The following is a 72089-nucleotide window of genomic DNA, read 5'->3' as shown; positions in this document are numbered from 1 at the left end:
GATCACCTCTTGCCCTTGCCTTCATTTTTAAAACTGATTCCCCTCCCATTGTCAGGCATGCATCCAGCAGCCTGCTTTCTTGTTTTGTACTTTCCCAACCCAGGATTGTGCTGTGAAATGTGTTCTATAGCAGATCTACTGCAGGTTTGCTTTGCTCTGCTGTGACAGTTTTCTTTTCTTTGCAATCTGGCACCTCTCCTTTCCTGTTTTGCAGGTTGCTGCTAGCAGCCTTGTTAGTTACTGTCAATGGCCCACTGTGAGATAATAAGTGTTAATTACTCAGTTGTACTCCAGTTACCCTGCTGCGGCATTTCCTTATGTCTTCCCATAACCTTCCTGTTTCAGCTGTGGTGCACGCTGCGCACAACTGTTTACTGGGTTTTGAGTGCGTTATCATCCACGTACACATGCACATTCGGTCACCTTGTGTGCTTTCAGCTGAGCAAAGCTATGGCTACATCCACAACCCCTATCCTGCGGCTTTGCTTAGCAACGGGTAACCCAGATTAGCAATGCTCCAATGTGCTTACAGCTATGGTGGCACACCCCTCTGCTGATGTCATGTATACCTCCAGGCCACTCCTTAGTGTTATACTGCTATGCCGTGTGGTACAGCCTTATGCTGGCAAGGTGTCTGTGATTCAGTATTACTTGCCACATTTGCATGGCATTGACTACTAATTCATAGTTACCGCACCGAACACTGTCACAGACCCTTAGCAACCCTTGTGCCTTGTTTGTGGTGTAGCATGCATACCATTGACTATTATGGCAAAATCATGATTCGTGTTACATAGAAGTTTTATGACATCTATATATATTTTCCTTGTGTTCCCATTTGTGCACACATGCCCTGTGGTTGTACTTTGCGTTAGTGTGGCTATGACATTAAATATTATTTTTTATGTGTTGTGTGTGTGTTTTTTTATGCCATTGGCTGTATATTTAGCCATTGGCATATGTTAACTTTGTAATACGTAAGTTTGGTCCACTTTCATGGCTCCAATGTTCTGTTTGAAAAAATGTAAACCTTTTTTTGGTTTACATTTCTGTATGCTTACACTACGCCTGCCCCACTTCATGAATCGCTATGTACCTTCATTTGCATGCTGCACTACTGCGCATGGGGTGATGAGCATACATGCGCCGAGAGCTGCACAGCTCTGGTGTACGCTGGTAGTGCACATGGAATCGGATCGTACCTGAATCACTTGGGGGCCATATTTGGCATTAGAACGCCTAAGCTATGCCAGCGCCTGGCGCAAGCTTCATGAATCCTAGGGATTGTATTTCTCATAATCTGACAATTAGCAGACAGGGGCTATATATCAGTGCACATGTTATGTGGCTTTGTGTTAGCTATGAAATGTTCCATTGTGTGTTGTCACCATGCTCCATTTTAAAGATATGTGCATACTAATGAGAAATATCATAATTTCCATAATGTGACAAAATATGACAATATATAATAATTTTCATAATTAACACTAACTGTAATATCGGTTTATGGTATGTTATGTCATAAAATTAACATAATTTTCCTTATCACAGTGGTTTTAGTTGATCGTGGCTGTTCTCCAAACATGGGCATTAGGTGCACATTGCCAGTATATTCTAGATTGTTGCAATCACATGATTATGGAGATATGTCAAGAACAGGTCAATACTATCTTCATTTTGGTGAAATCCATCACTACTGAAAAGGTGAACATCTTCTGTAGTAATGCTGACATGGCTGATTGGTGATCCATAGAACCTGTTCCTCAAGCCATGCATGAACCCATTCTGCAACCATATGGACTTGTGCACTGTCCTCTGGATGTTTGCATTCCTCCAATGCTGCTGAGGTATTATATTAGACCACATAAAATGACGAGGACACTATGACTGCATCTTTTTAAAAATCACCTTGATTTAAAACTTTAGCTCTTTGAGTGGATGAGTGATGACATTATTTCCTCCTATGTGCAACACACAGATGTCCATGCTCAAGGTAGATGTAACACTTCCCATCCAGCAACTGCAGGAGTCCATTCCATTGCATGCTGCAAAATTAAAATGCTCTGCCAAGCAACTTCATTGTTCAGTCCATGGGACTGCAATGTATTAAGCTTTAAAATATTTAAAATATAAGAAATATAAACTTCATGAGTTTATCACCCCCTTTATCATTTATATTAACACATACTAAAACAGAAGCCTCCATTAAACTTCTGTCACCATTATGATACTGCAAAAATGGTTTGCAACAGAACTGGTTTCTTCATTATTCATAAAATCTCTACTAATGTGTTACAGAAGTCTGGTTTTAAACTTTCTAAAAGTCTTTCCAATATATATTAGACTACAGGGACACCTTAATGAAGAACTAACAGAACCAGTTTCACAGATAAATGTCTGAACCACTTCACGTTTTTATACTCTTTGACACATGGGCAGATGTGCCATCTTCAAAATGATAACCAACATCACTGGTAAAAGCCAAGCCCCTATCCATCAAATCATTGCATATTGTACCCTCTATAACATATGCAATTAACACAACAATCACATTTAGGAGAGAGTGAGAGAGTTTGGGACCCCCTTCAACCTGTTACATAACATAATGTTATCTAACATTGCAAGAGTGCGTTGCAATTTTTCCACTGTTATAGCTACAATAATACTATGCAAATTTCAATAACTCTACAGATTCCTCAACCCTGTTTTCCCTACCAATATCCTCATTTTGCCCTGTGAGGACATAATAAAAAGAGAACCTTGATCATCGTATTAAATAAGTGCAAGTCAAGTAGGTGATAATAGTTCTGGTATGCTGGATCTTCTCCAAACCCTCAATGCTCTGTATTATGTTTCAACAGGATACATTTGAGCCCATTTTCCTTTATAGTGATTTCAGGCACAGAGAACTGAAGCTCAGAATCTTACTGATCTCTGCCTTCCACCTGAACAATGTAAAAGGGGTCACATCTGTAAGAAATCACTGGAAAAAGTTGTCTTCTTTTTCCTCTCCTGTCAAGGTTTTGACCAAATATATCTCTCTTTCTTGCTGTTCACTAATTTTGTGTGTGATATAAAAAACAACCTCACTTTTTTTCTTGCAACAAGTGGCTACTGATATGGATCCTAGTATGGAATCTGCATTATGTGTTCATGTATGTGGGGTAGTGTCCCTTCAAAAATTGTACATCTTTGGGCAGAGAGTGCAACTGGAAATATTGATCCCCTCTTTTGATGCCCAGTATGGCTAGAAATCATAAATAAACTGTAAAACTTAAGTCACTGCATACTATCAGGTATGGAACCATTTGTTCTGATTTATTATATAAGGAGGTACTGTAGTCTGATACAATCTATACCTGATGACCAGCCAGGAGCATTTTATAACTTTTTTCCCTTGCTTTTATAAGAATCATCTCCCTATCACTACAATCCAAAATTCAAAGGTTTGACATCAAGGTAAGCTGAAGGCTTTGTTCCCTGTCTTAAAGCTGTGGATCCTATCAATCATCAGTCCTTGACTGCTCCCTAGTACAGTCTCACATTCATCGTCCTCCTCATTTTCAGGTAAGTCAATGACCCTAAGATTATTCTGCCAGTTACAATTTTCTAAATCTTCAGTTTTAAACTCTCATCTTTGCAAATGCACATGGGGCTCTTGAATATGGCTTGAGTGCATGGTGGGCATTAATGGATCACTGCTCATTGAACTCCAACTCGTGGTTAGAAAGAATTGTATTTACATTTTCCAGCTGGTTCTCATCATTAGCAGATATTGTTTTAATTTTGCTAGATTTCCACTAGTTTTAATTGTAACAGTTGAGTTAGATTCTCCAACATAGCTCAAATTCCTGAGAGTGTTCCTTTTACATCAGAACTGTCCATCACCATTGTTGTTATCTTCTGACCACACACTGCCAGTGTAAGGCAGTAAGGACTTTCTTCCCTTTATGTCTTCTCTTTATGGTCTCAGTTCATGGGAATCTGTTCTTTGATTGTTGGCAACATGCCTAAAACATCATTAGCATAAATCACTTTAGTGGTGCTATGAGTGGAGAGTCCACCAAAATCACTCCTGTGCTGTTGATGATCCTATGTGTGCCCCACATTTTGACTCCTCTTTACATCCAGTAAGCATAAAAGTACATTTATTCTACTGCACTTAAGGTCAACTATTTATATGAGGATTTGATTGGTTCTTGGATTTTTTATGCATTTTACTTTGTTTTCTCTGAATATGAACGTACTGCCCTTACTTGAAGGTATTTTATACTTTGAATTGCTTTTCAAGTAGATTCTATTTGGTAGCTATTTAAATACTTTTTCTATGGGTCCTCTCATTTTTCTGCATTTTTGCTGTTTTTTTCTCTAAATTAAAAGAAGAAACATTTTTTTTCATTGTGTTCATTGATTTCTTGGCTCATCTATATTGCACTGAGATGCACGTTCCACAGTGTCATGCAAACCTGTACTCGATATATGTAGGAATGTCAACTAAAGTTTTAATCTTAGCAAGGCTAGCTAGAGAGAGTCCTCAGTAGCAGGCCTCCACTTCAGGACAAAGTGAAATTACTTTAGTTGTTTCTACCTTAGTTTAAGCCCTACCAACATACATTTATTATGCTTCAAACAATTTATTGTACTAATAATTATTATACTGCACTAATAAGAATGTTTCAAGCAAATCAAATACATAAATCTAATATCCTATATTTATATACTGTTAGACAAAACTGAAGGTCAGCCAGCTTTATCTTCCCTCAATTGCCAGGCTCATAGCACTTGGTTTACTCAGGCAATGTAGCAATTGCTTGATGTTCACAGAAAATTAATTTAGTTTGTCAAAAACTACTTGTAAGAGATGTAAATAGTTAGGTAATATGGCGGCATTACTGTCACACATGAACTGTTTGTGGGTATCACACAACTTCTCAGCATGCCATACATGCAGCTAGAAAATTATCAAAGGTTGAAGGTATAAAACAGTTACTGCATACACCTCCAAGGTCAAATAAACCTAGGACACAGCAGAACTCACATACCACAATCGATATCATAGCCGAATGTCAGCATAAAAAAAACTCCCCTCAAACCCAGTACACATTATCCCTCAACAAGTAAGAAATGCACTTAGGATGGGTGACTCAATGTTCAGACACAGTTGTACTCTCACAAGGCTAGACAAAAACAGGAGAGGGTGTGTTGTCTTTCTGGTGCCAACATCTCAGATGTTGCAAGGGTTTTCAAGCCATACAAGTATGACAATGACATGATAGTGGTCCATTTATGGTGAAAATGGCCTGGAATACAAAACCCTGAGGGGTACGCAGACAGGCATACATTTCTGAGCTCTCCGTGCATGTCACAAGGAGACTTTATTTACCTTCTATAAAGTCAGACACCTACACTTCAAATATAGGTTATACCTAAAGGTTCCTTGATTTCATAAACAAGGACCAAATAGTCAAAGAATCCAAAAGAAAAAAGTATTCTTGACTTGGTCTTTAATAAGATAAACCCAGGGATTCAATAAACTCCATGAAGGCTTAGCACAAAGCCTACATGGAGTTTATGTGTTTGTACGATGAACAGCTGTGATAATCGAATATGCATGCTGCGTAATGTTTTTACACAGATACAAGCAAGGTTTTATGGTCAACAACAGTGTTTCCATCCAGAAAACCATGTAAAGCAGCATGAACTCATTGACACATGCAGATATGCTTAGCTACAGGTAAACTAGTTATGCAGGATTGCACGGACACAGCTACAATGACTACCAGGGTTTAATTTAAGGCAATGAATGCATTACTAATACATAAGAGGAAAGTGTACTCAATGCAAAGTACAGTACAAACATGATTTTGCCATACTGAAATAAAGGGTTGGGGTGATGACCATCAAGGGTACACAGATTACATTATAGTATTCTGGTGAAGTGTGTGCATTAAAAAAGGGCCACAGACAGGAATGGTAGGAATAAAGACTGGGTAAGAGGACTCATGAAACATGGTAATGTTCAACAGATAAGGGCATGTCAATGTACATACACCCCAAAGACAAGACAGCTGTAGGATGAACAGTAATCACATATGTACATAATACAGTACATACTGCTGAGTGCATCTCCTGTGTGGGTATATTCATACCAACAGCCTGACATTGTTACACTATGATTCATTGAAACTTTCATGTGGTAATAATTGAAGCTTTTCATCTGATAATAACATCTTGGTTACCTATTTCTATATTTATATACACCACTAGGTAAATACGTCTTACTGTTATGTGTACTCAAAAAGCATGATATATATAGTCTGTATTAATAAGCTTGTGCAACAATGTAAATGTATACTTGTATCTGCAATGTGTTACTGCATATATATTTTTTGATGTAGAGCTTTTCTCCTCGGGCTTCCACTGAAAAAGGACCTGTGTCCAGTTGGACTTTCCCAGTAAACAAATGTTGTTGTTGTGTCTTTCGGCTTTTCCCGGTTAGGGGTTGCCACAGCGGAACTCCGGTCTGCTAATGATTGGCAGTAGATCTTTGCGTGCTGAGTTGCCAGCCCTGATGCACAACCTTCAACAAAGGTACGCCCATTCATGCATGTCTCCACACAGAAGACACTTTAGCTGAGAATTGAACAGGACAATGTCTTACTGTGAGGTGACAACGCTACCACAGCACCATCACTGCAGATTCCCAGTAAACAAATGTAAAATAAATAAATCACACACTTAATTGGATATTATGTAACTCTCAGACAAGGTCACATATCAATGGAAATGATGAGTTGTGATATAAGCAACCTGACATGGTCACTGGGGAGGAAATTTAGCAAGGACAGTATATACAGCAGGGGGTATGTGCTCATTGTGAAGATCTGGCAAAACAGTTGCTTGAATATGAATGTAATGTCAGCATAGGTCTCAGCAAATGGAGGCACATAGCAGCAGACTCATGGAAAAGAGTGGACAGAAACATGCACAGTCATGAACAATATCAAGATACCACTGTTAATCTGTGTCATAGACTTAAAATATGTAATTGTGAGTTATTAACATGTTCTGCATGCATATATGCATACTACTGCAATGATTTGTATGTAATCTATAAGCTAAATGAAGCACACTTTCCTCAAAAATGACCACTTTTGAGAGGTGTTAAGAAGGACACTGTTACACCCATATTTTAAATTTAGGAGAAATCCTGGCTAGTCGAGAGGTTTGCATGGCACATATATGATATGATCCACACATGCATGAATTGTATTCTATGCCATCAATGTTCTCAGTGAGCTATGTAGTTACTTGGTGCATCACAGCAAGGTGTATGACGCATGCATCTGGTATAACATCTTTAAGGGAAGTCTACACTTTCAACTCATAATGGTTATGCATCACAAAGAATAAAACAAAAACTCGGAGGGCTGTAAGACCTATGAAATTTGAACTGCTGTTTTAAGTATGAACCATTAAAAATCAAAATTGAACTTTTAACATTGATTTGTGATGGTTTATATTTAAATAAAAACAGTGGTTCAGATGTTGTAGTTGTTGCAGCCCTCAAAGTTTTGGTTTTATTGGGTTTGTTCGTATTCATCACAAAGAATACTTATGTATGAACAAAAATATGTGTGGAAGCACACTGTGACCACTGTGATACACTTGAGTAAATCATCCCTGGAAGACGAGTGGTGAGGTACATGCAAAAGGGTGCATTGCACTCAGTTATTGGTTTGACAAGAACTGAGACCAATGGAACTATAATGTCCTTTGATGTCCTGCCCATACTCAGGATATGTTCTACATACAAGGGATTTGTCACCACTGTGGGCACATGTTTGATGAAGTTTGCTTACTAACTACTAGTGTACCTAGGTCAAGTAAAACTTGATCTGCTCAAAGGAGTGTGCTGTCTATTTTGCAATTATCTTGTGCCTTTGCCTTTTCAACAGGAAATAGTCATGGGGCAGGATTCACGAAGCCTCCGTGTAAGAGATACAAGGCTTACATGGAGGCTGAAGTTAAACGGTGTGACGTCAGCATGTCATGCATATGCATGAGGGCATGCTGAATCACACCTAAGGCTAACACGGTCCGTGGAAGACATTAGGGGGCATATCCGTAGGCCGAGCCCTGCAAGCGGACATGCTCCCAGAAGAGTAAAAGTGCCCAAAGTAAACACCCATGACAGAGTCCATGGAAATGTGAATAAACACAACACAACACATGCCCCCACAGACTATGAACATAAAATATATAAATTAACATGTTATATATTTTTTTAAATTGTAAAGATGTTTGCCCGTGAGTGCGCTCATTTGCGCGGGCGTGCCCAGCGCTTAGCCACAGTTAGCAGTCAGTGGAAAAGCATATAAGAACTAAATATGCAAAGTAAGCCACAAAGCAATAGCGTAGTGGTAGAGATGTCGGCTGAAAAGCAGGCAGTCATAGTTCGAGCCCCCTCAACATCAATTTTTATTTTTAGTGAAATAAGCACGAAACAATCCCTGACATATATGTACACATATAAAATTATATTTTATGTAAAATGTAATGACATAGGCCATTTATTTTGAAGAAATGTGAGATAACAAAATAATAAAAAATGCCAGATGTGCCTAGAGCTGAGCTACAGTTTAACAAGGTGAGTGCATCTGCCCGTGGGTGATCAGTGGTTTAACAGATGTAAAATGAGTGCCCGAAGGTGAGTAGTGGTTTAACAGGTGCAAAATGAGTGCCAGGGGTTGAGCAGAGTTCGAACACGCTGAAACTGTGTGCCCCTAGCTGAGCTGAGCAAGCACTGTTAAGCAGTTGTAAGCGGGTGTGCGCGGAGCTGAACGCCAGTGCGTATGCGTGAGCTCTGCGCAAACCAGTGCTAACCCGGTTACAACTGCTTAAAAGTGCCTTAGTCACTCTGATTGACAGGTCCTGTAGTCACTTCAAAAGCAAAATAAAATCCCACTGTCAGTCCCAAACCCAGGACCTTGGAAACAGTAGTCTGCATGACTTACCACTAAGCCATGACTGTTATACAAGAACATTGTGCTAAAATAAATATATCATGTAATAGTAGGAAGGAATGTAAAGGGAATATAGGATGCGTACTACACAAAGCATGTATTGTATACTTACTGTCAAATCTAGTGGATTTCTATAATAGTAGTGTGTGAACTGAAACAGCCATGCTAGTTGGTAGCTAGTAGGTAATAATGTCAATTAATATACATATATAAATGTATGTATATTTACATATATATATATATATATATATATATATATATATATATATATATATATATATATATATATATAGTTGTAGGTGTCAGTGTGCATACACACTTATTACAGGAAACAGGAGAGATGAATGGAGAAATGTGAATCTACAACACAGCCTGAATCATGAGAGAGATACTAACCTTTACACTCACAGAATAGTGTCCACAGCATACCAGCATGGTCCCCGCCCTTACAATCTTAAAGGGCAACGCTTATCTACATTACCCTTTTATAGCACTGTCCTGAAATCACAGTGAGAACTGCAATCAGTACACAACTGGCTGCATGCAATTAGCAAATGCTGGCTTACAGTTGGTGCAGAGGCCATCACATGGACTTATGCAGATACCTACAAAAGCATCCTGTACTCCCACTCCACACATGCAATACTTTCATTGCACCGTCTGGAGGCAGAGAGAGAGAGAGAGAGAGAGAGAGATCGAGAAAAAAAGAAAGAAAAAAAGAAACTAAAAACACAAACAAAAACCACACGTAAGACAAACTAAGTTGAAGCTGTCATCAGTGTCAGTATCAAGCTGGGCTAGCAGGAAGCCATAGTAATGGTAACGCAACCAGCTGCACCAAACACAGGTAATGTAAAGTAACAAGTTAATAATCTGCATACTGTGAACCCTCCATATGTGTCATTGGTCTGTATCTATAGGTATGTCCATGTGATAAGTTGTGTGCACGTAGTTTCACCCAAAGGGGATGACTATACATTACATGTCATTCAGTGTTAGGCCATGATCCTGGCACCAGTTGTCCGTTTCAGTGAGGCCTGTCTGTAGGATGTGTGTGTCAGCTGGTGTAACGACTCTGGCGCTTAGTTCGCAGTCATCTGGGAACTTTGTCATCCACAAACCGCCCATGTTTGCTTTCACATCTGAGAAGTAAATGCCAAACAAGAGGGGTCCTAGGACAGAGCCCTGTGGGATACCACATGTGACTGGCTTTGAGTCTGACATGGCTCCCGCAATATCGATATTATGGATTCTGTATTTCAACCAGTGTGCAACCCATCATGTGACATATGTAGTAACATGTAAGCTAATGAGCTTGTCTCTGATGCCTGAGTGGAGTACTGTGTTGAAGGCCTTAGGCAAGTCCAGGTAGGCTGTATGGACTGCATTGCCCTCATCAATGGCTGTAGTGACTGTTTTGAAAGGTCAACCAGGTTCAAAAGGCAGGATCAGCCCATCACAAAGGCAAGCTGGGTGGGATCAAGTGTCTGCAGGTACCCAATATCGCTGTATATGCATCCCATAATGAATCATTCCATAGCTTTGCAGACCAGGCTGGTTAAGCTTATGGGGCGGTAGTTCCCAGGGTCAGTAGAGGTGCCTCCTTAGTGGAGTGGGACCACTGTTGCTGTATGCCAGTGTTCAGGTACATATCCTGTAGTACGGCCAAGGTTAAATATCAGTCTTATATGTGGTTGTATCTCCTCTTGGAGTTCATGTAGCACACATCCAGGAATACCATCAGGTCACATTGATGCTGTGTGTTCTGCTTTGCTGAGGGCGGCCCTCACCTGGACATCTGAGATGATAGGGAGGTTACATTCAGCTGTGATAAGTATTTCTAAGTGCAGGGGAGAAGGAGGGGGGATACATGCACTGAACCTGTCTGCCAGAATGTTGCCAATATCTGTGTGTTCAGTGAATGTTAAGTAGGTGTGTAGTAACTCAGAGCATATATGAGGCGTTTAGTCCATATGTCTAACATAACTGAAGAAGGCCTTGTGGTTATCTATAGTGTTCGTGGCCATTTCCCTCTCAGAGTAGGCCGTGGATGTTGTTATGAGAGACCGTAGCTTATTACCAGTGCTGACCACAGATGCCTTCCCTTTATGTGAATCTGCTCTGTCCTGCAGTAGCCTCCTTCTATCATTATACAATCTGCCTTTGGCTGGGGTCCACCAGACAGGATGCCTAACCTTTGTGCATAGGGTCTGGGTTAGAAATGTGTGTGCATGTTCCATGCATTCTTTGGTATGTCCATGGGAAGCATTCGCAAAGGGGTCAGCAGTGTGGGTTGTGGCTTCCACTGGCCCAGTGGGCTGCATGGATACCATGTCAGTCCTAACAAATGAATATCTGTCTAATCACATATATATCAAAGTAGTCTACTGTGCTGGTGGTGGTGGGATATGTATATCCAGGCTGAGTAATTTGTGTCCAGATCACACTAGTGGATGGCATTCCACATACAGTACCTTGGTATGAACCCCCAGAGTGAGGTTGTGCATTGGACCTGTCTCAGTGTGCTGACCGATGGGGCTTGCTACTATGTTGTATGGAATGTGGCAGGTATTGTTGCACAAGTGTTGGCTGAGCACTGATATCTGGACATGCACTTGTGTATCCACCAAGAGACACACACACGTGCTACATATGGGAGTAGTAGTATATCACTACAGTTGAGTATCATGTATAGTATGTGTGCCATATATTGTTGACATAGTCTGCTGATATCCTGTTTGTGTTCTCTTCCAGGGACATGGCACGTCAGCGAAATCCTGCCTACTCTGCTGCAGAAGATGAAGAGATACACCAGCTCCTGGTGCGGGATTATGACATACTGTTTTCCCGCACCAGCCAGAATCAGCAGGAGAGGGCTGCACTGTGGCAAGACCTTGTCCGTAGGGTAAATGACATTGGCATGCATAATAGGACATATGAGCAGGTACGACATCACTGCAGTGATTTAATCAGAAATGTCCATCAGCGTGCGTCGGATATCCACAGGCAACAGGTCGCCACAGGAGGTGGGGTGGCCACACATCTCCCCCTCACCAGACTGGAGGGGCTACTCCTAAGTGTTGTGGCTCCAGCCCAGGAACATCAACAGCAACACACCTGCATTATGATGGAGGCTGGATCCACACAGCAACACGACATGGAGCATGCAGGTAATATGCCATATGTACACCTGACTGTTCTGTACACTGTTAGTTTATGCATGTGTAAGGTGTGTCCGTGGTATGTAGCTGTCAACATAGTATGTAATTGTGCAGGTGTGATATTGCCAATATCAGCAGCTGACATGTGAAAGGCAACTGGTGTACTACTGCACTGTATCATATGCAGTATCAATGGCACAGTTATGCCCACTGACATCAATCCCCTCATTTCTGCAGGTCCCTCCGGTGTTACAGCAAGGCAGCCCATCCATGCTGGTGAGTGTGTTTTAACAATACCTATAATAGTCCTGATAGTGCTAGTAATAATAGTGTAACTCAGTAGTGCTCTGTGTGTATACTGCGGGGTGTGCATGTGTCCACGTGTGCATGTGTGCATGTGTGCATATGTGCCTGTGTGCATGTGTGCATGTGTGCCTGTGTCCACGTGTGCATGTGTGCATGTGTGCATGTGTCCACACGTGTCCACGTGCACACTTGTCCCCGTGTGCATGTGTCCACGTGTGCATGTGTGAATGTGTGCATGTATCCACGTGCGCATGTGTGCATGTGTGCATTAGTGCATCACTGGTAACATTGTGTAGACATAGTAAACTGTGTTTCCTGTCTTCCTCCCACAGGTTCTGGTGCTGCTCTGGTTTCCTGCAGCAGGGAACTTGAATTTGGTGCCACAGGTACTGATAATGATGATACCTGTGTAATGGCACAAGAAGGTGTGTCAGGGTCCGTCATTGGTCAGCCAATTGACAGTACACAGCTGTCAACCCCATCATTGCACACAGTCATCCTGCCAGTACATCCCATGTCACCATTGTCCCTAGGTGATGGACAGGATACAGTGAGCATTGACCAGGGTAATGTGGTATCTGTGGCACATGCTTTCTCACACAGCAGCCATGGGCAGGGTCCTGCAATGGTACCACACAGACAGTTGCCCATGGGTTCTCGTGGGAGCATCCGTGGGCGTATTGCCTCTGGCAGACATGCCCAAAGAGGTCTGTCAACCTCAGCTATCTTTCGGGCTGTCATGCAGGCACAGTTACATATGGAAAGGTACACCAGACAGGGTCTGAGGGAGCTGAGAGCATGTCGCACAGCCATGACTGACAGTATGCGTGACATCCCGGATGCTATCCGTAATTTCACCGATGTCATAGACATATTACAGCAGTTCCACAACCACATGTCCATGAGCCAGGGCAATGGTGGACAGTTGCGGCATCGACGTGGCCGTATTCCAGCAACAGCAGCGGCTGGCAGTCGGCACGGATGACAACAGGCCTGCGGATGCCCCCATAGTGCCAGCAGCAGCCCCAGCAATGCTGGGTCTGTGCTGTCATCGGACCGCCCCAGGAGACCACATGCACATGGCTCTGGACAGTCCCAATAGGGACCTGTGTCCAGTCAACACACTCCCACTTCTGACGACAGTACCCAGTCTGGCTTAGTACCGGATATGGTCCGTAGCACCCCTGCCAGGCACAGGTACCGTGTCAGTGCCCACAGACACTGATCTGTATGACCTGCCAGGTGCAGTCTATGGCTGTCCACAAACTCCAGTATATGGCAGCCATGAGGTGGAACTGTGTGCATGCATACACACATGCAAAATGTTAACACCTAGGGCTACCACATACATGCACACACTGCACCAACAGTGCCCCATCCTGTACTGCTGTCCCTCACCAACACACATACACACACATGTCAGTTGGTGGTATCAGTGGCAGACTCAAGCATACCTAATTCACACCCTGTGCATATGATGAAACTTTGCCACCTCCTGCAATCTCCAACATCAGTGCAGGAACAGGTAAACACGTTGCTGATGCACAGGGTGACTACATAGAAGTGTATTACTAGTATCATGTTGGTAACAGTACAGTGTGCTGATATGACTGTGTGTATATCCCAGCATGCCTGATGCAGTAACTGTATGACTGTCCTGAATTGTTATATACACCCATAGTAAGTACCATAGTGTAACAGCTGCACATTATTGCATACCGGTGGTAAGGATGTCAACAGATAGCCACATACATAGGTAGCACAGGGAAAAAGCTAATGCAAGTAGTGATATGCAATGATGGACATGTGCAGTAATGGTGGCATGTTGCCCACAACAACTATGCAATGTGGATGTTTGCGCATGTTGATATGTGTGCAGTACCAATGTAATACAAATCACAATTAACTATGACATAATATCAGTTCTACCATGAACATCTGAGCTGTGCATTCCTGGGTACATGTTGATAGTGCCTGCATATTTGCACTGTTACCTACTGTAAGTGTTACCCCTTCTTTGTTGTACAATGGACTACTTCCAGCCCTGCTTACTGTAACTTTGTTTGCATGCATGTTTGCTTGGGGTTCCCTAGAACACTGCTTCCACCTGCAATGCATAGTTACAGAGCTTCTGTGGATTCCTAGTGACATCTGCATAGCGTACTATACGTATGTCAAGTTTCCACATGACAGAACGTCACTGTCTGTCCTGTTCGCATGTACGTTGCCTGTGACACATTGCACATGACTTACCTGGCATTTACCCACGTGTGCAGTCATATATGCCAGTGCTATGAAATCAGTAGCAGTACACCCACACATACTCACCTTCAGTATGTTGTTCCCCATTGGCCCTATGTGTTGGTAATCATCATGGCAATCACACTACTATGGTAGCATGTGCAAAGGTAACCTGAGAATCACCTCTATGGTCCACATGTATGCAGTCAACCCTCTCCCCTGGCCAGGAACATACAGCACATGTGTGAGATGCCACCACATAGCCAATCTGGGGACTGAGCACTCTGAAGCCAGTACTGCCATACCCTGTCAGGTGGCATGACATACTACAGTGACTACAATACCAGTCTGACATAGACCCACACTGACAGCAATCTGAACACACTGGTTCATACTTGGAGACTCAGATTAGCATCCTGCCTGAGCATCACACACCTGCGCAGCTGGCACACAGGCATACATTATGTCGGAACAGAGCACATGCCACACATGGCACACACATCCCATGTGCCACACTCTCACAGCCTGTAGGGCTACACAACACACCTGCTACAGATGTGTCAGGTACCTCTCTTTGGTGCTGCAGTGGGGTCCCGCTCAACAGGCTGTACATGGTGAAGGTCACAGTGATATGCCTGTGGGGCACTATGGTCCACCACAAAACACATGCATACAGGTCAGTCAGAGGCATGGACACATATGACTCAGTCATTGTCCATGCCACTATGGATGACCTGAGACATACCTCCCTGGACTACATGATAGGGAACATAGAAGGGATCTCTCAGCATGTGACACTGGCCAGTATGAGCCTGATCTTGGTTGCCATCATACCCTCACCAGGTATGCTACCACAATATGTAGGAAGGGTGTTCTATGTCTACATTCTGCTCAATCTCCAATGTCATTCATAGGGTATCCAATGGCTGTCAATGTGTGCTTACATGCTAGGGAAGCCACAATGATTTGCGAGGGTCAGCTTGCACGTGACACCCATGAGCCATTGTATATTGGCGAAGCCTCTTGATACACACACATAGTGCCTTTTGCTGCAGGACACGGATTACATAGCCACCTCCGTGGGTATCACACAGGATAGGACACTAACAGTAATGCTACACAACACCAGCAGTGTACACCGCAAGATGCATGCACTGGACACTGTCCTCAGCATGGTGAACTGCAATACCTGTGCAGTACCAGATTCCTGATTCATGGCTCACAGGTGCAACCCATCACTGCCAGGTTATACCTCATACCATGCCTGTCATCCCCTACACATGTAACACACATGGACAGGGAGATGGTATCTCAAGGCACCACAGATACACACACCTCCAGGTTGTTGGCACAGCACAAAGCATCAGGGCCTATCCATGAGCAGCTAACAGTGTGTTGGACTGCCTTCTGGTTCATAGCCTGGCACACACAACCCTCACATACACAGGAAACCCACCTGTCCTCCTTAACAACACTGGCAATATGACAGTCTCTAGAAATGTCTTTATATGGCTGGACAGCATCCAGCCAAACATTGTGCGTGAGCATTACTGTAGCTACAACACACTAGCTGAAAGGTTCCCAGCATGTAGTCACTGAATTGCAGTGGAACAACATGTTACCACTCCCACAACAGGTAGGAACATGCAGCACCTGTTCATCGACTACATGTAGACTATATGGCCCAGACCAGATGTGTATCCCCTGCTGTTGGTATTATACCATATACAACTCACACTGTATATACACATACCGCATGTGGCCCCTGTACAGTAAGACACAGTCATAATGTTATGCATTGCGAATACCATTTACCCACTTGAGGCACGTGTCAGACATGGTAACTACTGAAGGTCACAGGTATATATGTGTATGTGTCACACACATACATCATGTGTGCATTGCCATTGCTGGTTTAGGCAATGGCATGCATTGTTATGAACAACAACCCACACATGGTCATATTGTGTGACACAACCACATGTGGCAGTTGTGGGTTTCCAAAACATACCTATCTGTGTTCTGACAGTGATAATAGACCCAGTAGCAGAGCGCACTACTGGCATTACTGGGCAAGTAGCCCTGTTTGGCTGTACTGATAGTGTGGTGACATCCCCTGTGTTTACTGGTGGAATATGCAGCATCTGGTGTATTGTAGTAGTTGCCAAAAGGGTCTGTTCTCTCACACTTGCAATTACACACACTACTACCCCCCGACACACACTTGCAGGATTCATACCCCTACCTAACTATGTCACGACATGTGAGAGAGACGCATTAGCGAAGCGCACTATTCGGATTACTAGGAGGTTCCTCTTCTCCGGCTGTACTTATAGGGTGCTGACATCATCAGTGTTTGGAAAGGGTAATGTGCATCATGTAGTGTGTTCTCCTGATTGCCAAAAAGCACATGTCTTACATATAGAAATGCACACACACACAAACTCCTTTCATCCAAACACACACACTTGCCATTTGCAGGTTTCAAACCCCTACTTAACAATGTTATGACACTTTTATTTATTTTATTTATTTTTATTTTTATTTTACATTTGTTGACCGGGCTAGTCCAACTGGATATATGTCCATTTTCAGTAGAGGCCCGGGGAGAAAAGCTCCACTAGTTATACATTTTCACACAAAGGCATAAAACGTTACATAACAATCATAACAAATAAAACAAATAAAATGGATAAAAAAATTAAATATAAAATTGTTAGTTAAAAATATTTTTTTTTTTTTTTTTTTTTGTTATTAAGGGTAATGGTAGAGAAAAGAGTTAGCATTAGTCTGGATTAGTGCAGGAGCAAAGCCAGTGTTTATTGAGATAAACTTTTAGTTGGTGTTTGAAGAGTTGGAAAGAGGTTAAAGAAGTGATATCAGAGGGTAGTTTATTCCATACTTTTCCAACAGAGTTGGAAAATAAACTGTCACCTGCATTATTGTTAGGTTTGGTAGTATTAATCAGAAGTTTATTAGAAGAACGAAGTTGTTTCAGGTTGTTATATGGAGAAATAAGGCTAGAAAGTATTGGTGTGTTGGTTGGCTGATATAGAATTTTATAAGCAATTAAGATCTGTTGCAGTATAATTTGGTTAGGAAGTTCTATCCAGCCTAGTTCTTTAGGTTTAAGCAGTGATGAGTTCGAAAAGGAGATCCAGCAGCGAATCTAGCTATGTTATGATAGGATGTTTCTAGTTTCTTCATGTTGTTTTTGGAAAGATTAGTGTAAATGGGGGAAGCATAGAGAAGAGTGGAGATTAGGTGAGATCTAGCAATGGTGGACCTTGCTGTGGGTATTAGGAAAGGTTTGATTCTATAAAGGGATCCTATTTTTTTATTAACTAATTTTATGGTGTTATTGATGTGGGAGTCAAAGTTGAGGTTATTATCAATAGTTATACCTAAAAGTTTTGTGGTCTGGTCAGGAGAGATGAGTGTTCCGTCAATGGATGTAAGAGTAAAGTAAGGTGTAGTTGATTTCCGAGTAGGTGAAAAAAGTAGTAGTTTGGTTTTCTTAGGGTTAAAAAGTAAACAGCGGTAAGAGAACCATTGTTCTACAGTGTTAAAAGCTTTTTGAGTAAGTGACTGGAGTTCAGTTTGAGAGTTCACGGAACAGATTATAGTTGAGTCGTCTGCGTATTGTATGCAGGTAGTATATGGGATTGCAGATTGAAGGTCATTAATAAAGACTGAAAATAGCAGAGGGCCTAGGATAGAGCCTTGAGGTACGCCTAAGGAAATAGGTAGAAGATTTGAAAGTGAATTTTTCCACAGTACAGCCTGCTGACGATTTTCTAGGTAAGATGCAAACCAGGACAAGGCAAGATTATCAAGAGCCAGAGATTTTAGGATGTGTAGTAAAAGTTTATGATTCACCATATCAAAAGCTTTGGATAGGTCGATGAAGACAGAGGATGATATATAGTTTTTGTTGCGGTTAGTGTTAATGGAGTTTGTGAAGGAGAGTAAAGCAGTGGTGGTACTGTGTGAGGGTCTGAAACCATGCTGACAGTTAGAAAGTAGGTTGTTGTTGAGAAGGTGATTTAGTATTTGTTTGTGAATACATTTTTCCATGATTTTTGCGATTGGAGAGAGGAGAGCTATTGGTCGAAAGTTGGAGAAATCATTAGAGTTTCCCCCTTTATGTAGTGGGATGATATGAGATATCTTCCAGATAGAGGGGAAGATTCCTTCTTTTATAGATCTATTGATCAGGATAGAAATAGGGTAGGCTAAGGCTTTGGCACCTATTTGCAGGAATTCTGCAGGCAATTTGTCTGCAGAGGGAGTGGTAGGTTTTAACTTTTGGAGCAGTGATGTGATAAAAGAGGTAGAGACAGGTTGTAAGTGGAGGGTAGGAGGTGAATTTGATGTAGGTGGAAGTAGATTAGAGGTATCAGGAGATAGATGACTAGCAAGTGTTTAGATAGGGGAATGTGCATCCTGTAGCGTGTTTTCCCAGTTGCCAAAAGGGACATTTCCCTCACACAGACTTGCACACACACTAACCCCCCTCCACACACACTAGCCAATTGCAGGATTCAAATCCCTACCTAACTATGTTATGACACTCATGAGAGATGCATTAGCAGAGCGCGCTATTCGCATTACTGGGAGGTTTCCCTTCTCCTGCTGTACTTATAGGGTGCTGACATCATCAGTGCTTAGAAAGGGGAATGTGCATCCTGTAGAGTGTTTTCCCAGTTGCCAAAAGGGACATTTCCCTCACACAGACTTGCACACACAACAAACCCACTCACCCACACAAACACTGAGCATTTGCATGGTTCAAACTCCTACCTAACTATATTATGGCATTTGAGGGAGATGCATTAGCAGAGCACGCTATCCGAATTACTGGGCATCTGTTCTGCACCTGCAGTATTTATAGGGTGCTGACATCTTTATTTCTACAGAGGTATGTACAGCTAGTACTACCTGTCAGGTGGGGGATAGCATATATATGCATTTGCAGCCACCTACTTCAGGGTCAGATATGCACATCGCACTGGCAGGTTATGTTCTATACCATGCTTTGTGACCACAGGACCTGTAACACGCAACACAACCATTCAGAACACCACTCCCACATCCAGGACACACACTTTGCTTTCCTGGGAACAGTGCCGGGATATGCAGGTGTTCACATACACCATTCCAGTTGTTAACATCAGGTACAGGCATATTGTGTGTGGGAACTACTCAGGCCTCTACAACATTACCCTACAGCCACTACAATTTGTGGGTCCATGTGCTATGGCAGAACCACTCACCACAGCCACATGGGGGAATACATATTGCACCTGTCCATCTGCAACATGGGTACTCACTGTTCCACACCAGAGGTAGACCACCATTGTTGATATCTGTCCATACCCACCTTTCCCTGGACATCCATATCCCATCCCCACCCCAGGCAAGGTTGTCACTGCAAACAAACTGTATTTAGCACAAGCAGACTCTACACTTGTGAAGACTGGGGTGGACGACTTCAAAGGACCCATGCTGGGGGACTATACTGGCCACTCTGCATAATCATTGACAATTGCATTCTATGAGCATGTGTAAGGTTTGCATTGATCATGCTATCCCACATATACCCGTGCCTGCTCCACAACAGAACACCTGTCAAGTGTACACCAGCCATATATGAGCCGTCCAACAGACAGAGTGAGCTAATACATTGCAAAGCTGTAGCCCACAGAGGGAGGATATCTCTGAACAGTACCGGCACGACACTTCAATCCCACATAATCATCACAACACAGTGTTGACAGTGGAATTGTTCAGACAATGCAGATAGGGCTCCCCTCAGTCTGTTATTGATGTCCACTTACTGTTAGAGGTCCTCAGCAACCCTCTTCCAGCACACACCAACAACATGGATGTGGCTTAGCACATTCAAACCCTGGGATCTCCACTGTGTCCCTGCTTGACAGAGGCACAGCACACTAGCCTCACACATTGCCTTATGTGACCTACTTTACAGTGGCACAGTAGCCTACTGTACTGGGGATGCAGATGCCAAGCACACTCTGGCTAAGCTGTCATTCCCTAGGGCAAACAGCCTAGTATTGACCTCTACACCCATAAGTTTAATTGTCAGATGCACAATATTTGTTGCTGTTAGACTGTTTGCAGGTCTTTATTGCCATAGCATTCCCTGTTCCTATGAACAACTTGTGTATCTGTGGAAGATGTTTGAATATGAGGGTGATCCACTATATCACTTATGTCTCTGTAGTCATTTACTGTGTGCACTGGGCAGATTGCTGTGTTGTGGTTGGTTCCTGGAATGACACGTACAAATACCAGATATGTGTGGCCAACTGCTAAACGGAGATATGACCTAAGTGTGTGAGCATGCCCAGTTCAGCCTTTCCAAGGCATGTTGTCTGACATATGCCTCATTTATCAAAGTGTGCGAGCATGCCCAGTGTGAGCTTTCCATATGTTGAACTCTGCAGTCCACCACATATTTGGGTGAGTGTGAACTTCAACAATATCTCACGTTTATGGTTGTGTGTTGGGTGTCATGTTGTGTACTTACTGGCCAACTGCTTCATGTCTGACCACAACAGGGATTATACTGTGCCTGCAGGGATTGCATGGGATACTTTGCATATAGTTGTCAACATCCTTTCATAATGACCTAACACTGTAGTACCGTATAGTGTACTGGTTCAGTACTTTCACTGTGGTGGACAGTATCCTGGGCTTTAGTCCTATCACTGCTTGACATCTTCATAGTGAGCACAACAGACTGTGTAGGGGCCAGTTGTGTACATATGACCATGTTGCATTATGTTCAGATATGGACTACCTACACCAGGCTTGTCCAACATTGGTAGTGTATTCCACAACATAGGTGGACATTGGCAAACACTAGCGATGTGCCCTAGGCCATTTCTGATGCTAGTCAGAGAGTGTGTTTGTCCTTCGACACACATTGTAGGAGTTTGCCATGACATATGTCATGGTTAGTATATTGTGCCTCCCTTTACCTGTGACATAACAGTGATACCCAGGGTAAACCTACCATCTCCAATCCACTCATCAAGATTCCTCTTGAGGGGTGTCGATGGGTTACTCTCTGGCTAACCTGCACTGGGAGTTTACTCAAGAGTGGGGGTGGCTTCTGTGTTATGGATCATTCAGTACAGCTTGTCCTATGTATGTCAGTGCTGGGGTTCAGGTCTCTCATGTGCATAGCTCACTGCCATTCAGATTGTATAAGGTGCAGCATGTTCATTGATTCCAGCTTGGACATGGCTTCATACATCAGGCACAGCTTGCCTCTGGGTGGGCAGTATGGCAGTGTGTGGAGCTGCAGTTTGTTTAATCAGGCAACACATGGCATCTGTTCATGCTCTTTGCTACTCCTGGTGAGGTACTGTTGTGGACTTTACAGTTGATGGAGGTGTCTGCTGAGGTACATCCCACAGGGGCTATTATAGTCAATTGTGATGCTGATGAAGGATGATTGCAGAGCCACAGTGACCTCCCCTTATCTAGATCTGACAACCATCATGATTGGGTGGGTATATGGTATGTTTCTGTGAACACTACAGCCACATGTTTGTCCAATGCAGGATATCTATCACCTTGTGTCCCCAGGACTCTCATTACATGTTAGGTACGTAATGGTTTAACACCTGTGTGGTAATTGGTGGGCACTTACTGTATATCCATGGTGGTTGTCTATACACATTTCTGCAATTAGCTTGCTGACATGGCTATGGCACCAGTTGTCTGTTTCTATGTGGCCCTTTTGTGGGTTGCTTGTGTCAGCTGGGGGTCAGATATGGTGGGCAGTTTGTACTCCTCTGCATACATGTTCAGTCACAGTCCTCCCATGTTGGCCTGTACCTATGGGACATATATACGGAACGGGGGAGGTCCCAGGACGAAGCCTTGTGGGATGCCACTTATATTTGGTTTGTAGTCTGACATGGATGCAGCATGTCTGACCATGTCAGTTCTGTCCTTGGTCTGGTTTGCAACCCCTCTACTGACATAGGGGTTTATATTTAAGCTGGTGAACATATCCATACTGAACACATAGGGTATTGTCTGGCAGCATTTGCACAGTCCAGCTACGCTGTGTGGACCACATTGCCCTCATCGATGACCTTAATGACTGTTTCAAATGGGTCAAACATGTTTAAGGGCAGGATCTGCACTTAGCCACACACACGGGGGGGGGGGGTGTCAGTAGGTCCCCTCGATAGCTTTCTGTCTGCGGTATTACGCTGATCCTTCCTTTCCATAGCTGTGCAGACCAAGCTGGTCGTGGGGTGTGGTAGTTTTTGCAGTATCCATTCAGGCAACACCTTTGTTGTGAAGTTTTGTGGCTTCATGCTTGGTGAGGGTGGATGTTAGTCAGGGTCCTCAAGTGTGCATATAGTACATGGTGTTACATTACTTAACACATGGCGTTCATGCCTCAGGTGGTGCTGCAGAGCTGCCTCTGTCGGATGCACATATTACACTCCCTGTACATGTTTGTGAGCAGGTCATGTCATTTTAGGTATCCCTGTTATTATTTGAGTGAGTCAGAGAGGGGTATCATTCCCAGGGTTCCTACTGAGCCAGTGTATGTGCTATGCATTGCCTCTTTGCCAAGGCCAGGGCATACTGGGCACGCCTCCTTCTGCCTACTGGGGCAGGCTCAGGTTGTTCCTCCTCTGAGTCACGCTCTGCCTGTGATGGCCTTGGCAATGGTGGGGGGCTGTTTGGCCCAGCCCTATGCTGGTCCTACTGCAGCTGTTTTCGCAAGATCATATTATGTAGCATAGCACATACCATGACAATTTGGGTACATGTAGTTTATGAGTACTGCAAGGCTCCACCAGATGTATCCAGACACCGGAACCGTGACTTGAGCAGCCCAAACACACGCTCTATTACATTACGTGTTTGTGCAAGTGCCTCATTATGGTGTCCCTGTTCAGGTGTGTGTGTGTTTCTGATGGGTGTCATCAGCCACGGCTCCAGTGCATAACCTGCATCCCCCACTAGGTGTCCGTGTGGGATGTCCGCATTGGCAAATGTCTGGTACAGCTGCGTCAAATGCCAGATGTGGGAATCATGGTAGCTCCCAGGGCAGCCAGCACACACATTCATTATTATGCCCTGGGCATCACACATGACCTGGCAGTTGATGGAGGGGAAGCCCTTGTGGTTAATGTAGGCCCTAACCTGCTCACCGGCTGGTGCTTTGATGCATATGTGCGTGCAGTCTATTGCACCCACTACCTCAGGGTATTCCGCTATTTGCTGGAAAAGACGCATATTGCTGGCCAATACCTCACGGGCATTGGGGAAATATACATGATCACCGACATGTGCTGACATGGCATCCAGGAACTGGTGCAGTACCCTGGAGGCTGATGCCTGTGATATCCCCATCATATCACCAGTTGGTCTCTGGAAGGTACCTGTTGCTAGTATTCTTAGGCCAACACATACCTTGATTTCCACTGGGATGGGTTCCCCTCTGTTGGTTCTGTGTGTGAGGCGTGGCCTGCACAGCTCGACAATTTGATGCAGGAGGTCTCTGTCTACTCTATAGCGCTCTATCTCCAACTCATGTAGCCCGTGGTAGGTGACCCTGGGCCTGTACACTCTTCTCCGTCTCCTCACTGTGGGTTGTCTGGCACCATCTGCATTGTCACCACCCTCAGCAAGTCGCCTATGTCTCATTATGACAGCTATGGCAGCCCCTAGCATTTCTGCTCTGAGTTCAGCCTTTTCAGTTTTCACTTCTAATAGCTTATTCCTGTCTTGCAGTGTCTCTTGAGAGAAACATCCTGCACTGCTGTTTGCAGAGTTTTAAGTGCTGGGCTGGGCTACTATTCTGCCTGTGTAATTGCCTGCTTCTAATTGTTTTCACCTGCTAGCTCCAGCAGTATTCCCTGCTAGCTTCCTACTAATTCTGTTGCTTCCTTTTTCCTTTCTGTTTCCTCAGGGGGGAGCAGCGTGCATACCAGCAGAAACACGCTCACAGTGGCTTACACGTGCACACACATGCTTACACGGTTCAGGATCTACCTATTCAGTTTAAAACGCGTGCACACCAGCGCAAACAGTGTTACAACTCTGCCAACAGGCTCCCACATGCTCAGTCTGCCCTACATGCGCGCACACTAGCGCAAACAGTGTTACAAATCTACCAACACGCTCCCCACATGCTCAGTCTGCCTTACACATGCGCACACTGTCCTACTCGCGCCTCATGGTGCACACACGTATGCATGCATGCCCAGCAAGAAACTTTGGTGTAAGTAACAGTGTACACCTTCCATTTCTTGACTTTCTCATGCTTATCTTGTGGCACTCCTCTTTCCATGATCTGTGTCTGTCATCTGTCATGTAACACTGACCTCCAATGAACTGCATTTCTTTCTACCATTCCCCCCTGTGATGTCACTTATCTCCTACTCTATTCCTCCCTTTTATGTATCTCTTACACTACTCAGAATGTGCTCATTTGCTATGTGACTGTGGGATTCAGTATCCTAACCCTCATTTACATCAGATTGCCTACTAATGCTTAGTTACATGTCTTAGACTCAGCTTCCCCCCTTAGCAACCACTACACGGTGGCCATGTTGTTTTTGGTCTGCTGGTCCCTGCATTGTCATTCCATGTATTGCATAAAACCCACATTTGTGGGTTTATAACCTTCATTTTTATGTTTTATACAGTGCAGCCCGTTTGCGCGGGGCTGCACTGCGTTTAAACATCGGCGATCACCGAAAAAAAATATATATATTTTTTTAATATTTGCATCAGGGTACCTTGCCAATGGCCACATATTTGGCCATTGGCATGCTGCCTGACACATATGCACCCTTTATTTGGAGCTGACATGACTCCATTGTGATTTTTGCAGAAACATACTCAGTTGTCAACTGAGTACATTTCTGCAGCTAAAACGGCTCTTACACGGGCTGCTTTCTGTTTCGTGGATCGCTACTCTACCTCATTTGCATGCCTTTTGGCTGCAAGTGAGGTATTTAGCATATCCATGCCCAGTCAGTGTAAGAGACGTTTTAGCTGGTCTCTTACACAGAGTTTCGGGCTGTTCCTGGATCGCGAGGCTTGCATGGAGTGTTACACGTCTCTTACACTCCGTCCAAGCCTTCGTGAATCCTGCCCATGCTTTTTGTTCATATAGTGTGTCTCCATGGATCTGGCAATAATAATTTTTGTGAATTAATACTTTCTGCAGTATATCAATAATGGTCTTTGATTCAATGATTGTCCACAATTTGCAGTCGTCCACAAAGCTGGTTAGACAAATTATGTTGAAGTTTGTCTTGACTTCTTAGAGTGGAATACTGAACAAGAAAGGACCTAGTACAGAACCCTGAGATAAGAACCTGGTCACTGAACTCTGCCTAGAGTTGACATCACACATTTCGATATTATGTGACCTGTGTGTGATCTAGTTGTGTTACCATTTGGTAATGTAGGTGTTTATGCCCACTTGAGAAAGTTTCTCTGTAATACCTGAGTGTGGGTTAGTGTCAAATGACTTGACCAAATCAAGCTATATGGGATGCATGCCCTTGTGGACCTTCTTGAAGACATCAACCAGATTTAACAGACATGATGTACTCTTAACAAATCAAACATGGATTTAGTGCACAGCTGGGAGATTACCTGCATCCTTTTTGATAAGGTCTATGATGTGTAGGTTGGTCTTCCTCACAAATGAGGAGAGTCAGGATTATGGATCTATAAGTCCCTGCATCAGGCAATGGCCCCTTGCTCATATGGATGACCATTGCTGTACACCCTTCTGCAAGAACATAGGCTGTATGGAGGCTGTGTTACTGAAGGGATCGAACTGTGTCTGCTAGGTCAAGTTAAAAGTTACATTATAGGCAACGTTGGATGTTGTCAGGGACCACTGATCCAGTGTTTGTATCCTTAGACAGTGCACAGATGAGATACTCTCCCAAGAAGATAAACTGACTGATGTTTGCATGTATACTGTGGATGATGACCAGTGGCAACAAGGGGGTGAAGTAGAAGACAAACTGTCACCTAGCAGATTGGCTATTTTCTCTGGTTGAATATGGCTGCTGCCATCCAAAAACAGCTCTGCACTTGGTTCTGTATTCCCTTTGAGATTTCACATTTATTTAAACAGATGACTTGCGACAATATCGCCAAATATATCTCAGTATAAAATTATCTAATAAATATTATTTGAATGTATACTAGCTGAAGTTGCCTGCTGTTCACAGAGTCATTCAACACTACCAATAGCTGAAGTTACCTGCTGTTCATAGAGTCATTCAACTCTACCAATGTCATATAATTGCATTAACTGCACAATGTATACCTATATGTCTTCATTGGAAAGCTGTATTTCAGCGACTTCATATCGTATAAGCACACATTACAAATAAGTTTGTTGTGGCTCATGCAGAACATTTTCTGACAAAAATATTGATAGTCACACAATGGTGCTGGTGGCTACCTCAGTAATCCTTGAGAATAGCAACACAATTGTACATACAATTAATTCCACGAGGCTGGAACTGAATCAAAATATGTGATATTTTTGTGTATATCACAGCATTACAAGATGTGGATAAAACAAAACTTATGTGCCCATATAATCAGTATGAATTTATATTGATGTATGTCATGAAGCATTTAATGATGGTAGGCATACCCATGCCATTCTGTAACTATCACTGTGTTAGTTGAATGAGAATTGCATAGAATGTTGATATGTTGATCTGCTCCACTACAAAAGCATATGCCCTACTATGCCAACAATATATTTAGTATCATCCCATGTCAACAGTTCTCAGGAGGCTTATTACTACAGCTATTAAGGAAGGAACATGTAATGGAATGGTAGCAATGGCCATTAGTGCAGTATCTCACATCACAGTTTGTAATACCCTCTTGTAGGCCTACAGTTCAAATAAACCTCAACATAGCACATGTGAAATGTTCATAGGGTCATAGGTCTTTACTAAGCTAATGGCCAGCATCACATACAATTCTAGACATATACATTATTATGCCATTTAAGGCAACCTCCCTATATCTATACACTGGAAGACAGTAAGCCTGCTTTGTGTGTGTGTGTGTGTGTGTGTGTGTGTGTGTGTGTGTGTGTGTGTGTGTGTGTGTGTGTGTGTGTGTGTATTTGATTGCATTACATACTGACTCCATAAATGAAATGTGTACCACTCCATGACAGAATTAGCAATCACATATCCCATGGTCTGGAGAATGCTTGCAAAGGTTCATGGAAGGAATCTGCTTCATGATGTGTGTATGTATCTTTGACATGAAGACATCCTCCTCTCCTCTGCAGGAAGGATATCATGTACTCATTGGAAAAAAGGGATGTTGTATGCATGGGGCTATGTTAAAGGTCCTCTTAAGTGTTAGTGAAATAAAAAGTGATTCAAATGATCACATAATGACCATAATGCACAACCAATCACACTCATAGCAGTAGACTGGGCATGGATTGAACATTACACCAGTGTAGGTATGGCAGATGAATTCCATACAATATAACATTAGCACCACAGCATATGTCTGACTTTAACACTGTCATGTTGCACCTTGTGGAGTATGATAGAACCATTGCTTGCTGAGAACATGTTGGCAGGATTGTCTGACATGGATGTGGACTCACATCTCAGTATACAATTGTCTAAATAAATATTATTTGAATGTAAACACACTGAAGTTGCTGACTGCAGCTTAGACCTTTTAATTATCTAGCTACAGAAGTTGTAGATCACAGTAATTAATGTTACTGCCAAAGCACTACTTTGACTTGAATAAATTAAGAGCACACTTTATACAGGATGACATCATCAGTGTATGTTATGAGAATATGTTTGGAGAAGCATCTGACATAGCCATGAACTCACATGTCATTCTAAAATTGTCACCACACTGATTTTGGATGCACATACTCACACAAACACCAGTTGACCACAGTGAGACTGTAACACCTAACTGCAATCTAGAGAGCACAGTACTTAATATAAGCACCACAGCACAAGTCTGGCTATTACAGGATCAGACAGCACTTTATAGCTGATGACATCAGCAGTGTCTGGTGAGAAGAAGATGGTTGTGGGAGTGTCTTACCTGCTGTTCAAAAATGGTCTCTGGAATGTGAGCTAACTAAACATAGACACACTCTCTGACTGCAGTCTGACTACAACCACTACATATCTATAGAGCACAGTACTTAATGTAAGTACCACCCACCCACAAGCCTAGCTATTATAGTGTCAGACAGTTTTTAGATGAAGACAGAGGCCATGTCTGGTGAGAATAAGACTGTAGTAGGAATGTCTCACTTGCTATTCTAAAATGGTCACTGCAATGTGAACTAAATGAACACAAAGACATACTCACAAGTTGGATGTAGTGAGACAATAACCCTTACAGATTTATCTACTGAACACAGTACTTGACACAAGTGCCACAGCACAAGCCTCTGGCTATTGTCATTATATGTTTGTAAGAAGATGTTGGGAGGTCTGTATGAAATGGCCATGTAGACATGTACAACTGTCAAAACATTTATTCTGTATGGAGCTAGATGATGATAGCAGGATACAGACTAAGAAAAACGGCTCAAGTGCTAGTAGACCAAAAACAAAACCAAAAAAGCACTTGAAGGAAATAAGGCTCCAGGCGTAAGTTCAGATGGTTTAATGAGGTATAAAAGTAGCGTAAACGCCAGAAACACTCCTTCATCAGACAATTTGATAACCACCAATTGAAACAATAATGGGACATAAAGCAAACACTGAAAGCAAAATATAGTTTAACTAAAATTACAGCTTCCTTATTCAATATCTAATATTGCACTATTTCAACTTCATTATACTAATTCAGATTGAGTTGCATAAAAATCAACAAACACATATATTAAGTGATAGGTTGGTGCCCATCAGTGGAAAGAAACCATAATAATATAAATTCAAATATAATCCTAACAGGGAAAGGTAAAATAAAATTATACACAAAGAAGCAATTTCCATCACACTACATGAATATATATATAAATAGGTTAAAACACATTTGTACACACATATTAACTAAAAATCTACCTATATATTAAATAAATATTCATCAATTTCATTCATACAAATACATAACAAATAAATATACCAGTTAACTGCATATGTTAATACTTCACAGTTTAGCTGCCCTCATTTTGAGTTTGAAATCAAATCATTAAGTCCAGGGTGTTTGTTGATTTTTATGCAACTCAATCTGAATTAGTATAATGAAGTTTTTTTGAATTCTAGTTTTTAGATATTGAATAATAGCAGGATACAGACTAATGGTTTTCTGACAATATACACACCAGCTGACTGCAGGGACAAACTAGAAATTTCAGTATATATAATGCAATTACCACAGCATAAATCTGACTTTTACACTGCTGCCAGACAATTTATAGTGGATGACATAATAATTGTTTGTGAGAAGATGTTGGGAGGTGTGATGACCCCCCCCACTGCTCACCATTATATGATGCCACCACTGCCACAAATATCTGATGTCCCCAAGCTGGGTCAGTAATCAAGGAGCCTGAATCCTCACTACTGACACTGGAGAGGGACGTTCACTTGAAATACAAATGGACACACTCAGTATTTCCAGATGCAGACCTCTCTGCATCAAGCACAATGTTCCCTTAAAAGCACAAAGGGCACACACAGACTGGGGTCTGGGTTTCTGTATCTCTTTCACTCTAGGTCCTAAATGTGACTCCCTACTGGTACAGGCACAGAGTTAAGCATCATCTCTGCATCTAAAAGACTCTAACTCAATTGTATAATTCATACTAAGTGTCCTAGTGAAGAATTTCATAATTCTATCTTCTATCTTTTGTCCTACACTTGTATAGTACTAATTTCTGATTTAAAAATTTGTATAAACAGTGTGTGTCATGTATTCTATAAACTGTCTGTCTGTTGTATTGTATATATCACATTACTTTGTGGAGCTTTTCTCCCCTGGCCTCTGCTGAAGATGGACATGTATCCAATCAGACTATCTCAGTTGACAAATGTAAAATAAAAATAAAACAAAATAGATCAGGCCTCAGCTGAGTGCCCAAGCCAAGTTCTCCACCACTCACTCTGTAAAACCAGTGCTTTGTGCTCTGCTCCACGTAGCTAACACACACTTTGAGATTTGACTTGTATACACCCACACACATACATATGCCCCCTTCTGCCCAGACTAAAAGATACTTATCACTGCTACCAAGCACAACAAAGCCAGCTACCTAAGGATCTTGCCAGGGGACCCAATTATACTGAGTGAAGTTAATATTAATACAAATGGTAATGACCAAACAGCCAGACTTACAGGAGTGGCCGGACTTATCACCAAATAAATATATGCAAATACTCTCTAAAAAGACCAGCCCCAATAAAAAGTTTAAATATATTAAATAATAAATAATAAATACATGAGAAATATGAAATATCTATTTATAGTAAACACTAGAGTTTCAGACACAGGGAATATTAAAAATAACACCAATGGAAAGCTTCACATAGTTATAGAAAAACATTACTTCTAATCTCATTATATTTTCCTGACTAATCTAAAGAAAATTATTATTCTCTAGTTGAGTTACTTACTGAATAGAGTAAGGCAAGATAATGGTCCTTGTTATCAGATGCAAGACAAAATACAGAATGCTCTGTCTGACCGAGAGATGTCTCAATATATATCTAAATATTCTTCAGGAGTTGATTACACGATGACATCACATCTGGTCATCTGACTCTGTTTCTCACACTCACCAACACTAGAAGCTGACAGGGTTTTAGCACCTACGTGTTTCCATACACACAGACATAGCTTTGCTTAGATGTGTGGCAGCTGCTTGAAATCATAAAATCATAAAACCATTTCACTCTTCCTACAGGAGCTGCAACTTATTCTCTAGCACAGACATTACATCACTGGCTCCATTTAAAGCTGTGGGAATAATATCTTTATGGCTTACTACATTAAGTAATTTAATTTCAGACATATTTTAAGTTTGTTGCAGCTGTATTGTGACTAACCTCTGCTCTGCCAGTATCCTCTGTTGAAAAAACATATTTAATTCAGCTCCTCTGCCAGTATCCTCTGTTGAAACATACATACTTAATTCAGCTACAATAATGCATGTGCATGTATTTGCTTTCCAGCAGGAAGCACTATTGACACATTTTAACACAAACAACTTCTCAAATACATTTTTAAACACAAGTATCTGTACAAATCAGTTTTATACACAAATTATATATAATTCTTTGCAAAATTCCAGCGAGCTGTGCTGACATATGTTATACATACACTGCCCACTTCTCCTGCCATGACTGGCAATACCTCCTATCATCACAGGAAGTCTGTATGAAATGGCTTTGTAGGTATGTACATCTGTCAAAATATTTGTTCTGCATGGAACTGGATTGCTGACAGCAGGATGCAGACTGATGCTCCTCTGATAACACACACACACTAGTTGGTTGCAGTGAGATTAGAATCCCTATCTAATTAGTTACATAAACTAGAGAACTCAGTACTTAATACAAGCACCACAGCACAAGTTTAAACTGCTGCTGGACAAATTATAGCGGACTGCATCATCACTACATGTTTGTGAGAAGATGTTAGGAGGCCTGTATGAAATGGTTGTTTACAAAGGTAAAAGTGTAAGAATATTTTCTGCATGGGACTGGATTGATGACAGTAGGATACAAACTCATGTCCTTCTGACTATTCACACACACACACACACACACACACACACACACACACACACACACACACACACACACACACACACACACACATACACACACACACACAAAGAGACACACATAATGTTACTGCTGTGGTAAGTTAACTCACATGTAAGTACTTTGTTCCCATCTGCAAAACATAATAGTCAATGATTTCACTATCTGCGAAGTATGCTTTTGCCTTGTTATACCGGTCTTTATAGTTGATGCCATCATCATTATATGATGTGGGTAACATATCCTGTTATGAGAGAGGTGTGCAAAGAGAGGATTTGGTGTTTTCTGCTGTGTTTATAATGTACAGGCATATTTAAATGGCAGCTTCTCAAACTAGATGCAAAAAGCTGTCAGGAATACATATAGCAGAACTGAGAAATATGGAGCTGTTTCTCAGTATGTTGTGTACATTATACATTTACTGTCACACACAGACACACACATTTTGCAGCATACATGCAACTTTGTATGTACATGCGTTCATATTTGTGATGAAGCGTCCATATTGATACATGTATAAGACAATCTTAATATGTTTATTGTATATTGTATACATATTGTGTATGGGTGCAAGGCACACGAGTATGAGTAAATATCTGTTCAGTCAGTAACAGGTGCCTTCCCTTTGGTTGTGATTTTACCGGGATTATTATGGGGTGAAGTGCAACTGAGCAGTAAACATACTACTGTATTTCCCCAAAGACAATACCAGGTCTTATACTTTTTCTCACGTCAAAATCCGCATTAGGGCTTATTATTAGGGGATGCCTTATTTACCCCCCCCCCAAATGACAAACTACATTTATTTATTTATTCATGTACAAAAATCGGCATTTATTCATGTACACAAATTGACATTTATTCATGTATAAAAATCAACATTTAATCATGTACACAAACTGACATTTATTTGGTACTTTTCTGTTATTGGGCAACAGTTCTAGGTAATGCGTTAACAGTTGTGTGAGAATTCTACATAAACAGTGCAACAAACATTTCAACTTCAGAATATCTACATCTTGGCTTTCACAGTGCAATATTTCATGCTTAATAGAAAGTGCAGAAAAATCTCAATACATGTGTATTGGAGGAGGGGAATAAAACAGGTGAATAACTGCCACTTTTTGAGTGGTGATGCTTTCTTTATTCCTTACCCAAACCATAAGAGAAGAATGATGGAAAGTCATAGAAATGAAGTCTGGGAACTAGTGGCCCTACTTTGTACTTACTCCTTGATAATGAAACTTTACATTAATACAATAAAGTCAAAAAACTGACAAGAACTTGCTGGCAGCTAAAAGCAGAAGCAATCCATTCTGTTGCCTCGATAATGGAAAAGTTATTCAAATACAGTCATATCATCTTCTTCTGGAACATTGTAATAAGTCTCCAACCCCCGAATTCCAGCCTGAATTTCTTGTGACTCCACTTCCTATAGAACCACTGGCTCCAATCTGTCATGCCTAGCAGTAGAGCTCTCCTTAAATGAGCATTGCTTGTCCATGGAGCCTGCTCGTAGTGCATTGGCAACACAGCTGTCAGTGATTTTATCCTATGAATTCTTCACCCAAGTCATGACCTCTTGAAGGCTAGGCTTCACAAACTTTCCATTCTGATTTCTCTCCATTCTATTTTCAATGTAGCTATTGAGTTCTATGCACAAATGGTCCTTGAATGGCTTGTTTATTGCAATACCAAGAGTCTGGAGATAGGCAGTCATTCCTGCAGGAATCATTATGTATCTATTCTTCTCTGTGCAAGGAATTTCTTCATGTCTTTAGCACGTCAAGTGCTGGCTGAATCCCAGACTAGCAGACCTCTTTTGCCACCTCACAGAACAAGTGGCAGCATTACATTGACCCACTTCTTTATAACTGTTGTGTGCACCAGGCGTTTTCAGTTTCAAGAATGTAAAGGCCTGAAATACATTCAATGTTATCTTTTTTCCCTTACTAATGATTAGAGGTGGGGTTTTCTTTCCATCTAGATGAATTGACAAAATACAGGCAACATGTGCACTTCCGTAACCAGTGGAGGGAATGTAGATTGACGAGGCACCCCTCTGATCAATTGTTTGAGATCCTTGGCCTATAAACACTGCAGTTTCATCCATAGCAATCATGTTGGAGAGTAGGTATTTAGAAAGTCAGTGCTGTCAACAAAGGACTTGAATGCAAGTGCACGTTTAATAACTTCAGTATCTTCCAGCTTAAACAGTGTTGTTGAACTTCTTAGAGACCATTCATATCACTGAAGGAAGCCATCTAGCCAATGTTGTGATGCTTTGAATTTTTCTGGGGATATTTCTAACTGTGGTGCCATTGCAAGGGCAAATGCGTGAATATCAGCCCTGCGCACAGCCAAAGTCTTTGCTATCCTGTTAGCAATCCAGTCACAGATGATGTCTTCCAGCTCAGGAAATAATGATTGCCGACCTGATCCACACTTGCACTTCTTAGCATTTCACTCATTGGCCTGTTGACTGAGGTTATCATACGCTGTTTGCCATTTTCAGACCATTCAGAGATCCAACTTCTTCTCTTTGCAGAAAGCCATCAGATTCTTTCCCCAGGAGTCCTCCATGATTCCTTTCTTGTACTCGACAGAATAGCTCTTTCTTTTTGCACTTATCTTGTCTGGGTGGGGTGTTAATTGAAGACTTACGAGACAGGAGTGGCAAAACAAAATGGTGACAGTTAAGAAGCCACAACCACACCCATTTGTTATCAAGTGGGCATGTTTTACACACATTGTCTGTACTTTGACCAAAGTACACTTGTCAGTGTTTATGGGCCAAGGATCACAACCGTCAAGTGCGAGTGAGGATGAGGGTCACAGTAAGAATCGTGGAGGACTCCCAGTGAAAGAATCTTATGACTTTCGGCAAAGAGAAGAAGTTGGGTGTCCAAATGATCCAAAAATGGTGAGCAGATTTAGGTAAGCTCAGTCAACAGGTGTCAATAATATTCTTATTTTATAATTCAACACATCTGTTGTGTGCTGTTGACGATCTTAACTGGGGCTTATTTTTGGAGTAGGGCTTATATCATGACCACCCTGGAAAATCATGCTAGGCCTTATTCTCTGGTTAGGTCTTATTTATGGAGAAATATGGTAATTTATGCCAGTCAGCTATTTCCATAGCACACCGCCAAGCATCTGGTTTAAGCGATCATTGGCAAAGTGTTTGCACACGTGAGATTTCATTACTACTACTGGAACTTGAGAAGTACTTGTGCATATCGGCTATGGTACAAATAGCTGAGATATACTATGGTGTTCATAATGTAATTTATATTGCAAATGTTTTATCAGAAATTTTATGACATGAAGGACTATGAGTACTGATTTCCCCATTTCTGTGTAAAGCGATGAGCAAATGTGGGTTGCTGCTTCATTGAGAAAATAATAATAGTTCTATTGGTTTGCCTTCTGCCACACAAACATGCTAAGTGGAGAGGTGTGGCAGTCAACACCTTGGACAGTACTCAGTGTAAGGAAATAACCTGGTTATCTAGCTGTCTCTGTGGCAGCAGGTGTAACAGCTGTGTTTTTTTTTTTTTGAGAACAAATGATACAAGGTTCAAATCCAGCTCAGTCTAATTTTTTTGCATATGTATTGAGGATAGGATTAACTAATTAAATGTGATAAGTTTTGCAAATGTGAGAGGGAAGTGAAGTACTGTATAAAAACGAACACTACTTAATTGAATTATGTCAACAGCACACATATGGATTGGCATTTTTATTCATTCATCAGTCTAAATAAATATGATCAGAAATATTTAATATTAGTGCCATTACTCTGCTTTAACTGTGTGTTTCCTTAGTACAGGAGTTTAACAAGCAATGTGCAGAGGTAACCGCACTATGGCACAGGACAGGGAGAGCTACTCACTGCCGCTTGGCAGTTGGGAGTTATTATTTATGCCTGAGGAGTGTGATTCTATTTTCTGACCAGATTAAGGGTTTGAAATTGGGTAGATAGCAAAGTGGTGAAATGGAGGGCAAGCAAGAGGAAGAACAAAGAGGAAACAATATAGGAATCTGCATGAGGGAATTCTGAAAAAAACAATAGCTATCCACTTCTTCAATACTATAAAATGAATATGTATAGAATATTGGATGAATTTGGACTGTCACTTCAATGAACATATGTAACAACAAACGCAATCATGTTTTATAGCCAGTTGGACCGAATCAAGTGTGTTGAGAACACACATGTGAACTGAAGATCTATATATGGGATGATCTATATATATATATATATATATATATATATATATTTTTTTTTTTTTTTTTGTGGAACAGGTACCCATTTTTTAATTTATTTTATTTTATTTCATTTCAGTAAGAGAGGAATATTGTATAAGGGATGTAGTTATGTTAGGGTCAGGTACTTTGAGTAGATGATGAAGTGGGTGCAGACACACAGGACAAATAAGACAAAGACAGGGATGGTGAGGGACACAAACGTTTGGGGATAAGGAAGAGACATCCAAGGCCTATGCCAGTCAAGCATGGCGACAATGAGAATCTAGTCCTCACCCTCACGACTGTCATCCTGGTTCCCTTTCTCAGCTTGCTGTTGGAGTTCTTGACTTTTTTTTCCCCAGCATTCCAGCAAGCATCTTCTCCATCTAGCTGAGGCGTGCACCAATGGTACTTTTTACAACCAAACACACCATGCCTGGCATTTCCTTGCAGGTGACAAAATCACCACCTCCTTTAATACTCCCAGAGAGTGCCACTGCACCAGCTGCCAGGGTAATGCTACCTGATGTTGAAGGTCTAAGTAGTGCAGAGGCTGTATAGGCAGTACTGTCAGGGTTGCATCCCAGAAGTCCTGTGTGTCAGTGTAGCAGCCATTAGAGAGGTAGCAGGCTGATCCACATTGGTTGACTGACCTCCCTGTGCTGGAAATCATTTTGTCAGTTGATAGAAATTGATGACATTGTGGCCACACATATAAAAATAAAAAAAGAGAGAGAAGGGGTTAGGGTAAGAGACAGAAAAAGATAATTAGAACCATCATATGTTACATACAATAAATTAGTAAAATATGAATATAATTTTACTTTTACATGAACTATACTTTTTGCACAGTACAAACTAAAACTGATAATTGTTCAAGTAACCCTCGCAATATGCATATATTGCACATAGGCTTTTTCAGATAACACAGATTAAGTTAAGAACATGGCATTTAGGCCAATTTTTTAAAATTAATCTGTAATATTTTTGAATTATTTTATGATACATTTGTTACCTGTGGGATATGAACCCGCATCACAACATCTGAATACAGTATTACGACTGACTCCTACAATTACCTTGAGCTACAGAATGAAACATGCATGCTTGATTTTACAGTTAAGATATGCATGCTTACTTTGCTACTAATGTATAGCAGAGCAATACTTTTAATACAAAAATAATTATTTTGTGATGCATACATACCTGTTGATTCTCTTAGTCTTTCTAAACAATTAGCATGGGCTTTCCTGTTCGCTGCAGTCTAATGGGCAGCTGTAAAATACAGAGGAGAGAAAAAGAGAAGAGAAAAGTAGATCATTATGTATATCAGTCTTGCCTATCTCCAGCTTTGAGTATAATTTAAAGTGTCTTTATCTGTATACTCACACCAATGTGAGATGTCAGCAGTCCTAAACTCATCCAGTCATTGGTTGAGTTGTGCCTACTTGTACTTTTTCAGGTCGTTGAAGTGGTGCCTGAATTGCTCTCCAGGGCGTGGAATGCTAGTCACACTAGAGACAGCTTTAGCAAGACTATTCCAAGCTTCTGATTTATATTGAGACCTGATATAGTCACCCGGCAATAGCCTATGGCTGTGGTGCTTTACACGGAGTCCAAGGAATACTCTGGAATCCTCTACACCCCATCTTTGAGTTCTAAATTTAGCACCTTCCTTTCTTGCTCCTGCTATGTACACGCAACAGTTAAACTGTTTTCCCGGCAATTCATGATATCACATTTAATGGTCAGTGCACAAATCCGTACATCAATGCCAGCTGCTTTTGTGTAATGTTAAGCAGGGAGCAACAATGCCAAAAAGGGAGTAAGACAGTTTATGAAATAGGAAGGGTAATGTGACAGTTGGCATGGGTCTATATATTAGAAGACTGAATGTTTAGGTGATTGAACACCTAAACATCAATCTAATATCGAACCACACAATATCGAATGTCCCAGGGAAACATGGCCCACAGCCACAACATAAAAAACATTGCTTTACATCTAAATTAAGTGGGGGGATTTGCCCCCCCCCACACACACACACACCCTGTGATGTGGGGGACTGTGCTCCCCACACACCCCTAACTAAATATACTAGCTCTGAGATTGCTCAACACTAGGGAAATAGCAAACTCTGGTGAACGGCCAAGGGAAATCTTTCCCTGTGTTAAATAGGCCGTCCGCTGTTTTTTGCTTTCGATATTAGAAGATCGATGTTTAGGTGTTTGATCACCTAAACATTCAGTCTTCTAATATAGACCCCTGGACATTAGTTTATTAGTTGGATGGATGCTGATGTACCCATTACATGAGTTAACTTTTCAGAGATGTACTGGGGTGTGTAAATTCTATGGCCTGACATATTTTGTTTTGGTGGCTTTACCCACTAATAAAAGCAATTTGTACAATGTAGGATTCAAACGTATGTAAAATAGACAATACATAATCTTCTACATAGGTGCTTTTAACATTTTACCACAGAAGAAGTGTTTGCCAGACCTGTTCATTAATTATATAGACACATTTAAGAGTGAATGTTTAACTAGTGTGACCTGACAATGTCCTGATTTATACATTCATGTGTATATGACTATCACTGAAATATGAAGTCCATCCGATGCCAGAAAATAAATTTTTATTTGAATACAGTAACATAACTGTCAATAAACCTAGAGTCACACATATAATTCATATGACACCCACTGCTATACATGGTCATGAAGTTTGCTGGACTGAAACCCTGGCTCACCTATATTGGGGGCATGAACTTACACCATTTGTCCCAGGGAAAGCAGGACAGTAGGCATATTTTTTTTACAGTCATTACTGTGAAGACTGCTCATAGCAACTGTGGATGTTGTCACGCATTCTCATTAGTCATACAAACACATTAAAGAGTTTAGTGCTTAACCAAGTATGTGTGTGACATGAAAGTGGAGAAAATAAATGTTTAATTGTAGAACCATGATTGCACCGATAACCACATAGGTTCATAGGTAGGTACTAGGCTATTGGCCCTGGGGCCTATACAAGCCTAGCCAAAATGGTACCCTGGCTTTCGCCACCTATTTTCCTGTGTCCCTGTCAAGCAGAACCACAGAAGTGATCCCCAGGGTGAATTTCATTACTCATCCAATCATTAAGATTTTTCTTGAAGAGTGCTAATGAGGAGCTCTGTTTGACATAGATAGGTAGTCTGTTCCAGAGTATGGGAAGTCTCTGGGACAGAAATCTATCCCTCCAGCATGTTCTGTTTATTGTGCTGACAAGGTTTAGATCCCTAGAGCGTGTAGCTCGGAGGGATTGTGATTTCTTTAAGTGGAGCATGTCCAACAGCTCTCACATATGATATATGTGATATCATGGATAGGCTCAATCCACCTGCTATACATAGTTATTTTATGTATAATTATTTTTATACTGTTAATTTTTATATAATTACAGTGGACTGGCATTAATAAAATTTACAGGCTCCTCGATTAGAACCTTGGTTCACCTGTGTTGTGGCCATTAACTGACACATGTTGCCACAGGAAGAGCTAGGCAACAGATTTGTTTTTTCACTCAATACTGTGTGCTGACTGCTGTACAACACCACATAGTATGTCTGCATGATGGAAGATGACACATGTTACAATGTATCTTTTTAGAAACTGACAAGTCTGCAGGTGTTGTGGAAGCATGTTAACTGTCGCACAATGCCACTTAGTGTGTTTGTGAAATGGAAGCCACAATAAGTAACAATGTGTCTGATTATGCCATGATTGTGTGGAGGTAATCAATGCGCAAATGAGACAGGCAAAGCTCAACACATGTTATTCTTGTAAAGAGTGTTTCTTATTATTCAGCTTTAAAATATAAATGTGGGACTTGAACTATGACCGACATATCCTATATGCTGTATGCGTCATTGCGTTTACTACACAGACACTTGATTTGCAGTTGTCCTTATCATAGAATTAACTTCTATCAATTTTAATTTATTCATTTCACCATGTTTGTGCTAAGCCACATGTCACACAAATATTAATATGTTAAAAAGGAAAAATAAGCAGTATTACCTTACAGATTTTTACACAACTGAAGATTTTAACTATCATAATAATGAACCTGACATACTAGGAATGTCTTATCTTTCTTTTCCACAGAAACAAGTTTGCAGCAGGAAAGCAAAGTATTGTGCATACAAGTCTCATTTACTCCACAGTATTATCAAGACATAATCGCAAAAGACACTAAAGACAATCAGAAGGCCTTCTTTAGTTATGTTAGAAACCTGGGTGGAAACTCCCAGATATGCTCAGAGTTAGTCCAAAATGACAAAAAATACACTGAGCCCACAGACATTGCCAACATACTGGCAGACAGGTTCAGTGCAAATTCCCCCCCCCCCATCCCCCAAAAGGAGAAATATCTATCCAAGCAGAGTGTAGCCTCCCTGACATCTCAGATGCCCAGGTGAGAGCCGCCGTCTCCAAAGCTAAAAACACAGCATCAATGGGACCAGACGGTGTCCCGGGTTGCGTGCTACATGAACTCCAAGAGGAACTAAACCCGCAAATAAGGCTGCTGTTTAATCTTAGCCTTACTACAGGATATGTACCCAAAGAATGGCGTACAGCAACAGTGGTCCCACTCCACAAAGGAGGTGCTTCTACGGACCCTGGAAATTACCACCCATAAGCTTGACGAGCCTGGTCTGCAAAGCTATGGAGAGGATCATTATGGAACTCATAAACAAAGAGATTGGGGACCTACAGACACTGGATCCTACCCAATTTGGCTTTGTCAAGGGCAGAGTCTGCCTTTTGAACCTGGTCAACTTTTTTGAAACAGTCACTAAGGCCATTGATGAGGGTAAGGCAGTTCACACAGCCTACATTGATCTTGCAAAAGCCTTTGACACAATACCCCACTCGGGCATCATAGACAAGCTCACCAGCTTAAATGTAAATCCATATGTCATAAGATGGGTTGCAAACTGGCTGAAGGACAGAACCCACAAGGTCAGAATTGCTGGAGCCATGTCAGACTCTCAGCCAGTCACAAGCGGTGTCCCACAGGGCTCGGTCCTGGGACCCCTCTTGTTCGGCATTTATTTTTCCGAAGTGCAAGCAAACATAGGAGGATTGTGGCTGACAAAGTTCGCAGATGAATGCAAACTGGGTGCCATAATTGATACTCCAGTGGACACAAGCATCCTTCAGAAAGGCCTCATAGAAATGGATAACTGGTGCCAGAGCCATGGCCTTAAACTGAATGCCAAAAAATGTATAGTCATACCCTTTGGGAAAAACAAAGTACCCACAAATTACCACATAGGTGGTAATCCATTAAGTACGGAAGAAGTAATTAGGGACCTAGGGACCCAAGTTGACATTAACCTCTCATTTGAAACTCACATTGCCAAGGTGGTTAGGAAGACCTTCTATATTACCCACCTTATCATGAAAGGATTCTCATCTAGATCAAGAGAGGTCATTGTGCCCCTATAGTCTTCCCTTATCAGGCCAATAATTGAGTACAATGCCCCATTTGGGATGTACCTTACCCGACACCTGCAGCAGTTAGAAAGACCCCAAAAGTACCTCACCAAGAGGATCAAGGGTCTCAAACATATGTCATATGCTGCCTGGCTGAAGAAACTCCAGCTCTATTCAGTCGCATACCGCCTACTCAGAGGCAATCTATGCCTGACGTACAAGGCCATGTCCAATCTGGAATTAATGGACATGCTCCACCTCAGAAGATCCAAATCCACCAGAGCCACAAGAGCGAGAGATTTGAACCTCAACACAGAAATAAATAGGACGTGCTGGAGGGACAGATTCATAACCCAGAGGCTCCCTACACTCTGGAACAGAATTCCAGTCAATGTTAGGCAGAGCCCCTCACTGACTCTCTTCAAGAGAAATCTTGACGAGTGGATGGAAGATCGTAGGTTTACCCCGGGGATCATCTCTGTGTCACTACTAGACAGAGGCACATTAAACTAAACCCTAAATTGGCATAGTATTCTCATTCCAAGGGGTGGTGAAAGCCACACACTTTCTGGCTAGGCTTATACATGCCCTAGGGCAGATAGCCTAGTATGAACCTATGAACATATAAACATGTGTACACTCACAGTTGTTTGTATGTGTTGCTTCCAGATTTGTTGCAATGAGTGATTATGCAATCAGTTATGAGTATTGTTTGTAGCAATGGAGCTCTGTTTTATGTTTGCATTGTGTTCATTCTTCTCTTACCTGTGCTGTACTCTCAGACATGCAGTATATAGGCATTTTGCATCATTAAATGCATGATAAAATGACATGACATTGAAAAACAGTTTTTAGCAAATGCAGGAGAATATGGCTATTAGAGAACAAAAAGGAGAACTGTGTACTGTTCACTTTCATTTAAAAGCTTGCTACAGTTATTTCTACACTTTGCAAGTGTATCCTGGGTGACATGCCTACTGTAGGTAAGGTAGTCTGAATTGCTTTTGTGTCTTCATTCTCCCAGTTACTAATCATTCACAGTTACAATCCATCAGAAACGAACACTGAGGTAGTTCCTATAATATATTTACACATTCTACAAGAAGTCAAACATTTAGATATAGCAATTCTAATGAGTTAACACCTCATTTGCATATCCACTGTGCTCAGGGGCATGAATCTACACTATAAAAAGGTACCTTTGTAGCTAGGGAATTTAAAGATGAGGAGACTAGATTATTTGGTGAGCACAGAAACTGTTATTCATTTTGATTCATCAGCAGGGAAGGCTTCTGATCATGCTAAGGTATTTTTTATATTTTTCAAATACACTCTAGATTTGTTAACATGTTACAAAGAAAAGTTATATATACATACATTAGAAAATGTAACTTATCTGTATGCAGTTCTTATAGTTCACTGCTGACATAGGCATTTTGGGCAGACAGTCTTTCTCAGATAAACAGCCTATTAACTTTCATTACAAGTTTTCTTATGTTAATTCATGGAGATGTAATATACTATACTGCCAATGACACAGGGGTGTTATCATTCTGAGATGGCCCATAGACACCTCCAAGGGAGTACTTGGCACTGTGAGCGTTGACTGGCAAATGTATACATATTTTGTGAGAATTGTGTTGAAAGCATATATAACAATTGAACTATTTAATATTCCTTGGTTTGTAAAAACTTTTCATTTGCCTATTTTTGGGGGGCTAGGGGAGACAAGTACAATTTGTGTGTTGCTGTAACAAAAGATGTGTCTGTTTAAAGAGGTTTGCTCATGAAATTGTGTCGTCATCCTGTTATTTTTATGGTAAACAATACATTACTAAAGTGGTATTCCTTTTTTGGACCAAACATTGGTTTGTGTGTGAGTGTGATATAGTACAACCATATAACGTTCATTTTTAATAAATTAAGTGTGTGTCTGCACTGCTTAATGTCGAAAAAAAAAAATATATATATATATATATATATATATATATATATGTGTGTGTGTGTGTGTGTGTGTGTGTGTGTGTGTGTGTGTGTGTGTGATTTGCACATGAATTTAATTATGTTATATTTATGTGTTGTATCCTTCTCTGTTTTATATCACATAAGATTACAAGTGTACCAATCCATGTAAACCTTCTTTCACTGACTCTGAAAATGACATCATAGTGCAGGTGTTCATGCACCATGGCACTTTTCTGCTTGAGAGAGGATGTGGGGATATGGCTGACAGAATGTGGATTTGGAACCAGATAGTCAGTGGTGTGAATGCCATAGGGCACCACACCAGGACTTATGATCAGGTACATCATAAGACCACTGATATAATTTCATTACAGTTGCAGTTTCTCATGAACAGCCGGCTATGGGGAGGCCTGCTACAGAGCCACCAATCACACCAAATGAAGAGTTCCTCTCCACTGTCAGAGATCCAGAGGGCGCAGTGGAAACTACACACCAACATGGGACTGATGTCGGTGCTGGTGTTTCTGCCAGGAGGAGGTTCCAGGTAAGCTTACATATATCAAGTTATAAGATTTGTTTGTATAGTAAAATAAAGACAAAAATGTGACTAAAATTGCAAGCTTTTTTTTGTTGTTGATAAACTTGAGACTTAATGGAACATTTTGTTTAATTACATATGGGCTTTGAGTGGATGTGTCAACCAAGTTTCAGTTAAACTTATTGTTATCAGACATATAGGCAAAAATTGTGTATTCACTGTCCTCCTATGTTATTGCAATTGTGGTGATTGCATACTTACCTTGCTTCATTTCTTCCAGGACCTTCCTCCCTACCAAGTGTGGAGTCATGTGCACATGGTAGGGCAAACATATTTCTTTGATTCTTGATAAAAATTTGCCAGATATGTGCATTTACTTGAATATGTGAGCTGGGTGTAATAAGTGTTATGTTTATTGCTGTACTATCTGAGATAGTGTGACCGTATTATTATAGCTGATCCTGATGGTGGATGATTAGGACTATTACCTCTTGATATCAAAGTTTCTGCAGACTCTGATGATGGTGGTGAAACATAGGCACAGTTGGAGGATGCAGAGGTAGAATCTGACACTGAAGTTGACATTCGGCCATCCTTTGTATTTGCCAGATATATGCATTTATCTGAATATGTGAGCAGGGTATAATAAGTGCTATGTTTATTGCTGTACCATCTGAGATAGTGTGACCATATTATCATAGGTGATCCTGACGGTGGAAGTTTAGGACTATTACCACCTGATATCAAAGTTTCTGCAGACTTTGATGATGGTGGTGAAACATAGACACAGCTGGAGGATGCAGAGGTAGAATCTGACAGTGAATTTGACATTCAGCCATCCTTTGTATTTCACTCTGACACAGTAGGCCTATACATACCTATTCTACTGAGTCCTCAAATACTGGACAGGAAGAGAGTGACACACTTGATCAGGTGCCACATAGGAGGTTTGCTAGGGGTGCTCAGAGGAGGCCTGCTGTCCACCCTCTACCTGATCCAGGTGTGTCTTTATGTGCCACTCGCAGTATGTTTAGAGCTGCCATGAAGTCACAGGCATGTTCCACTAGAGCATCGGAGGACATGCCTAGGGTTGTAGATGTGGCACAGGCTGACATGCAAGACTGCCTTGTCCATCTGGATGATTCAGTGGATCTGATGAATGGAACGAGCAGTGTCTGTGATGAAATGTCTGCTGGGAGTGTGACAGATTTCGTGTGGACATAGGTCAGCCTCAGCATTTGATGTTAGCTAATGTGGCCGTACCCAATCATGCTCTCATATTTGGCACTACCTCCATTGCTCTGTAAGTGATTTAGGTGTCCACACCCAGATGTTGTAGGCCATGAGGTCATGGTCCCGGATTTACTCATGAGGAGAGCTTGTCCAGCAGATATCAATCAGGTTCTGTTAGAAGCAGCACTGTTAGAAGCAGCACATTTGACCATGGGCATGGACATGCCAGTGTAACTCCTGACAAAGCTAGCTCTCATTGTCTGGGGCAATGACCATGAAGTTTTACCACTATCATGCATAGCTCACTCCCATCCAACATACCAGGATGTAGAGCTAGCACAGAGCTTGACTGTATTCTTGCAGACACTCACGCACATGTTTCAACTTGACCACCCAAACAGATGCACACAGATAACAGTTACATGGGTCATTTGTGAGACTTGCAGCTCATTCTTTCTCAGTGGCCATTTGATACTTATCCAAATTTCTGCCTGGATGTCTGTCTTACTCACACACACTCACTATCTTTTGTGTCAGCCTTGGTCTCCTGGCTCCCTCTCCAAACAACACCCGGTTGAAATGATGACGACTCTGCCATATCCTCAATTTTCTATATTTTGGATTCAGGTATACACAAGTCTTTAGTCTGATGCCCAGGGTACATAACTGAGTGCTGTCTTACAGTGCACCAAACTATCTTGCTGTATGTTTTATCCATTGGTTAATGTAATTGTTTTCAAACTGTTTTTCCTCCTCTTAGTGACTTCATAATTGTTTTTTCTTTATGCTCACTGCAACAGGTATCATAGCCTGCTGTCTAGCTGTGGCCATGTGTTCTATGTTCAGAGGAATGTAATAATTTTTCACCCTGTTTGCATATCTGTATTATCTATGTTTTTTCTAAGTATATTTACTGTTAACCTTAGCAACATTTTAAAGCTAAATTTTGTGAAGCACTGCATTTGAACTACAATGTGGTAGTCTCAACAGTTTTGTGTTTATATTGTTTGAGGTTCACTATCCTCTCTGTAAAATATGTCCATTTATCTTTTGTGTGCTAAACACCATAACTGGTAATGATTTTTATTTTTTTCTCTCCTCAGCTAACAGCCAACCCTTTTCTTTTTCCTCTCCATACTGCCAGTGTACTGTTAAAAGTCCTGCATACTGAATAAATGGTTGCAACGAAAATTGCTCATCATTCAGCTCTGTTATCATCTCACCTTGCAGCATCTTTTTCTTCTCTGCAAAGTATGTTGGTTTGTTTTTTTAAGTCTTAAAATATACATATTTAAGGCTTTATCTACTTTCTAGGGAGTTGGTACACTGGGAAGCAGTTTGGCAGCAAGGAACCCCCCCCCCATGTATGTTAAATGCTGGACTAATCAGTCTTCTGCTTTAAGACGTTTCTTACCTGATAGTACTGCACAATAAAACCTAATGTTTCTTACTATTAACAGTACATAGCCTTTTTCTGTTAGACGTTTCACTGATTGTAAGAGCAAAGTCCAGAAACAAACAACTAAGAAACCTAACTAAGAAGCAAATGTTATCTGATAAAAAACATCTTATTTTCTAGCTTGTCAGCAAAAATACAAATAACCCACAAAGATTTTGGCAAAACCTTAACTACCTCCTCAACCCTGGCAAAACCTCTACCCTTGCACCATCTACAACAAATAGCACTGAATGTATAGCATCCCAATTTAACTCTCATTTCGTCACAACTGTCACCTCACTTTTAAACAACAAATCTAACCAACCCCTTACAGTGCATACCTCTACAAACTCTAAGCCCAACTACTTAGACCCCATACAAACCTCTTATATCAAACTAGTATCAAAAATAAAACCTACCTGTCTAGCAGCTGACCAGCTCCCTAATAACTTCTTAAAAACTGCTGCAAGCTCCATTGCCTATCCCGTATCTATCTCAGTCAATCGTTCCATTGCAGAACAATATGTCCCCATACTATGGAAAAAAATTGTATATCCCCCTCCACAAGGGAGGCCCATCTAAAGATCTCTCTAATTATTGGCCCATTGCCATTCTCTCACTCATAGCCAACATCTTAGAGAAATGTATCCATCAGCAGCTCCTAGACCATCTTACTACAAATAACCTGTTATCTAGTTCACAGAACGGCTTCCGTCCAAAACATCGTACCTCAACAGCCCTCATAAGTTTCACTAACTACATCAATCTCCTCAAAAACAATGGACAACTAGTGTCTACTATATTCCTTGATATGTCCAAAGCTTTTGATATGGTATCCCACCAACTACTACTCAACACTCTAGCCTCCTTCAACCTCAGATCTACAGCTCTCAAATGGTTCTTTAGCTATCTTACTAATTGACAACAGGTAACTAAAAGGAATAATAAACTCTCCACACTCCTCCCAGTCTCTGTTGGGGTTCCTCAGGGTTCCATCCTTGGCCCTCTCCGTTTTATTATATTCACAAATAGTTTAAACACTGCCACTAAATCTGCTTATTATTCAATATGCTGACAATGCTACTCTTATTTGCTCTGCTCCCACACCCCAAGAACTCCAAGATAAACTACAAAAGTCATTTCTAGATATTGAAAATCACCTAAATGAACTTCAACTCATCCTAAACCCAAACAAAACAATTAATTCATGTATATATTTATTTATTTTACATTTGTTGACTGGGATTGTCCAACTGAACTGAAGAGCCCTTTTTTCAGTGGAGGCTCATGGAGAAAAACTCCAACATATTATACAATTTTCATTATAAATTAGAATTAAACAGCAATGCTACAGGATTATTACAAGGCATTAAGTAGCAATACAATGTTATACAGTGTCAGTTATCAGGAGTAAAGCATAACTATTTCAAGATGTATAAAAAGAAATATGTCATTAAGATGAGTATAGTTTTTGGGGTAAGTGGTTACAAAACACAGTTTTATCATAATGTAGTTGCATGGATGCAAGACAATTACAATAGAATGCTTCTCTGAGGCAATTTGCTTAACAGATTTTAGAAGACAGTAGAAAGAGTAGTCAAGGAAGATTAGAGAGAGCTAGTGAGAAGAGTGAGTTAAGGGCAGAAAGTAGATTAAGGTATAAGAAGTAGGGGATGTTTAAGGAGGGAGAGTGCAGTGTCAGGACCAGTGACTTTTAAAGTGCACTTTGGTGGCTGTCTTAAATTGTTTAGGATGTGTACTGGTCCTGATTTCTAGTGGGAACCTATTCCAGGCAATAGTGGGGTGATAGCTATACATTTACGTCTAAATTTAGACTTGGGTTTGTAGATTTGTAGCAGGTCTTGGTTAGAGCTTCGGAGAAGTATGGAGTGAAAATAATGGGAGATGAGAGGGGATAGTGCTGGGCAGTAGGAAGGCTAGTATGGGATAGAATGGATGATATGAAGCTGAGAGAGAAGAAGCTGGTGGGGTAATTCAAGCCAGTTTAGGTGTTTTAGAGAGAGACAGTGATGGGATTTGTAGGTTTGTCGGACAGAAAATCTAGCTACCTTGTTTTAGGTAGATTCAAGTTTGGTTAAGAGTGCTGAGTTAAGATTTGTGAGAATTTGAGAATTGTACATTAGACTGGGTAGAAGGTACGTAAGAAAGAGAGAGAGTAATCTTGGCTTCAGCGGTAAGGAATTTCTTGTTATGGTAAAGGAGCCCTACTTTTGAATGAGTCTTTTTGATACAGTTATTAACGTGCAAGTTAAATTTAAGCTGATTGCCGATGGTTACGCCTAAGAGCTTAGTACTGCATTCTACCTGAATGAGAATGTTATTAAGGGACTGTATGGAGAAGGAGGGGTTTAATATTGTTGAACTTTTTAGGTAGGAAGAGTAACAGCTTTGTTTTTTTAGGGTTAAGGATGCGCTGGTTGTTGGAGAGCCATGTTTCAAATAAGTTAAAAGATGCCTGAGTAGCTGAGAAGAGCTTAGATGCAGAGTTGGCTGTGGTGATGACTGTAGAGTCATCTACATATTGCACTAAAGATGACTGAGGACAGGAGGTATAGAACTGATTAGTAAAGATATTAAAAAATAAAGGCCCTAGGATAGACCTTTGAGGTACACCCATTTTTACAGGAAGAGGAGGGGAGAGTGTAGACCGCCATCTCACTGACTGAGATCTATTAGTGAGGTAGCTGGAGAACCATGCAACAGTATCAGAGGAGAAGCTGAGGTTATGCAGTTTACGCAGCAGGAGAGAGAGAGTGAGACAGTGTTGAAAGCTTTTGAGAGGTCCAAGAATAGGCAAGAAATAAGTTTATGGTCATCCATGGCTATAGAGACAATGTTGAGGAAGGATAATAGAGCTGTAGTGGTGCTATGTTTGGGTCTGAAGCCATGTTGAGTGGGTGTAAGCAGAATTTCCTGTATTAGAGACTGCATAACTTGTTTATGAATACATTTTTCTAGTACTTTAAAGAGAGGGGAGAGGATAGTGATAGGTCTAAAGTTGGAGATATCACAGGAGTTACCTCCTTTGTGCATAGGTAGAGTGTAGCATTGTTTCCAGATGGAAGGGACTTTAGATTCAGAGATCGAGTGATTAATTATGATATATTAATTAGGATAGATACAGGGAGAGCAAGAAAGTCAGCTGCTAGTAGAAGAAAAGTGGAAGGAATATTGTCAGCTGATGCTGAGCATGGTTTTAATTGAGAGAGTAGAGTTTTGATGTAGCTAGTAGGTACAGGTTTGAGGGAGAAGGTATTTGTGGGGATAGTATTAGGATTAGGTTCAGAAAAATTGGAGATGTTAGTAGTAGAGGAGTTTGAGTTAGGGTTCAGTAGCTCAGATATTAAATCGATAAAATAGGCATTGAGGATAGTGGCAGTTTCTTCAGATGTCTTGTCTGGGCATGGATTGGGGGAGCTAAGCTTACCAGGATGTAATATTTGGTTAATAGAGTTCCAGAATTCTTTAGGATTAGATTGTAGGGCTGTGGAAGGTTTGTTATAGAAGTCCTTTTTATCTTTGTTTATGTGTTTTTTGTCAGCTTTCTGAGTTCTTTATATTTTTCTAAGTCTGCAGAGAGCTTAGTTTGTGACCATTTTTTCTATAATTTGTCTCTAGTTATCATAAGGGTATGAATGGCTTTTGAAAGCCATGGAGATATGGTGGACTTAATTTGGACTTTGTGAGGGGGAGCAAGTGAGGCTAAGATGCTAAGGAAGGTGGAGTTGAAAGCTAGGACTGCTTCTTCTAGTGGGAGTTGGGTAAGGAATTTCCAGTTTACTTTAGAGAGGAGGGCATTAAAGGTTTCTGGATGGAAGTTAGAGAGTTTGTGACAAGCGATACATTTCAGAGGTTTTGAAAAGTGGGGAGTGAACCTAAGCACTTTTATAGAGGAGTGATCACTCAGGGTGTTTGGTAGGGTTTTAGGGTTATGATATTTGGAAGGATTAGATGCAAGTACCCAGTCAATAAGAGTACTAGATGTGTAATAGTTGTTTGTATGGGTAGCCTGGGAGATTAGCTGGATAAATCCATATAAATTAATATGAGTATTAGAGAATGGATTACGGAGAGTTAACCAGTTAATGTTGACATCCCCAAGGAGGATAGTTTCACTGGAGATGTGTTGAGAAAAGTATGAAAGAATATTTTTGAGCAAAGGAATGTTGTCTCCTGGAGGAATATAGATGGCTGCTACTGTGATAGTGGTGTTGTCATTTATTTTAAGGTTAGCTGTAAGTAGTTCAGCAGGAGAAAAGGATGTGATAGGTTTCATAATACTTGTAATGCTGAGGTGGTTGGAGTTGAGGATGGCTATGCCACCCTTTTTTTTGTTTTGGTGATCTACGCAGAGTATATTATAGCCAGGGGGGAGAATGTCTTTATCAGAGGTTTGGGGTTTTAGCCAAGTCTCTGTTAGGATGATGACATTAGGGGTGTGGAAGGCTATCCAGGCATGGATTTCGCAAACTTTGTTTAGAATACTACAGGCTTTCATAGAGTAAAAGGAAATATGTTTGTTTGGAGAGGATGAGTTTATTAAGTAGGGAGAGGTAGAGTTATGTATGGTGGGGTGATCAATGGGCCTAGGATTTGGATGTATGTCTCCTGATAGAAGCAGGGCTAGATGAAGTTGATAAAGTTTGAAATTAAATGGGTTGTAAGTCAAGTACTTGGTTTTAAATGCTAGAGAGTGAGGGGGAGGAAGTTTAATTTTAGGCAGAGGGATGTTCATGGAAAAGATAGAGGAGGAGATTATAACAGAGTACTGCAGAGATGAGAAGCAGTTAGTATGGGGATTAGTGGGATCTCTGTGGACAGGTGGTAATGGAGTAGTATAAGATGTAAGAATGAGAAGCAGAAGTAATGGAGGCAAAAGGAAATTAGAGAGGGTTGGAAAAAGCCATGGCCTAAGGTGGGGAAGTAGGATTGGGATAGAGTGAGGAGTAGTTACGGGACTAGGAAAAGTAAGTTGTTGGTCCTGTTAGAGAGTTGAATAAAATTTAAGTGAAACAACATGTACAGGGAGTGGGGGATATGTAGAAAGTAGGAGGATTTGCAGCAGACTAAACTATGAAGTGATAAGTATGGGAGGGCAGGGTGTTTAGAATGTTTTAGCAGACAAGAAGAGGTGGAGTTAGGGGAGGAAGGGATTAGGTGGTTAGGTATAAAGGAAATGGTATGGGGGTGGGTGGGGAGCGAAGTGAGCTTGATCGTAGCAAGGGAGAATGGAGTGGGATGGGCCAGGAAGAGTCACCACAAGAAACAATCAGCAGGCCACAAGGAAAACAGTAAGAAGCACACAGTGAGAGTCAGCAGGTTAGTAGAAGAGGTGGGGAGGTGTAGACAGAGAAGGAAGAGATGTAATAGTGAGGTATGCACAGGTATTTGCAGTAAGATAAAAACAGTTAAAAGGAAACCACAGACAGAAAAACAATGAGTACAGCTATCTAAGAGAGAGTTGATACTAGGGTAGTAGCTAACTTATAGATGGCAGAGAGAGAGACAGACGTAACGCTTCTAAACAGTTGAGTATGGGAGGCTCTCAGTGGTATGCAGGTATCCTGTACAGCAGACAAAGTAAGACTAATTTGTGGTATGAGCTTAGAACATACTTTTAGTGTAAACTGGCTATACAATAGAGCATAGCCGTAATTCCAGATGTTGCAGCAGTATCAGTAAAGGTAGACCAGTCTTGAGGGGAGACACTTTGCTTTAAAAACCTAGGGAAAACAGGAGGGGAGAGTGTGTGTTGAATATAAATGCCAATGAAATAACAAAAACAACAGAGGTACTATACACGCAACTACTGATAACAGTTGGAGAGGAGTTAGTTGAGATAAAATATGAAAAATACAGAAATAAATAAAATAAAGTACATATGATGTTAACTTTACAGATCAGAGCAGTAACAATGTGAAACAAAAGTTCAGTAACTTACTTCTGCTATAACACTTTCACATAAACAATGGTAAAATTATTAACCATAATGTCTTAGTGTAAAACAACCAACAATAAAAATGTCTGCTGTAATTCATACAGTAAATATGTGCCATTTTGTAGTTGAAATAATTAAACTAACTGTGATATGAGAATATAGCTAAACAGAAGTTCTATACTTTATCTCTTGAATTTTACAAGCCAGGTTAAGGAGTTAAAAAAAATGGCAGTCTCACAGCAACAGAACTTAGAACTAAAAAATTGAGCTATACTTCACATCCATAAGACTGCTATTAAAAGTATTTGACATAGAGATCATGCCATAAAGCAGTCACTATACAAGTTACATGCCCAATAATGCAATACAGTTACAAGCCAAGTGTCACCTGTTAACACTGCTAAAGAAATTCAAACTGCAATCTACAGATATATGGTAAAACTGTGCAAAAGAACAATTGCTACATAAGTAGAAATATATCCAAAAGCAGATAAAAAATAACCGATATCAATTTATGTACAGCCTTTCACTTGTGTGGCATGAGACAATAACTCAGCCAAGCCATGACTTTTGCAAATATTTGAAAAAGTGCTTACCAAAGTCCCACAAATAAGTTGCAACAGCATACAAAGCTCTTCCAGGTGAAGTAAATGCAGTTTACATACTGAGTATATGTGAAAAGCTGTTTCCAACCATCATATTAGGGACCTGCATACCACTGGCATGAAGCCACAGACCGGTAGGAAGAGGAAAACAAAAATGGTGCAGAAACACTAACAGTTTAAAAATTCCCCAGAAGATTAAGGGTGAGAGAGAAAGAGTGGGATGCAGGGAAATGTAGTACATGGAGAGTGTGATAGACTGGAAGTAGAGAGGCATGCAGGGGAATGTAGTATATGCAGAGTGAGATAGGCAGGTGAGTAAAGGGGTATTCTGGGCCAGGAAGAGTCACCACAAGAAACAATCAGCAAGCCAGGAGGAAAACAGTAAGGAGCACACAGTGAGAGTCAGCAGGTAAGTAGAAGAGGTGGGGAGGTGTAGACAGAGAAGGAAGAGATATAATAGTGAGGTATGCCCAGATATTTGTAGTAAGATAAAAACAGTTAAAAGGAAACCACAAACAGAAAAACAATGAGTATAGCTAACTAACAGAGAATTGGCACTAGTGTAGTGACTAACTTATAGATGGCAGAGAGAGAGAGAGAGAGACAGATGCAAGGTTTCAAAACAAGTATGGGGGATGGGATCTCAGTGGTATGCAGGTATCCTGTATAGTAGGCAAAGTAAGAATAATTTGTAGTATGAGCTTAGAACATACTTTTAGTGTAAATTGGCTATACACTAGAGCACAGGCGTAATTTGAGGAGTTGGAGCAGTATTAGTAAAGGTAGATGCAGTCTTAAGGTTAGACACTTTGCTTTTAATACTTTTAGTGTAAACTGGCTATACAACAGAGCACAGGCATAATTCCAGGAGTTGTAGCAGTAACAGTAAAGGTAGACTCAGTCTCTAACAGGAAATCCAAAGCAAAACCACCTCATCGCTCCATCTACTTCATTAATGGCACTATAATAGAACCAGTTAACCAAACAAAATTTCTTGGTGTCATGATAGACAACAACCTAACATTCAATAAACACATATCACTCACAATAAAGTTCACATCAAACTTGTTGCTCTTTATAGGGCCAAACCTTACCTTACTCAAAATTCCAGAATAGCCACAGCCAAATCCCACCTCCTATTTACGCTTCTCTACTGTTCTCAACTTTTCACTAACTTGCACAAGTCTGAGTTACATCTACTTGATTCCTGCTACTGGAAACTAGCAAAATTTGCTGTTAGTATACCCAACAAGACCCATCATTGCCTTGCTCTTCAAAAACTACTCTGGCTTGTATTTCCCAATCTAATATTACTCAATCAGCTCACCACTGCCCACTGTATTATCCACAAACCTGAAAACTGCCCTGCACTCTCCAAACTAGTGCAACTAAATACCAACCCCAGGACCCTTAGATCATCCGATAAACTTATACTCAAGGTTACAAAGTCCCATAATTACTTTGGTGATTCTCTCTTCTTCTTCAAAGTAGCCAAACAGTGGAACCTATTACCCCAGAATATCTTAAACCCAGATCGTCATAGCTTCAAAAAACTCCTAAATGAATACCTTACTCAACAATGGCTATGCTCCTCTAATAGACCTGGTTAGTTTCTCATGTTTTCTATCCTGCTGTCTTCTTGTCTTACTTCTTCTAAATGAAAATGCCACAATGGTTTTTAGTTATATATACAATGAGTTTCATATTACTGTCTGTATTAGGGCTTAAGAAATGTGATGTTTTCTGTTTTACATTCACCTTTTTGTACATTGTGATTGTTGGCAACTGTCAAACTTTTTTGTATATTGTTGGTAAATCTTTTCAAAATTTTTGTAATCTTTTTGTACTATTGTTATGTAGCTTATCTTCCTGGGTCTCCACTGAAAATGGGCTACTTGCCCAGCTGGACTCTACTTGGATAACATATGTACAATAAAATAAAATAAAATAAAAATAAATACATAGTTCAATTAATAAACTTGAAATTTTGTTCATTGTTAACATACCAGTTGTATAGGATGTTTAGAAATACTTTCTGAATCTCAGAACCAAGTTATTGTTTAACATGAATTTTTTCAACATTTTCCCTAAAATATAGATTTTTGTCCTGCTGGCAATCCCTGTCCATAGCTGTATATCTGATACAGCCAAATAGAAAGGGCAAAGACTTGTTGAACCATGCAGAGGCTGTTGAAACTAAATGTCATTTGGAATAAGCAGTAGCAGGATATGTGTGATTCTCTGAAATGGAGAATTTTCAGCCCCCAGTGCTGAGATATAGGAATGTGCATGGACCTATTACTATTATCTGTAACTCTTTCCAGTATGGCTTGCTTTTAAGAGTGAGCTTCATTTGCATCTTGGAGCTTAATTCAAATTGGGCTGTTGAAATAAGGCTGTTAGGTGGAAAAACACTTACCTGTCAGTGCATTTGATGAGGGACACATAGCTGAAGTAAAATTCAGCTGCAGAGACAAATGGTTGTCAAAAATTCACTGTGGTCACATCACGCAATAGCATTCTCACAGTTTCAATATCCAAGAGCAGGGAGACGGTGACATGGTATGTGTTGCCCTGTAAGTGCAACAATGACCATACCCTCTGCTTCAATATCCAAATGCATAGAAGCAGGGGAAGTGATGTCTGTGTTGTACTGGTGTACAGTACCTGTTTATGTAATACTTGTGCAGCTGGAACATTAAACATTAAAAGTATGCTAGGAGCATGGAGGAAATCCTGCATGCTGCTACAGCTGTAGTTTATATGCTATAGGCAGACACTCCAAAGACACTGTAAAACTAGTAGCAGTCCACAAACACATGCACCTGACACATTAATAAAGGCAATGTCAATTGTGCACTGCCATGTTACCACTACTGGCATGCCCAATGGGCATCCTGCTGATGATGAATGCCCAAATACCTGTTGCTTCTTGGTGCCTTAGGGGACATGAGTGTCTCTGTGTCCACAGTAAATTTGTAAAAGCCAAGTCTATGCAGCAGAATTTCACTTCAGCCATTTGTCACCAGCCAAATGTGCCTGTATGGAAATGTGCTTTTACCTAACAGCCTTAATCCCATGTATTATGTTCACATCCTGTCCACTGCTCAAACAAAGACTATTTGGTAGATCAGTAATAAAACACTAACTTTAAAATCATAGTGGTGAACCACCTGCCTGTATTAGATATCCAGTCTAGCAAAATTCCTAGTAGAAATGGATTCTGTTTACTAGACAAAGTTGAACTCATAGTGGAATTTGGCAGTGTGATAAACTGTACAAAAGGGGTGGTCCCTAAATCAAAAACAAAACAAAAAAAAGCCTTATCCATCAGGGATTTATTGAAAATTGAGTATTTCCATACTGCTTCTGGTAACTCATTTGAAACTTGGTGGTGAAATTCACCCATACCCTGGCACAAAAAACTATCAGCAAATCATAAATGCAACATGCCTAAAATGATTCATCACATCGTAATAAATATCCATCTAAAGGAACACATATGTTCCTGCTAAATATCAGTTTTAGAAGTATATCAAACAAGATACATGAATTCTATGCCTGTCTTGCACAGTATTCTCCTGACTTCATCATCACAATGGACACTTGGCTCAAACCAGAAATAAAATCAATAAAATATCACTTCCAGGCTATAATATGCACAGACTTGACAGAAAAGACAAATGTGGAGGATGAATAGCAGTAGTGTACAAAAATAATATTGACATATATCTACTCAACCTAAATATCCCAAAATTTAGCAACATAGAAATTATTCTCACAAAACCTAAATAAAATAATAGTAAATCAACGACCACCGTCATACCTCATTGTCCATTCCTCCAAACAATAACATAAATACTGTAGAAGATATCTTCCTTCAAATATCCTAAAATATTTGCCATCAAACTCTTTAAACTTACATGGTTTCTCCCAATTAATCCAAATTACAACCAGAATAGATTAAAAAAAAAAAAAAAAAAAAAAAACAAGCAATCTATTCTTAACTGGAACCTAACCAACATAAAGGTCTAAAATCAATCTCTCTGGATGCCTCCCTCACAGCATTAGTTGCCATTTCCCAAAATACCTGTTGAGGCAACATCCCTATCCAATTAGAAAACCAATGTTTAAGGAAGTGGACAGCATCCGATACTTTAACAAACCACCTTCCTCTACTGCTTTTCTTTTGCAACTGCAGCTCCCTAAAGACACTACCCCTAGATGAAGCAGTATCCTATATCCTAAATGATGTGGCACCACTTAGAAGGAAAAGAGTAGAATCCATAGCAGCTCCCTGGCTAAGAAAAGATATGAGTGAGTTACTAGAAAATCAAGACAAAGCATGGAGACACGATTTCCTATAGAACTTTAGACAACTTACAAATCCTGCAAAAACACATCAAAAAAGATAAATAGTCATGCTACACATAACATACAGCAAGAAAACTAAACACCCCAGCATATTATTCTGATCGGTCCACTATAGAAAAAATCCTCCAGCCTGGTCAATCCATCACCCCGACCCTAAAAAAAATGCTAACATCATAGACAGCATTCTGATGTAATTCACCTCCAATTTCACTAACTCTATTCTAATACTAATCAAAGATAAACCATAAAATCCCCTCAGATCTCCAAATCATCTAGATAACTCTGATCATTTTTTCTTTTTAAACCATCCAAATGTCCTCAATAATAAAACTACTCAGTAAACTTAAATTACCTTAGCAGCTGACAAACTACCTGCAGAATACCTAAAACTAGCAGCAGATGCTCCTGTCCTATCTCTATACTCATTAAAATATGTTTCAGACAATGGCAAATATTGTACATCATTCCACTACATGAAGAAAACTCAACCAGAGACACTACTAGACAATGAATAACTAAAATTTATCTGATTTCATTCCTACTTTATGACTCCCTAATTTTTACTGACTTAAACAGAACAAAAACATCAAAACCTGGAGCATGTTATAACAAAATCACCAAATTTGCTACAAATACCCCATATAGAGCACACCACTGCACTACATTGAGAAAACAGACTGGCTAGAATTACCCCACATTTACCTACTTAATCAATAACAACAAACCTATCTATACACCACGTAAATGTTCATCTCTTCAAAATGCACTCCAATTCTAGTCTAGCAATAGAGACCTAAAATTATATAACAAATCTTTTTTGACAGTTACCAAGTCATATAACAATGCCGGAGACTCCCTCAATTCACAATATATTTCTAAAATCTGGAACCCCATCCCTCACCCAATCAGAATAACACATAATCTGTCTTCCTTCAAATCACATCTCAGAGAGCACCTAAACAATACCAATGTGCCAAATCCGACTAACTCCCATACATCTATTTTAATTCACTAACATAAAATAACCTAATCAAACTTCAAGCCTTCATCTTCCTAATCCCTCTTTTCTACCCACTCTGCCTTCATCCCTTTTTATGGCTGTCCCACTAAATGTACTTCATACTTTGCTCTGCAGCACAGTTTTTCACTCTAAACCTCACCACACTAACTCTCACAGTATAACTACACAGTTGTCATGTTGTAGCTCCTTCTAGTCTAGATTATCCCTCAACCAATTTTCAGCTCTCCATTCACCAGCTATCTAGCACCTCACCTCTTTCTCTTTAATCTCTTCATATCACCTTCAAATAATTTTTTTGAATACCAAACTACTACCACAACTACCTTATCCTTTTGTCAGCTGTGTGAATTAAATAGCTACATCTGAACTGTTTATATACAATTTTGTTTTACTCTGTCACCTATGTAGTATGCATTTTTTTCAATTTTCATGCTTTAATCCTTCCATAATGATATTTCTTATAAAGTTATGTGGAGCTTTTCTCCTCGGTTCTCTACTGAAAAAGGGATCAGATAGAGTCAGATTTTTACAGAAAAAGACAATAAATATCACCTTTTTTTTATTTACTCTTGAATTATTCACAAAGAAAAAACAACTCATGACAAGGTCTCCACTTCCTCAATATAAAAGATTTAAAACTGGAAAGTAAAAGTTTCTCAACTTTATCATTAAGATATGTAAGGTCACCTATGACAGCAGGCAATTCAAATTACAACATAAAGGACTTCTTCATCTATATTATGAAGATTAGAAGTAACCAACAGTTTTTTACTGAATTTATCTCAAATGATACGTAAGTCTCTGACCACAGCAGTATTTGTACTCCTACACATGGAAATTTGATGGTATTATAATTTATCACCGTGATTCTTACTAACCTGTTGAATATTTAGAAACAAAATTGTTGAATATTTAGAAACCTAAAGTTGCAGCTCTGCACTGTCTCCTTTTTAGCTGTTAAATTATTCCACTCTCTGTAATATTTCATCTTTGGGGTCTATGATCGTTTTTACTGAAGATAACTTTGAGATACATCGTCAACTACAGTTCGGTAATCTATAACAACTGGTATATTTTATTAACTAAGATAATATTTATTAAAATGAAGCATTTTCATTTATTTTGAATTTGTTAACCTGGATAGCGCACTGATCCCACTCGACCCAGTTCAGTGTCAGCCCAGGGAAAACACAATAATTACATTATAGTTACATGGCATTATATACAGAGTTAATGAAAACATGCAATATATAAATACAATATACATAGAATGAAAATCGCAGTTGTCATGCTGAAAAAATCACAATCAAAAATAGAGTCCAATCAAGGTATATAGACAGAAGAGGCTGTTATATAACCAGAGAGATAACAGCTGCATTTTCTCATGTACTTTTATTTGTGAATGCAAGGTGGGATAACAGGAATTATCATCTAGAAAAGAAGGGAGTGATTCCCACAGTTTGGGACCAAGGACCAAGAAAGCATTCTCTGTCAGTGAAGCCTAATTTGGGGAGGGGGGGGGTTGGAGGAGAGGACATGAGTGGTTAAGATGTCTAAGGTAATATGTGGTGAATCCCAGAATAGTCTGGAAGCTAGTGGAGGGAAGGTGTCATTCTTGATAATTTGAAATAGTTGGCAGAGAAGCGGAAAGAGAGCACATTGTTTCACACATGGCCAGTCTGAATTTCCAGTGGTTTTGAAGTAGAGTGCATTTCAGTGGGAGAGACTGATGAAGTTGCAATAACATTTGAAACTGAGTGACTGCCGGATACATTAAGAAGCTGCAACAATTAGTGGGAGACAATATTCTTGCTGAGCCAGTGAGATACCTTTAGCCATAACATTTCTGCGTGGTCTAGATAGAAAATGGGAGATCATATTAGCCCAGAATAGGAGAGAGTTGAATGCTTTTGTGTATGTACTGCAGGTGGAGTTGGAAAGTTTGGAAGGGTTCGAACCAAATCCTTAGGTATTTGAATGAAGAGATATTTTCAGTTACTAAGATGATGAATGATATTTAGAGGCTTGGAGATAGAAGTGAGCTTTTGACTAGTCACAAAATGCATTATTTTCATTTTGGAGTTTAGTAGTAATTGTTTATCACTTATTCATTGAATAAGGGCATAAAAATCAGCCTGATATTCTAGTTCAATAGAAGAAACAGAATGGTTGGAGTATAATAGGACTATGTCGTCAGCATGAAACAGGAGAGGAAGATGGGGGTAAGTCAAAAGAAAGTGTTGTTAATGTAGATGGAAAAGAGGAGAGGAGTCAGAATAGATCCTTGAGGGACACCTTTCTGCAGAGGGACTGATGTAGGCGTTGATGAATTGAAATTAACTGAGACTAGGTACTTGGGCATGTAGTTTATGTCTTATACTCTCTACGATTACCCTGTCCTCTATGGGTCCATCTTAAATTCAGTTTCCCTATTACTCTAGCATGTCCAAAGGTCAGTCAATGGTTTCCTCTCCAGTCCAGCTGGTGAATCAGGGAATTTTGAGGCAATGTTACAACTGTCTCATGTACATGGACAACCCTCTCCTCCTCCAAACATGTTCAAATATATGTGAGAGATGCAACTATTTAGCCAAACTGGAGGCTGAGCTCTCTCATCTCAAAAGTGGTGTAACCAGTCAGGAGGAGAAGGTAACCTCACACAACACAATTCCAATATCACATAGTCCCACCACATCAGTGAACCAAACACATAAATACACAAAAACATACTCAGAGGCTCTAAATAAAAATCTACCTAAGCAACAGAGACCTCCAAAGCAGACATCCAAGCAAACGCTACCTCAAAACAAAACACACACAGCACATAACCCACAAAGTCAGTGTGCCAAGCAGCCACAGCCCTTAAGGCTGAATAACACACCTGATACTCTTGTTATAGGTGACTCTATTGTCAGACACACTGACGTCCCACTCACCAGGCTGAATAAAGAGAAGGTCACAGTGACAGTGACAGCCTGTCGGGTTCTAGGATCCGACACATAACGCAAGCACTCAGGTCACTCCAAAGCAAATACAAATATGACTCAGTCATTGTACGTGCTGGTGTGAATGACCTGAGACGTACCTCCCTGGACTACATGAAAAGAGACATAGAGGAGCTCTCTGATCATGTAGCCCAGGCTGGTATGACCCTGACCTTGAGCAGCATCTTACCCTCACCTAGAATGATGCCACAGTACAAAGACAAAATGATCGATTTTAACAATTGGCTAAAATTTTGGTGTCATTCAAAGGGGATCCAGTGTCTGTCAGCCTGGGATGACATGCTCGACAAGCCACGTTGCTTCGCTAGGGACGGCTTGCACCTGTCACCACTCGGCTTTCGGATATTGGCAAAGGCTCTTGCCACCCCCATAGTGCCATTTTTAGGCAAGGCTCAAAAGTCAAACCCACCCCCATAGACAGCACAAGGAACAAGAAACTAAGGGTAATGCTGCTAAACGCCAGAAGTCTTAACCTCAAGATGCACGCACTCTAAGCTCTCCTCAGTATGGAGAACATCGATATCTGTGCAGTGACAGAAACCTGGTTCAAGGCTCCAGAGAGCACCCCAGCACTACCAGGCTATACCTCATATCATGCTTTTCAGCCCCAAAACCCGGACCGAACCACAAAAGGAGGGGGAGTTTCCATATTTATCAAGGATATCCACACCTCCAGGTTAGTGGCATTGCACGAAGTATCGGAGACCATCCATGTGCAACTAACAGTGGGCAAGACTGCTTTTCAGTTTATAGCATCCTACAGACCACCCTCTCAAAGTCAGGAATCCCATTCGGCTTTCCTGAAAACATTGGAAAACTTGAAGATCTCTCCGAACACCATTATATTGGGTGACTTCAACTACCCAAACATTGACTGGAAGCACTACTCAAGCCCCAGCACCTTAGCCCAAAGATTCCTGGAAATTATAAACTCAAATGCTATGGAACAACTAGTCACCACTCCCACAAGAGGGGACAACATACTAGACCTGATCATTACCAACATGGGGACTCTATGCTCCACACCAGAAGTATATCCCTCATTGGTAAGATCAGACCATAAAGTAATTTCACTGGATGTCCACATCCCGACCCCACCCCCAGCCCAGAAAACCACAGTGAAAAACTTCTCAAAAGCAAACTTCTCACTTCTCAAAACCGAAGTGGAATCCTTCAAGGCCCCAGGGCCAGTGGAAACTACAGCCCAAATTGCAGAATCCTATATAAATGCATTCTACGGACATCTCCAGGAATGCATGGATCATGCTATCCCAAACAAAACCAAGACCCAATCATCCAAAGGCAGACGTCCAGTCTGGTGGACCCCTGCCATAAATAAACTGTACAACAGAAGGAGGAAGCTACTACATGATAGAGCAAAATCCCTAATAGGGAAGGCATCTCTGATCAGTACTAGCAAAAAATACGATCCCTCATAAAATCCTCCAAGGCCAGCTTCGAGAGAAAAATTGCACAGGACACCAAAGACAATCATAAGACCTTTTTCAGTTATGTTAGAAACCTGGGATGCAACTCCCAGACTTGTTCTGAGTTGATTCTAAACAACAAAAAATACACTGAACCCACAGACATCGCCAATATCCTGGCAGACAGGTTCAGTGCAAACTTCTCCACCCCCCCAAAAGAGCAAGTATCTATCCCGGCAGAGGGCTGTCTCCCAAACATCTCAGATGCTCAGGTGAAGGCTGCCCTCTCCAAAGCAAAAATCACTGCTTCCATGGGACCAGATGGCGTCCCAGGTTGCATCCTACATGAACTACAAGAGGAACTAATCCCTCAAATAAAACAGCTATACGATCTCAGCCTCACTACAGGATATGTGCCCACAGAATGGCGTACAGCAACAGTGGTCCCACTCCACAGAGGTGGAGCCTCTACGGACCCTGGAAACTATCACCCCCATAAGCCTGACTAGCTTAGTCTGCAAGGCTATGGAGAGGATCATCATGGAGCTCATAAACAAAGACATTGGGGACCTACAGACACTAGATCCTACCCAGTTTGGCTTTGTCAAGGGCAGATCCTGCCTCTTGAACCTGGTTGACTTCTTTGAAACAGTCACCAAAGCCATAGATGAAGGGAAGGTAGTCCACACAGCCTATCTGGACCTTGCAAAGGCATTTGACACAATACCCCACTCAGGCATCATAGATAAGCTATCCAGCTTAAATATAAACCCCTATGTCACAAGATGGGTTGCAAACTGGCTCAAAGACAGAACCCACAGAGTTAGAGTTGCTGGAGCCATGTCAGACTCGAAACCGGTTACAAGTGGCGTCCCACAGGGTTCTGTCCTGGGACCACTCTTGTTTGGTATATACTTTTCTGAGGTACAGGCAAACGTGGAGGACTATGGCTCACCAAATTTGCAATGTAGTATAAACTGGAAGGCACCACCACGTAAAAAGACAATTCTTTATTAAAACAGATGAATAAGCGCTTTCGCGTGCATCCACAAAGGCACGCTTCTTCAGATTCAATAAAATGGATAAAAAGACATTCATTATATCTAAATGCAGTAATTAGGCAAAGTCTTAATTGACCAATAACATTCAGTTTTCACTTATTCAATTAAGTATAGCAGGGTGTAACTTAAAATCACTTCGCATTAGGTTACTTTAGAAGCCATCAAATTCAAGTAATACAATACATGTCACAGAAAGTCTATGGATCGTTAGTCACAGATATAGAACTGATAGTTTAATGCATTGCTGACAGTATATTTTGACAGATGTAGTATATAATATATATATTTATATATTTGTATATTTAATGTTATAAAAATAATGGTAAAATCATCAAGTACATACTTCAAAAACAGTGCCAATATTTTCTTTAAGAAACTGTGTTGAAAACAAATCATATTATTCATATTATTTTCATGTAAAGGGCTCACTCCTTAATCATGCATATAAATAAAAATTCAACGGAGATTCTGCATATAGCCATCATCAATAGATAAATTATTTTCTTGAATATATTCTGTCCTTATTTATGATGAAAATATTCATAAACATTCTATATGAAACCAACATAGATCTAATTACAATGCATAAAAGACTGTTTTTTGATTATAACTAGATATAAATATATACAATAATAATCATATTTCATGTCTATGTACATATAATGAATTTATATCTTGACAGAAATGTTGATGGAATTTTTATGTATATGTTTTATATCAAAAAATCTTATTATTATAGTTATTATTACCAGTCTAAATTCATGTACTAATATCAAAATGTTCATTACAAGCCAAAATAAAAACCAAAATAACAACTAAATGGTTTTTAACTAATAACTCATCATAGCCTAAGACTTACTTTTCATATATATGTGTTTATACCAAGTTTATATAATTCTTAACTAATAGATGGATATATCAAGATGAATGAATTAATTATTTAAATTGTTGTATATGTGGTCATAATTAATATTGATAACCTAGTTAAATGCATGCTGCATATCAAAGCAAAAAAAAGAAAGAGAAAAAAGGGGGGAAAACTGGAAACAGAACTGAAAAAAAAAAAAAAACACAATACCCCACTCGGGCATCATAGATAAGCTATCCGGCTTAAATATAAACCCCTATGTCACAAGATGGGTTGCAAACTGGCTCAAAGACAGAACCCACAGAGTGAGAGTTGCTGGAGCCATGTCAGACTCGAAACCGGTTACAAGTGGCGTCCCACAGGGTTCTGTCCTGGGACCACTCTTGTTTGGTATATACTTTTCTGAGGTACAGGCAAACGTGGGAGGACTATGGCTCACCAAATTTGCAGACGACTGCAAACTGGGTGCCATAATCAACTCTCCAGCCAACACAAACATCCTTCAAAAAGGTCTCACAGAGTAACTGGTGCCAGCACCATGGTTTAAAGCTAAATGCCAAAAAATGTATAGTGATACCCTTTGGCAAAAACAATGTGCCCACAAATTACCACATAGGCGGAAACCCATTAAGTACAGAGAAAGTTATTAGGGACCTGGGGACCCAAGTTGATAGCAATCTCTCCTTTGAAAACCACATTGCCAAAGTGGTTAGAAAGACCTTCTACATAGCCCACCTCATCACAAAGGGTTTCACATCTAGATCAAGAGAGGTAATCGTGCCACTTTATTCATCCCTCATCAGGCCCATCATAGAATACAATGCCCCTTTTGGGATGTACCTTACCCGACACCTGCAGCAATTAGAAAGACCCCAAAAGTATCTCACCAAGAGGATCAAGGGTCTCAAACAGATGCCATATGCTGCTCAGTTAAAAAAACTCCAGCTCTACTCAGTTGCATACCGCCTACTTCGAGGCAATCTATGTCTGACACACAAAGCTATGTCAAATCCAGAATTAATGGACATGCTCCACCTCAGTAAATCTAAATCCCTTAGAGCCACACACTCGAGGGACTTGAACCTCAGCACAGAAATAAATAGAACTTGCTGGAGGAACAGGTTCATAACCCAGAGGCTCCCTTCACTCTGGAATAGAATTCCAGTTCATGTGAGGCAGAGCACCTCACTGAATCTCTTCAAGAAGAATCTCGATAAGTGGATGGGGCATCGTAGGTTTGTCCCAGGGATTACTCCCGTGTCACTATTAGACAGAGGCACAGTAAACTAAACCTTAAAAAGGGCACAGTATACTCAAATCAAGGGGTGGCGTAAGCCATACAGAATCAGGCTAGGCTTATAATTGCCCCAGGGCAGATAGCCTAGTATGAACCTATGAACCTATGAACCTATGAACCAGGGCAGTATGTCATCACTAATGCCTGTTTCGGTAAAATAGTTTAGGAGAACAGAGTGAACAACAAGTTCACAGGCTGTGGTGAGATCAATAAAGATTGCTCCAGTAATTAGACCTTTGTCCATTCCAGGAAGGATGTTGTCACTGAGTGTCTGGATAGCTGTGGATGCACTGTAAGCAGACTAAAAACATACTTTTGAGACAGAAGGTGCTATTGGTTGATGTGTTGAGTGATTTGCAAATGCAATTTTTGCAGAATCTTTCTTGGAATAAGAGAAATCTTTCCAAGAGTAAGAAGAATAAAAATGGGCAAATTTTTTTAAGGATTATCTGGATTGTGTTTCTTGAGGAGTGGTTTCATACTGGCATTCTTCCAGATATTAGGCATAATGCATAACGTCAAGTGTAAACACAGAGACTGTAGTTTATATTTATTGAATTACATTTATGGTGTCTAGCTCATTATAGTGAATATTTTATTTAAATAGCTTTATTTAGTTTTGTTATTTTATAGTATTCAGTATAAATTAATTTTTCATAGAATGTTTATTAAAGCTAAAGGGAAATTAAACAAAAAGTGTGTTTCCTCTGAAAGGAGGAATTAGGTAATTGCTTGACATCATTTCCTGCAGAAGAAGCATGATCCACTGCAAGATAATGTTAACTCTAGGGAACAATCACTGTGATTTGGTATGTCAGAGTATGTGTATTATAATAATGAAACAATGGATAAGCAACCTGACGTGGTTAGCAATGTTAGTTCTAGTTATGTAGTAGATGTGCTCATGATTGAAGAAACACCATTTCTACAAGAAGATAAAGGTTGTGACTTAGTGAAAGTGGTGTACATAGAAAAGATGAATATAAAAATATGTGGGATTATCTAGTAGTCTGGTAACAAAATGCTTAGGAATCAAAACAGAACAGTCACCACTGTGTAAACCATTGCACAGTTTAATAAAGTACAGCTGTTTAGCACTTTTGTCCTTGTTACAAATATGACTTCATCAGAACTTCTACCAGACTCTCTCATACATACATTCATTCATACAAATATTTCAAGCAAAGGCATTAATGCCCTTCTAGCTTGTCAATATACCAAAACACTTGTTCCCAAAATAAGTGTCCAGGCTGTTCTTAAAATATCTAAACTAGTACTTGCTTTAATGTATTTAGGTAGTCTGTTCCATGCATCAGCTACTGTCAGAGAACCAGTTAGTACACTTCTCATTCCTATAGACTAGTCTACATAGGTTGTCTGAGGATTCTCTAGTACTTTTTGTTAACCCCAAACATTCTCAGAGGTAGTTGTTAGCAAGTTCTGTAAAACATTTCAGGGGCTAGTTGATAGTAATATTCATCATAAGGCTTGATACAACAAATGTGGAACCATTTACTGCAAGTTCACTTTCACTAGGCAGCGTAAAAAGTGGCCTAAATAGTAAGTAGAGTACTGGGAGGGGTGGAGAAGAAGTTACTAGTAAATAAATTAACATGCCTGATCTATTTATAGAGATGTTGAAATAAATTGGGTAGGAAGTATACTGATTCTAGAGTCTGTGCTTCATTTAAAAGTGAAACTTGTATTGTTTTAGGGTATATCTGCAATGTTAATGAAAGAGTGAAATATTGGCAAGAAGAAAGTTAAAGATGAATGCATATTAAGAGTACTGTAGACAAGAATTACCATTTAAAATGTGCCCCATTTAGGCTCTTAAAAAGTTTTTACAGTAAGTAAACAAAGTTTCTCTGTGATAGAGTGGTAAGGAGAAACATACAGGAGAATATGACAGTCTTCACAGACAGCTGCATATAACTAAATCAGTCACATCCAAAGCAAAACCTTGATACACAGGCAAAGTGGAATACATTTTAGAAAGTATTGGGATTAGGGAATGTACTGATGGGTCAAATACATAATGCAGCATCGAAATCAAGACTACCATAACAATGCAGTAATGCCTGTGAAAGAGAACGTTATGGAGCATAGATGCATTTGAAGAAAGATTAAATGTGGTAGCCATCTTACTGCTGCATTAGAAACACTCTAAGAGGTGGAGAAAGGTTGAACAAAGATAAAGGTTTACAAGGATGGTGGAACGCTGTGATCAAATACGGTATAACTGGATAATCAGCAGGGTGTTCAAAGGTTCTTACTTAGCTTATAGATATAGGGGAACATCAGGAAGCTCAACATGTACGCAATTTAAGAAGTGACAAGTGCTCTTATATGGGGAATTGCATAAGCAAGAGTTCCACTAAGTTTTTTCTCTTCATCCTATTAATTGGGTTGATGGAACAAAATCAACCTTAGCAATAGTGGCAAAGGCTTCTGTGGAAGATTAAGAAAAAGATAGCTGCTATTTTGTATGTCCATAAAAAGAGAAGTTAAATGAAGTAACAGCAGAACAATAAGCTCACAAATCTTGTCACAGTAACAGTTCTTCACAAAAATATATGTCTTCCACCAGAACTAATAAATCCAATTCTTGACTGTTTGTAATAATAAAGCGGACTCCACGTAGACAATGTAACAAATTTATTTGTAGAAACAGCAAGCGCTTTCACCACAAAGGCTTCTTCAGGCTATCAAAAATATATTCAAAGTGCGTACTTATATAAAATTGATTTAATGACATCATTTCCTCTCTCATTTAATTAACTATTTAAATTAAATGAATAACATACTTTTAATCTTAGCTATATACCATATGATTTGCCATCTAATAAATAGTAGCAAATATAGTCATATTTAAATCATAGGTAATAAACTCTATAAGAAATGTACATTTTTTGTATAAAATGGATAGAAATATATACATAAGCAATCGCTTTCATGTCCACTGAATTTTTAAACATTTTCCACCATTAGCGCTATTTATTTAACATCAATTTCTACCATAAATATTAAATCACAACAAAACATCACATAATACAAACATATATATAATAAAAATTTATTTAAGTATTATTAAAAATATTATTAAAATATATAAAAACATGTGAATATCAACCATAAACTTGCAATATATTTAATATATTAAAAGTACTTTACATATAAAATGCCATGGTTCCAACTTACTTCTAGCTATTATTATAACAAATGAACCAAATTATAATATATGATATAGTACTATGTCATATTGATTAATACAATCTGTAATGAAAAATATATAATTTCCTAAGGGGTCTATTCTTCAAAACAGGTTTAATGGAAACTCTATCATTTATAGATAATAGAAGAGGTGATGTTAGGAACAGAACAGAGGAAATTGAAAGTAGATGGATTATAAGGTTAAGGGCTGATTGTCAGCCTGGCTTAAATGATAGAGTTTCCATTAAGCCTGTTTTGGCCTGTTTGTTTTATTGCTCAGGCATTTAGAAGATTTCCAAAATGCATAAATGAACACAACGGATGTTATGAATGCTTTGCTTAAGCATTTGCCTACTCTTCAGAGATTCTGAATTTAAGTTTGTAGTTTTAGAGATTGTTGAATCTCCCTATGGTAAGGAGGCCATGAAGGAGTTATTAGATCAAGGCAAATATGATTGGCAAGAAGTCCACTCTATATTCCAAGGCTTTACACAACAGTCCATCTTACCAATTGAAATATGGCTTAATAGTTCACAACTACTTCATTATCCAAAAACACGTCTACTAAAACAAAACTATTCACTATCACCCCAGCAACAGCAACATGACAGAACAAGCAAATCACACAAAACTATTGGGGGGGGGTCTTCATAGCTGACAAGTTGAAATTTGATTACCATGTATCACACATGATTAAAAGATAAAACTCTCCAAAAACTAGGCACTTATACAGTGTAAAAACCTACCTCACTGTCATGGCCAGAACACATATAGCCTCTATTCTCTTACTGCCATCTCTCCTCTGTCCTGCCTTAATGTTCACTAACCTTGAAATCTCACAACTATCCAAACTTGGGCAATGTTATAAAATAGCCAAAGCTGTTATAAATTATAACAATAGAACACATCACAGCCTTCCACTCAGAGAATTAAACTTGTTAGAACTATTGCATCACCTAGCCCTTTCTCAACTAACTACAATACACAGAATTTTGTGTAAGCCAGAAAACTGTGCAGCACTTAATAATTTACTACAGCATTACCCCCCAATAGAATTTTGTAGTCTAGTTAAAAATCACTAATCACTATAACCAAATCATCTATGCTGCAGGAACCATATCCCACTAATACAGAGATCCATTCAGAATGTAAAATCATTTACAACATAACAAAAACTACAACTATGAAATTAATAGGTTTGCTCCAGGGTATCTCTGGATAAATTCATTGTTACTTTCAGCTTGCAATATCATCATACCATTCATCTTTACTCAGAATCCTATGCCCCACAACCATTCACGAATACCGTAACTGTTTTACTACTATTTGCCAGCCAAATACACAGCTGTGCAACACCGTTTGCCAACTCGCCTCTATACCTCTAACATACACCTTATGACAGTCACATATAATTGTCTGTGAACCTACTTAATAACCCACCTCTTGACTAGAATATTGGCAATTTCTGCTTTACTGGGTTTCTTCTCTCACTTTCATTTCTTTGAATTTCTAATCATAAAATCTATTATCTGTTTTACAAAAAAACACTAAAACACTTCTTTAAATGCTCAGTGCTCAACACCTACTAAATGTATCTTTTATACTGTAATAGTTTCCTTTATTTTATATGAATGTATGTTTGTTAATGTATGTTACTTAATGTCTGTTATGATATTACTGAATAACTGTTTAAAAATGTTTGTAATATGTTGGGAGTATTTCTCCTTAGGCCTGTGATGAAAAGGATATTATGAATAAAACCATTCAGACAAATACTGCTAAACAA

Source organism: Protopterus annectens, chromosome 8.part0 (assembly GCF_019279795.1).
Source record: "Protopterus annectens isolate FY-2018-M chromosome 8.part0, PAN1.0, whole genome shotgun sequence".
Classification (NCBI taxonomy): Eukaryota; Metazoa; Chordata; order Ceratodontiformes; family Protopteridae; genus Protopterus; species Protopterus annectens.
The sequence above is the reverse complement of the archived record's forward strand: the minus strand, read 5'-3'. Positions refer to the sequence as shown.